Genomic DNA, 67,720 nt, shown 5'->3' on the forward strand with positions numbered 1-67,720 from the left:
GATCAGGGAAGGGGCATTGAGGAGCTGCTGCAATGATGTATGTCTTGGAGTGATCAGCATCCATGCATCTACGTAATGTTCGAGTGAATTGTGTGTAACCAATGTGTGAACCACCCTCAATGTCCAAATCAACACCATCCAAAACAGCACTGGAAAGGTAAATGTAACACATCAAAATCTAAGCTCTGCGTTGCGGACCTTTAATTAACGTTCTAATGGTATACCCTTACATACACCTTTTTTGTAAGAAAAAACTATATAAGAACAAGGCTTCGATGGCCAAAATATTAGGAACATATTTTAATGCTTTGCAGACTCTAAAACACCTGATTTATTAAGGAAATGGGCAAAAATACTCTTAAAGTGGTGGAAAAAAGAACATGTTAAGAATGTTTTTAGGCTTAAACTCCAAAAGTTAAGAATATCCTACGAATAGGCTTCAAAAATTTTGGATGTCTTTATTAAAAAAAAACGTGTGTCCAAATTAGAAATTCATCACAAAACCTAATTTATAAGGACATTTTTTTTTCAGAAAACCCTATACGTTCAAGAGGAAGAGTTTAACTATATATTATGAAATGAATGAATATCTGTCACAAAAGAAAACAATTAAACTACCTTCCGAAAGGTCGAAGTTTCTTCAATTTATCACCACCCAACACAAGATCCCACACCCGTTGAGCAAACAGCTTGGCCTCCGCATCGTTTTTAAAACCATATCCTCCTGTGGCTCCTCCAAGGGAGAGCAGTACTTGTTTACCTCGTGCTTGACATTCCTTTATACCTGCTTCAATTTTGGGACATCGAAGCAAAAATGGATATTCTTGGCTTAACGGTGTCTCACAGTGGAATGCGAAATTCATACCAGGCATAGAATCTAAAAGTAATATCATAAAGGTCATATAAAGACGTTCATATTTTTGCATTGAATTACAGTAGAATTCAAATTCAAATTACTCTCAATATGAATCGTGTTTTTGTTACTTTAATCATTTCGACTGCCGTGAATATGGCTTAAGACCCTTTGCAAAGCAGATTTTTACGTTATAAAGATACGAGTCTTACCTTTTTGTCTTGCATCAAAGAAAACATGCATAAATGCCAAAACGATGACGTCATAGTTACTATGACGACAAAAATGCGATAAATTTTTTCAAAGTATTGCTTTTCTTTCTTCAGATTGTATACGGCATTTTGTCCCCAATACGCTACCAATTTGTGCTTCTTCCCTGTTGTTAAGATCAAATGAAAATGGTAAATTAAAAGCATGGTTAATACACCTATCAACTCTAAATCCCACGCCGTGACTGATTATACTCTGCTTATATCAAAACGCTACCCGAGGAAAATACATCCCGGAGCGCAGACTTCTACTGCAGTCCCTAACAATGGTGTAAGAACTCAATGAATGTGATGTTGGTGTTGGGGGCTATAATGTCCTTTTAGAGGCACGATGGAAGCTTTTTATATCTGGTACGGCGAATGAGGAAATTTAAGCGATTTTACCGACGAAGAGGAAAATTTCTTTTTTTATGAAAATCTAGTACAGCGACCGCTGTACCCGTTGCGTCGTGCCTGTTTTAGATTAAAAACTTACGAGCGCTGAATTCAGAAGCTTACTGGAACTTACCTTCTGTGTATGAAAGAGACGCGAAAGCGAACACACAAAATAAAATAAGGCTCTTCATTTTTGTTATGATTTGATATACCTTGTATGTCCTTTTCCTAAGAAGTCTTTAATGATGCTTTTTGAAACCCTTCATCTTGCTTTATAATATTTTATGATATTAGTCTGTGAGCTTTTGTGAGATATGTTTGAACGTCTTTTTGTAAATAAATTGTAACTGTTTAATTCAGGTTAACTTTGAACAGAAGTATGTGGACAGAGTCAATAGTAAAAGAAATCCCTGTTTCATCGCCATGTTGGGATAGGTGGGAGAAAATGATTGCATTCTAATTTAATTTCGGCAAAGGCTCTCGTTTCTTCTTAAATTTTTATGTGCAAATATTTATATGTATGAACTGTATCACAATTATGAATTTTCGTTAAAAATTAGCTAAATGAAAAAAGAATCTTCCTACCATGAGAGAATCTTCCGACCGTTCACGGAAAAAAAAATTGTTTTGCCGAATATATTTGGAGTGAGGAAGTAATTACTTTTGACGTAAGGAGCGGATATAAAGTAAGATGTTGGCGCAAGTCAAAGCTTTTTAAGACGAGAGGAGCACCACCATTCTAACGCCCGAATTCGTCACGCCAGGTTTAAGTGCACCCACCTCACTCTGCACGCGCCTCTCCCTCGACCGCCATATAACGACTATTCGATTTTTACAAGAATCAGTAAATTTTGGTCAAGGCTTGACTGTTCTCATTTTTTCTTGATTTTCAGACTTACAAATGTTCTATTATTTTTAACATTTCCTTTTATCATTTTTCAAAATGCAGCTTCTTTGTAATTTTATCAGCTAATTACAGTGCCATAGCAACCGGGAGGCCAATGGGAACTTTTCCTCCCCCCTCCCTAATGACTATTGATGGTTTTTTAAATTTTTAAAAAAAATTTCCGTCCTGTGTCTCATAATTAATCATTTTCCAATAAAAGACTTAAAAGAAACTAAAAATTTTTGCTTGATTTTTGGTGTATTACAATGTAGATGGCTATGTTTTTAAATTTTTCCCATCGGGAAATGAAATTAAAGTTTGAAAGTAAAACCCATCATCGCCAAATTTCAGAAAGTATGAACTAAAAATGAAAAATAAAAAACTCTTGATTAAACTTTTTCTTTAATTACACTACAATACTTGACCTTCATCCAAAGGTACACTATTCTTATAAAAAAACGTATATTGCTCAAACTTCGCACACATGCAGCATGATATCAATAATGACTATCAAATGATCTTGAATGATCGCATGGCTCTTATTTTAGAATAGCCTCACCTTATTTCGTACCCGGGGGGGAGTACTCGTGCAAAAAGGGGTACGGGGATTTGCCGCTGGTCAGGGTACCTATTTTTACCTCTATGAGTCCCAGAAGGGTCAAAAAACCAAAAGAAAAATCAGTTCCTCGTAGGGTCCTTTTGGGGAAATTGAAAAAAATCTATTTTCATGGTCATTTTTCTTAACTTTAGTGGTGCAACCCTGTCAGTAATTAGTATCAGCATTTCAGCCGGTATTTCAGCACACATTGTGAAAATATTAGGCAACTATAAGTCCTCTTGGCTCGATTATTTTGAGCAAACTCTGTGACTGCTTCCAGAAAAACACAGACAACCCTGTGTCACAGCCCCACTAGAAAGTTAGGCAAAAATTTTGTCCCCGGTGGGAAATTGACTTTGATCCCCACTCAAAATCCCACAACAAAACTATCCCCACTGGATTTTTTAACCTTGAAAAAATAGAATTTCTATCCCCATTAGGATTTCAATAGGAATTTTTGACTGCGAGGTGTACATGGTTCGTTCAGTACATACAGCGACAGTATTTTACTTTGAAAAAAAATAAATATAAAACTTAGTATGAAAGATAAAATAAACGATTACAAATCAGAAATGGAAAAATTGGCTGAAGATGGATAATCCAGTCATTAGGTCTGAATATAACCGGAAACCTGCTACGAGAGCGTTTGATGAAGCCGTTCTTTTCTAAATTCAAAATATATGATATTATAATGTTATTGTTACTTTTAACAGTGCATGGTAGGAAATCTTTATGGTTACGAATTTCTCTCTATTTGAAAAAGTTTTACATGCGTTCTTGTGAAATTCCCAACGCTTCACAAAGTTTGTTGCATTTATGTGTTTTGAAGAATTCACGCATTCCATCTTTCCCTTTGTCCGTACGTCCGTAAACGTGTCGACGTCCACTTTTGGACGCGTAATGAATAGCAGGATCGGTAAACTCAAATTCTCTCGTAGTTTTATTCAAAACACCTTGTAGATCACAAACCATCTTCTCTCTGTTACTCCACGTGTAAGAGAAATGAGTAAAAGCCTGTGGGACTTCTTCATCAAGGATATCGACCATCTGTACTCTTTGATGTCGTTGTTGAACAGCGGTTCTTGGTTGTTGGGTTAAGTCACGAACACCATAGAAGTTTTCCTCATCTTCAGAATCAGCTGTTGGTTCAACTTCACCTGAAATATCATCTTCTTCTTCTTCTTCCTCCTCCTCGATGATCTGATCATGAATAGTTTTGACTTGTTGTCGACGCTGACCGAGAACTCCCCCAGTGTTATCATTCCATTTGGTGTATTGATGATGATCGATCTCTCGCTCTGCTAAAATATTCAACTCGTCATAACCATCGTAAAACGCGTAAACGTAACATTGCAAAAACTTCACTCGGGGCACTTTACTGGTGATCTGTGGCATTCTTTCTAAACGTTGATTGAACCTTAAAGCTGTGTTGGCAGCAATCTTCTGAGTCTTACAAAACGGTTCGTGATATTTTCGGAAATCATAATTCCCTTCATATTTGCTATTCTTCATGACCAAACTTTGACCGACTTTTCTCTTTCGTTTATCGATTTCGCAGAGTTGATAGACAAGACGCTCTGCTCCTTTCCCAAAAGGGTTCTTAGAGAAGGAGATACCAACAGCTTCAGGGCTAACCAATGGAATCTCTTTCCAAATAAAGTTTTTCAATGTTTGCGACCTGACTAGTTCGTAACGAGTCAAATAGTTAGCGGTCACCGTTTTAACTTCCCAATCCTTCTGAGGTGACATGACATTCCTGCTGAATTCTGTTATGTTAAAGGTTTTCTGTTGCATTCGATCTGTGCGAGCTGCTGTCAGCATAGTACGGGTGCTCGTCAATGTACTTGCCATAGTTGCAATGGAGGTTGAAAGAGAATCCACCTTCTTGAGATCAGAGCGATGAAATTTGCCAACAGCTCCGTACATTGACATCCATGTTGCCATTTGATCCAACACACTCATATCTTCCAAAGGCCTACCATATGCAACCATGCCGAAATTCAATCGCTTTTTGAAGACTTTGCCAATCATTTGAGCTTCACACAAGATATTTGAAATACTGATATTGAAGCTCTCGTCGCTTGGTCGGCCATCAGAGAGAAAAAAAAGTAACAAGGCTAGATTTGGATGGTCACCATCACTTAACATCTGACGTGCGGTTTGAAGAGCTGGATAATAATTGCCATGTGAAGATGGTTTGCTATGCTTTGCATGGTCTACCAATTTATTGTACAACACCCAACTAACTGGTTCTTTTTCGAACACAACTTTGGCTTCATCTCTCATTTCGATTATGGTCACCACATCTAATTGAGTGACACCAGATGATGGATTATGCAAACGTTTTGCAATGAACTCCACAGCAATGCCGTACTGAACAGCATCCAGCCGGCACCGGTGTGCAACAACATCACTGTTCTTCATTGAACCGCTGCAATCGACAACAAATACAGCATGCGAAGTTATAGAGCCGGGGTTTTCAGTCATTCGCCTCTTTGCAGCAAGGTATTGATGCTCCTCAGTATCCAGGACGTGGTAATTATCCAAGGGTAGCGGTAAAACATAACTTGTTATCTCTAGTCGACTGAATTCATCAGTGATATAGACAACATCAGCAAACGTATATTTATAGCGAATCTGTTTCTGACCATTGCGATATCGTATTTGAGGCTCCTTTTTGCCGTGTTTTATTGCTGATTTGAGATCCTTGACATCTATGGCACGTTCAGCACGTCTTTGGGTGCCATGGATTGATGAAATGAGTTCAATGGTGCTTGTGCGAAGCTGGCTTTCCTCCATTATACCTTTAAAAAATAAAAAAGTAACACTGTTTTGATTTACATAAAATAATACATTATGTTGGTATAGTTCTTAACTGTTCAAAGTATTTAGAAATAAGGATTTTCTGTCCATTATTGAAAATAAATAGTGATGATATATTTAAATGCGAAGAATTGACGTTACAATTTTGGACATACATTTATATCTGGGGGCTTTGACGTCAAACACAAAAATGAAAAATTTTCCGAAGTTAGCTTTTTTTAATATACCTTATCATAGTGCCTTCCTGTCCTGGATACCTTATTGGGAAACTCGTTTTTTATGATCTCAGGTGAGTTAAGGAAAGTCCAAAACCCTATTTCCCGATTTTCCCACCGCTTCCCATTGTTACTTAGAATCGCATATGGAAGATTATTTTGAAATTTAGACTAAGACTTCATTTTCAATTTTTACGAGAAACATTTATTCAATCGATTTTCAAATTTGAAGTCTTTCAAAATCAAACCCAAAATGTCTACACACGATGGCTAAGGAATTCCTTTTTTAATTTGAAGGTTTTTGGAAGCAAATATTTTATGGTGGAAACTAACTATGCCCCCCCCCCCAATAATTTTTCAAAAATGGTTATTTGCAAAATGCACAGTTTTTCTTTTTAATTTGTCATAATTGTCTTTTAAACAAAAACAGCTGACTTTTGAGTGCTTTTCAAGCAATCTAGAGCTCAAATTTTCAAAATTTTCCCCCTCGGGTTGGCCCTCGCGTTGTCACTAAAACTTCAGCCCCCCAATATGAAAATGTCTCCTATGGCACTGCTAAGTACCCCTTTCCTCGGGGCAGAAATATTTACAGAAAATTATCGAGGAAAAAGTTAATTCAGAAATTAATCTATAGTTTTGAGCATACAGTAGAAAACGGACAATGCTCAAAAGCAGTCGGCAAGCGCGACATTTTTTCCGTGTGTTCTGAGAGCAATTTCAGGCTAGAAGTTTTGATCTGTTTGATCAGATCTAGCGAATCAATCAGCTGGAGAGAATGATGTGTTCTGACGAGACAGGGGTATAAACAAGGTCATCTAACGTGTTCTTATTGTTAGGTAGCCCCCAGGTAACCCTAGAAAGCTTCAGAACACATCTTTTAATTGACACCGGTATAATCAAGAGAAGATCGATGTAATGTTGCCTAGTAACCCTAGAATTTTGAGAATGCATCTTTCGTGGAGAAAAGAAATATCACAAGTATCTCTGGTAAAAGTTTTTCTAGATTTTGGAACACCTAACGTAATAATAAGTTTAAGGAGACAAGTAGTGCGATAAAGGTTTCTAGAAATCAGAACACATAATTTGTATAAAAACATTGAAGTTATAACATTTTGTTCTTCTAAGCCCTATTTCAATCATAGTATAGAAGCCGCGGCTTTCTTATACTATGTTCAAATTAACTGGCAGTGTTTTTTCAAACCTCAAGAACTTTTGATAGATTTTGAATTAGTTAGCGGTTTTGTGCTCGTTAAAAAGATAATCCAGAGTGGAATATATCAAAAAGAAAATAATTCAAAAAATGGAAAACGAAGATAAAAAATAAGAAGAAAAAATCAACATCTTGTAGAATAATTTTATGATCTTCATTTTTGTATCAAAACTCTTCAATCTTAGAACGTCATAAATGCGAAAAAGATTTTTTTAAAATATTCATACAATCAAAAAGGTACAGCCCAAACTTGCCCTGGTTGACTTAAAAAAGGGCTCTTTTTTTTTTGATTATCAATCACTGATAAACTTTGGACTATATCTTTCGATGTAATAAATTTTTGAAAAGTTTTTTCACATTAATTGATGTTAAATAGCACAATTATTGAAGAAGTTGATTTTCTTCTTCTTCATTTCAATCTTTATTTTCTGATTTTTTTTGAGTTTTTTCTTTATGACAATATTCCACTCCTGTTTGTCTTTTCAACAAGCGCAAAATTGCTACTTAATTCAAATTCTATCAAAAGATCTCTCCGCCGGCTGCTTCTGATGCTAATTTCCTAAAAAGAGGTTGGCTATGAAGCCGAAATTAAATCCCTTAACTTACTTTTTGAATTTACAAAAACTCTATTTATGATAAAATTTTCCTTAGGTTGGCAAAATTTCCGAATTTCCACATTGGAATATATTTTAAAACAACAGTACTTACCCGAAGTCATGGCGAAAGATATCTTCCTCTATGCGTGTCTCGGTTAAATTTGTTAAAAAAAAACAGACAAAAAGTGTAGAATTTGTGCTTACACAAATTTGCTACTACTAGCAGACGATTTTAAATTCAATCTTTTATTTCTAGAAAACCCCTCTTTATAAAAATGAGATCATATGGTTAACCAAGTTGGCAATACAAACAAGAGCTGTAAACCTTCAATGTAGTATAATTGACAACTCAATTTAAAAAACATAACAAATCTTAAATTCTAGGAAATGTATAATCTCATCTATTTTAGATAAAGCTTTGTTATGTTGGAACATGCTTTTGTATATAGGTTACGACATGTTGTATGCAGATAGAAAGAAGTCGAAAGAAAGTATATTCCCCGTTCATCCAAATCTCCCCTCAAAACATATGAGGGAATTTTCAAAAAACATTATCTTATTCAAAATGATTGTACTGTTTTCTGATAAACTTTCCAGTATTTGAATTATTGATGTCTCTGGAATCCAAGATAGATCAGGGGAATATTTGAACGTTCATGCCACTATCTCGTTGTTTTATGCAAAGCAAGAAATATAGTCAAGGGGATTCTTTTCTTTAAGGCAATTCTCAACAGAAAAAAACTGATTTGTCACCAAAAAGTACCAGAAGAACTATCATCATAAGTACAGATTTTATCAGGACACATACCCTTCTCACAGACCCGGAAACTCGATGGGTATTGATATTCCCATGTATCTTTTAGTTTCAACTCAGGAAATGCGGGGATGTAATAATTAACACAATGTTTTGAAGTGAGGATTTGTTTATTGGATTATTTTCAATGGGGATAAAAATAGTATCTTAATACGGGGGGGGGGGGCACTCATCTGAAAACGACCATAGTTCGGCCCAAAATTGACTTTCAAATCGGACCCTTACTACAGTCAGAGGATGTAAAGAGATGGAAAAACAGCTTTTCTGATTACTCAAAGTTCAACGATCACTTCTATTGAAAATTTCTATTGTAAAAACGTTGATAAGGTCATTAAATGAAATCCAGAAAGACGGCTCGCCATACAAATCGGACGGTTTCTACATTATTTGACATTAAAAATGAGAATTTGTTTTTCCTTTTTTGCCGATTACTAGTTCAATTTTAAGAATAAGGAGCCAATATTTTTACCAATGTATAGTAAAAGAAATTATTAACGCAATGATATTAAATTGGTTCTTGTAAAACAGTCGAGAAGCCGAGTAAAATCAAGATGAAGTTATAATTTTCTCGAGCTCTAACTTTCCATACTACTTTATTGTGCGGTCATAATGCGGTTATATCAGTAGAATCGCTAGGAAATTCTGAGCAAGAAGATATAGGTACCTTTTCGTATAGGAGAGGTGTACCCAAAAGATAAGCCCTAAAAGTTTTGCGCATAATCAGGCTTGAAACAAAAGAATTTTGTCACAACACGCTAATTATGCAGATTTTTTATAGCGAAACAAAAGAAACCTATTTACTCGACAAAACTCCCTTAAGGGCAAGAGGACCTGGTATATGACGAGCCGTTTTTCCATTGTTTTTCAAGAAGCTGTTTTTCCATCTCTTCACATTCCTTAGCCTGGATATCCAAGCTCAAAATTTTAGAAAAAAAATTTACCTCAACATACAAAGTTCTAAAATTATAGACCTTTGTCGCCCTAGAGAATGAAAGTACAAACCCATGTTCCAAAACTTTCCTAGCCAACCCAGGGTAGCAAAAACAGATCTTAAAAAAGCAGCCTATTAAACGATCTAAAAACCATTTAAAACATCCAAGATTACACCAGAGTCCATGAAAAGTTTGCATGCATTATCATGACCAACCATCAGACCAGGTTTCTTGGAAAATGAACTTGCCTTGTTTTCTTCTTTTTGAGTTTTTTCATGTTTTCATGTAACAGAAAACTCATCTTCACTAGCAAGTGGAGGACTATCCTATTTTGCTTCAGAATTGCCCCGCGCCGTGTAATTGGTCCTTACGGCTTTAGCGAAGTGAGCGCAAGCAAGCGGACTGCAATTCTCTATGGGAATGCAATCGCTCTAGGGCCCGGGGGGCACTGGGTTTGCGGACTGACGGTATGTACGCATTGAGTTCAAGCCGAAGGGCTAGAGGTCAATCTCTAACTTTCTCAGGCAAGAAAAATTGAAGCCTTAAATAGCGCCGTATTTTTGATGACGATTGAATCTAGCAATTCCTTTGTCTTCGAGTGATATATTTTCGAAATTAAGCGTAAATTTTAGTTTCAATCTGTCATTTGTGTAAAAACCAGGCGGGTGCTCAAGGCCGCGAACTTTGGTAGGACAAATCTAAAAGAGTGATTCGGCTTGTTCTCAAACAGGCATCAGTGTTTTTCCCAAGGACCGCGTTCATCTAAAAGGACTAGGAACGACAACAAAGTTGCATGATTGTGTTTATGAATAGGGCGCCGTATCAGTTTTTAACTTTCCAGCGCACAACAAGATTCTTGTAGTAGAATTTTCCGCGGGAGAACTATTTTCCTCAGATGTATAATTTCCAAGCGCCTTCAGAGGTTTACCGTGCGCGTCAGAAAATTATGAACAGCTGTCATTAGGTTAAATAAGAGAGAATGATGTTTTTATCGATCATTCGAAAACCGAATAAAATATCCACGCCGATAAATATGAAGAGTAAGATAAATATGTTAAGTAAATGCTATTAATGCCTCTAAAAAGATATTAAAACCCTCTAAAAAGAAAATACCTAAATTTTATAATATAACTATAAATACTTGAATAAAGTGTGAGCAAGGCATACTTATAAACGCGCTTATACATAGGAAATTAAGGCACTTTCATCAGGTCTCTAGGTGTCTAATAAACGAACAGGGGGTCGGTACAAATTGGAATTAAGCGAGGGACTTATTATCAAGACTTTTGGAGATGGAAAAACCTGCAAAAGGATGAAAATAGCCATCTGAACAACAGAAGGACGTCCTAAAATAGCACAAGAGGTGTTTAATCTTAAAATTTACAAAAAAAGATTTAATGCCATAATTGGAATCAAAAGTAACAATATAAGTTTTAAGATAAGGCCGACATAACAAGCAAAATTCCGACCAAAAATTAAAAGTTCCGATCAAAAAAAATTATTGTGCTGTCATATCACATACTGTCATAGCCCCGTGCAACCGTTGAGACAGGGTGTTTTAAATACGTTCGTTTGCCAACGATTCAAAATTCAATGGTTTCCTAGATGGGCACACGATGCACTGTCCATTGCTTTGGAACGTTCTTTGAAATTTCCATTTTCTTAAAAAAAAATCAAAATCGTTTAACGATATCATCCATAATAAAAGTGTGAATTACACCAAATTTTCCATTAAAATCCATTATGCTGCGAGTCTTGTCTTTTACAATATTTGCGAACAGAGACAAGACCAAGACTTGGGAAGCAGTATAAATTCCAAACAATTCACCGCATGTATGAATCTTCCATTTCGTCTTTTACATTGTACTATGAGCATCTAACGGCCTGCGGGTCAACTTTCGAGTATCTGGACTTCGCGGGCAAACCTCGTAGCTGTTTAGACGTAGATGGATACGACCAAAATCCCATGCGAAGGTGCACATGTAGATTAAGTAAAGTAAACATTGGAACCATTCACAGCCTTGTGGGATATAATAATAACGTTCCTCTTTAGGAGCAAGTAGACGTCCGCAGACAAATGTAACCGGTGTTGCACAGGCGAAAACACAGAGAAGGATTCGGAAACTCGCTAAGCATTTAGTGTGATTATACGGATGCTTGTGGGTGATCCTTGCTTGGGTAATCATGAAGAGAATCATGAAAAAGAAGAAAATTCCGGCACCGATGTAGTGAAGGAAAGCATGTGTATCGTACGGGAAAGCTGGTACCATGTATAAACCAATCAGCATCAACATACCAGATAAGAAAGATATGTAATTGGCTTTATAACACACCATTGGATAAAACGTGTTAACTTGGATAAAACGTAACAGGATGACAGCGAAAGTGATTGAACCACTAAACGCAATCCCAGTTGAAAATATACCAAGCTCAGGTTGTTGTAAACCTAAATCACTTGGGTATGGGACATACTCTAAAGTACCTTTGTGCAGCAATCCCAAGAGGTAGCTTGATACAGCTGCTGCTAACAAAACGAAAGCGGCCGAAACTGGTAGCAACGATAAGCATTTGTTCGGCATTTTGACTCTCTTGAGACGTTGAATGAATTGGTTTTAATGTCAAGTCAAACTGCTTCAATATTTACGTTGTCTTCCTTCTTTACTTCTTTTAAGCAAAGCTTATCTTGTTCCGAAGGCTTGGCTTTAAGAAATGAGAAAGAAAGAAAAAAAATACGTCATTTTTTTACAGAGAGAAAGATATGGGGAAACATCTATTTCGTGTTAAGAAAAGAGGGAAAAAGTTATTAAAAAAGGGTACAGCGATTTTCATTTCGTTGATCAGAGTAACCTTGTAATAATAACTAATAATAAATTTTTTATTAAGAAACTGTGCGTGGTGAAAATAATATATCAATAGTACACTAGTACATTCGCCACAAGACTCTTTTCTCGTACGTGTTACAAGCAAAAACACACGAGATGGTATAACAAAGCTCTTGAAAGAACTCTTGAACTAGGGAGCAATATGCTTCAAACTTTTCTATTCAGTTGATCCTGTCGTTTCAGAAATCAATCTAAGTGAAATAAGGGTAAATTTGTTTCTGTACTGTCGAGGAAGCCTTTAGAAGTCAAGTTTTCTGAAAATTCAATTTTTCTAGCTTGTTCTTATAAGCCTTCTAAAAGAAAAGATCCTTATCGGTAGTAAAATGTTTGGCCAATTTATTCTCAGAATGATTTTATTCAATGGAACAGTACCATCTTGTTGCGCGGGAACAGTTACCACAGCGAGAAGTATAAAAAGAAATATTCAGCGCTCAAGATTAAATAATTGATTTTTTTCTTTGCTCAATAATGTACTCAAAGTAGCAAAGGACTATACTCACAAGGACTTGACGTGACTCTTTTCCTTCCTTGCTTACTTTTTGGGCACCTTGAGTCACCTGAAAATGAAGAAGAGCAATATAATATTATAACACCACCTGCTCACAGACCCACTGGGACCCCTTCCCTAAAAATATCGTCCCCGGTGGAAAATCATCCTCCAATTTTTGCCCCACTGAAAATAATCAAATTAACCAATCCTCACTGCAAAATAATTTACTATTTTTGCCATCCCCATTGAATTTTCTACCTACTTGAAAACATAATGAATTGAAGTCCCCAGCTATAAAAAATATCGAGTTTCTTTCTGTTGTTTTTATCCACACTGGCTGAAAAAGTCCTACCGGGTCTGTGGGAAGGGGGTGTATTATACAGACCTTTCTTCATAAGAACTAGTAAATTTTTGTTGAGGCTCGGCTTTTAAATTGCTCTTATTGTGCCTTAATTTTTAGAGAAAAATTAGTTACACTCTCCAGTGTAATAGAAGATGACCCCTTTATCAAAATGTAAGCTAAATAAGTTTGAGTTTATCGATCCGGTGATTTAAACCCCCATTCGTCAACGATTATACAAACCAAACCCCATTCAAAAGCTCGTCCCTTGAAGCTTATATATTTTGATATTGGAAGTTTATCGTAGCTTGGATTACAAGATTTAAAGGTTGGCTACGTTTCGAGAGATTTTTCTCCCATAATAGAGAAGAAAACACCCTCCACCTTGCCTGATTATGGGAAAAGAATCTCTCGAAACGTAGCCAAACGTAAATCTTGTGATCCAAGCCACGATAAACTTCCAATATCAAAATGTATGCACTTCAAGGGATGAGCTTTTTAATGGTGCTTGGTTTGTACCCGGGGGGGGGGTACTAGGGTTGGCAAATGAGGGGTATGTGCGGACGGGACCTCCGAAAACCGACCCTTAGAGAGACTGATTTTTGCTGAAAAGTTGACCCTTAGAGAGACTTTTTGAATTTTTTTTTTCGATTTTTGGAAAAAGTCATACCCTTAGAGAGACTTTATTACGATTTTTTCTCTGGAAATCAAAAAAACTTCCTAAAAATCCTGATTTTTCCGACCCTTAGAGAGACTTTGAAAGGTGAAAAAACCGACCCTTACCGTCCGCACATACCCATCATCCATTTTTGCCTAAGTACCCCCCTCCCTCCCGGGGTTTGTATAATCGTTGACAGATGGCTAATCGTTGACTAAACACGCAGCAGTAACATTCCAATTCAATGTAACTTCTTTACTACAAAATTTCCTAAAGGTTTCATATTTACTAAAGTGTCCCCGTTTCATATCAGTATATCAGACACATGTTTCATATCAGGACTTTTCTTTTTTACGCTTTTTTTCTGAGGTGAATTTCACAGAATTTGATAAGAATACAGTCAAACTGCTTCCTTTGTTAGAGATAAATTGAAGCTTTGAGGAAGAAATGTAATTTTAACCCAAATTTTCACTCAAAAGTCCAAAACTCTCAAATTGATCAATCTCATGTTTGTGAAAAAGGCAAGTCTCAAAAAAGTAAGAATACGTTAAGAACATTTCACCCTCAATTTTGGCACTTTCTTAAGAATACTTGACCCTCATCCAAAGTACACTCTTATAAAAGAAAAAGCGTGTATTGGGTTGATATCTGTTGATACCATAAGCAAAAATGTTTTTCTTTTCCTCTTTCTGACCAGTCTTGCTCCACATCCGTGTCAATTCAATGCGAAAAAGCTTGTAAATTAAAATTGATATCACTCTTATTTAAAAACAAAACTTTTTAGTAAAAAAAGCCTATAATTCTAGTCTAGGACTGTACCAAGGATTGCGAGGGTTAGGTCCTTAAAAAATTCAAAAATACATACAAAAGAATCAGCACCAGTAGCAAACTAATGAAAGCAGTTTTAATACATGGTAATATTTTATGGGAAGGAGAAAAAGTTTACTTTTACATAATACTGTACACGTTTTTTTAATAAGAACATCAAAAATATTTGAAGCCTTCGAATGCTCTTAACTTTTTTGAGTTTTAAACCTAAGCCTAAAAGTGTTCTTACCAAGTTCTTATTCTAAGCATTCAATTTTCTGGGTATTTTTGTCTAGTTTTCTAAGAAATCGGCTGTTTTAGAGTTTACAAATCCTTCTTAACATTTTGGTTATGAAGCCTTATTCTTATATAGTTTGTTCTTATAAAAAGACGTAACATAAAATCATGATGTGTTTACCTGAGTTCTTGTTCGTAGAGACAATACGTTCTGTTGTTGGTATTCTTGCAAAAAGTACAGATAGTTTTGCTGAGAAGCTGTTTTGCGAAATGAAACTTTTCCCATTCACACGACGAAATCTATAATGAATCAAATTAAAACAACATAAACTACATGACTCTCTTAAAATGATAAAGACATAGAAATTGATTAATACTCTACTGAGAGTTTTGAAGAAATTTGGTTTAATGAGTATAATCCTATTTACCTTTACATTGTCAAGGTATTTTTGATAATTCAAACAAATCAATTTCCGAATTAAAAAACAATTTTTGAGTAGTATGTCCCTCGTGATAAAATACTGGATAGTCACACAGATTACTAATCCCTATCAACACATCAAGATGACTCTGAATACACGTTTTTGTATAAGAGCATCTAAAAATTTTGAAGCCTTGAGATGTTCTTAACTTTTTGGGTTTCAAGTCTAAAAATTATTCTTAACATGCTCTTATTTTCGCCATTTTTTGAGTACTTTTGTCCGTTTTTCTAAGAAATTGGGTATTTTAGAGTCCTCAAAGTCTTAAAATGTTCTTAACTTGTTCTTAACATATTGGCCATCGAAGCCTTATGTTCCTATATAGTTTGTTCTTATAAAAAAACGTGTACTTTCTGTCTTAGACTCTAGACTTTACACACACCAAGAATAAACAATTTATTTTCTTGCCTCTTAAAAACTGAAGCCAACAAAAATATCAGAATATTGGAATATGAAAGGACCCTTGTCCCAAATGCGATAAGTGCTAAAGTAACGGTCATTACACGTTTTTTTTATGGGAACAAACTATATAAGCACAAAAGACTTGTTAAGAACATTTTAAGGCTTTGTGGACTCAAAAAAATTTTAAAAATGGTCACAAAATGGTGAAAATAAGAACATCCAAAGGCTTCAAAAATTGTAGATGTTCTTATAAAAAAACGTGTAATGGATCATACTGTACCTTGAAAAGATTTGTTGCTACTTCTGAAACGTTATGTAAGATCAACCCTAATAAAGAAGGACAAAAAATATCATTATGTGAAAATTGTGCAAAAAAGATTTCGTGTATCGAGTCATCTGAATGAAGGTTTGACCTAAAACGAATTAGAAATAGTCAAATCGTCAAAAAAACAAGTCTCTGTCCGTCACAATCTAGAAAAGGTTACTCAAAATTCGTGTTGATCTTTTTTTCAGTACAATATTATTCTTTTTGATAGAGTATTTGTGGAAATAAAAAAAAAGCTTATAAAAATGTCATATGGTGTTGGGATGGTAAAGTATCGATTATCAAATTCAAAACTTGACAATAGATTACATCATCTTAACGACTTGCAATGATAACAATATATTTTAATCTCATATTTTCTGAGTAGCCTTCAGATTAGCATCATCGATTGATTTTCGTACAAAGCTTGCTAGCAAATCTTAAAAATGAGATTGTTAGATTTTGAATGTTCAAATTCTAATTTTTACTCTCGGGTACCTAATAGCCAAGGGGGTTGGAATAAGCAGGGGGGTTGGAAAAAATCTCAAAACTTAATAAGCGGGGGGGGGGGGGTTGGAATAAAAATGTTCTGGGTGGAAAATTTTTAAAAAGGAGGCTAATACAGCAGAATTAGGACAAAAGAGGGAACTTTCAAAAACATTTTTCAAAAATTAATAAGCGGGGGGGGGGGGGGGGAATAAGAATGTCCTGGGTGGAAAATTTTCGAAAAATTAATTAGCGGGGGGGGGGACGGCTATTAGGTACCCGGGAGTAATAAGCAAGTACAGACGATATTTGCAAAAAAGTAAGCACTAACTACCCTACTAGAAAAGAATTCAGTTTGAAAGAATTTGAGCTCAACTTCAACAGCTTTCACGGTAACGAGAAAACAACCTAACATTATTGAGCATGAACTACTTTCGACCAAAATCTTTCATAAAATTTCACGAGCAGGTAGATATTAAAAAATGGCATTTCATCGACACCTCATAATCACAAAGGTAATATTTTTCTGAAAAACTGTTGAAATATAATGTATCAGACTAAGTCTGTTGAAATATAATGTTTCTTAAGTCACGTAAAGATAATAAACCTAAGACAAGAAAGGTGTGGTACACGTTTTTTTATAAGAACAAACTATATAAGAACATAAGGCTTCGATGGCCAAAATGTTAAGAATATCACGGACTCTAAAACACCCGATTTCTTCAGAAAATGGACAAAAATACTCAAAAAATGGCGAAAATAAGAACATGTTAAGAACCTTTTTAGGCTAAATCAAAAAGATAAGAACATCCGAAGGCTTCAAAAATGTTCTTATTAAAAAAACGTTTAGATTTTGAGTTAACGATAAAGATAACTGTAAGAAACTCCAAACAAAACAAATTTCTCATTTTCTTGCTAAATATTTGCAGTAAGTTTTTATATTCTACAAACCTTTAAAGAACGATATAGTTCAATGTAGTGGAGGTCAAGCATTTATGTCGAGAAGAAACTTCAAAACAACAAATGAAATTATCATTTTATCTTTAGGGTTGGCCTTGGAAACGATTAACATTAAAGCTCTTTTTTGGAATCGATGAAAGCAAATAATACTAGGAAAGCTACTCACAATCAAGTACAGTACAAGAGATTTACTTGAATATGAAAAAAAGAAAAAGAAAATACTAATTAGGTAGTGGGAGGCTTAGAAACCACTTTTGCACCGATTCTTAAAACCATATTAGCTAATTGAAAAGCAGAAGAGATGATATGAATGAACATTTCTTCTGACTCAAAAACATCTGCTTCACGTCCATAAAAATCTTCTTGTACATCACTAGGTTTGTAATTTGTAAGATAAGAATTATTGTTAAGCTCAAGAAAATTGACAAACTCCATCGTAGAGCTTTTCTTGACAATTCCACAACAACAGGTTGGAGAACCAGTTATCCAATGATGATGGAAGGTTAAGTCAATGCAATGATGGAGAGTATCTGTTCTTGATACAGCTTGACACAGCTTTAATAACGATGTAACATAAACACGAAAATGTGTCATGGTGCCGTGCTCCTTCACCATCTTCATAAGGAGTCGAGTTATGGAGCATCCTCCACCGTATAAAACGTTTTCCGTTTTAGAAACCGTATCCAAGGCTGTCAAGGTTTGTTCATAACAAATATCTAAAGCGTTCAAGCGAATTTCGTCTTCAGCACATAAAATAACTGTCTTTTTATTTGCGGTACGTTCACATTTTCCAACCTAAGAAAGTTCTTTTCAATCAGATTAACACGCTTTGCTAAAGAAATGTGTCCCAAATAAGATGAAAGGTCAGTTTCTGAAAGATTATTAACAGCAATGCACTGACAGATTGTCTCCAGTTTTTTCATACAAGCTTTGCCAACTCGATCAATACAGTAAATAGCATTGTCTTTGAACCATTTCTTAGCTCTTGGGTGTATCACTTTTTGACAAACAATTAGTTGCACTAAACCATGCATTAAGCGGCAAGTCCTCAATACATTTCCATTTAGTAAACTTTCCTTTAAATCACTTCTTGATTCAACTTGATAATCAAACTTTGACCCTCCTTCCAAAACTTCTTCACTATCAAGGGCAATCGAGACAGAATAAAGAATAACCTTCACATCAGTGAGTTCATTTGGGAAATTCGTATATTGTTCCAGACGCAACATTAAACCATCATTAAGGCTCGTTTTTAAAATAGCCTCGTTTTCAAGTTTAATCACGTGACTATTGTTCCAGAAATTGTCCATAGTAAAAACACGTGCAAATGTCAAACATAAATGTTTAGATTCTTCTCGTGTAAGCAACAGTTTAGACATCAAGATTGGACGAATTATTTTTGTGACATCACTAAACCGTCCGATATTACATTTGACCGAAAGTGTCCGAATTTCTCTAACACAAGTACTCAAAATCAACTCGTTGTTATCCATTACAGTTCCAATGGGGACATCAAATTTCAAGTATTCTTGAATAAGAATTGTCGCTAAAATTCCCATAGCTGATCCACCATTTTTGTAACGTTCATTTTGCTGTCGTAGGAAACCAAACATAAGATTGATGACGTCATCCGTTGGAGTAATAGAATGATACAGCTCAAATGCAGAGCATACTAGTTTATTATTGATAGCAATGTGTTGACTTGATGGACCATGCAAATGTGACAACATTTTGTACAGGTTGGAAAGTTTCTCTTGACAATGTACATCATTGGAAATGGATGCCATTTGATGGTAAAAGGTTTTACACCGATAAATTTTAACGCAGCTTCATTGCTAAAATGAAATAAAAATTAAACAATTATATACTAAACCATTCTCTGTTTTATATGAGATCCTTATTGGGAGCAAAGTAACAGCGAGTAGAGACAGGAGAATCTTCATTAGAAAAGTCAATATGCCGCTTCAAAAGAAATATTTTCAGGGGTCATTTAAGTATCATTGGATGCACTCTTGCTGAAGCTCAACAATGTAATTTTGTAAAAGTGCGTACTCTCAGGTACCTAATAGCCGGGGGGTTTGGAATAAGCGGCCGGTTTGGAAAAAATCTCAAAGTAAAAGTTTGTAAGAGATCAGAATCCGACCTACAGATGGATATTCATATTGGCCCAAAAATTTAGTTCTGTTAACTTATTTATTCCTTCACATAATTCAAAGATTATATTAAGTGATTTATGCAAAATAAATATGAAAAATAAAAAGTATTGAAAATAATACCTGTAAGTAAAAAAAAGCAATTAATATTTTTAAAAATAAAAGTAGTTAAAAAAAAACGTGTTATTAAAAATGCATTTTCATGAGTCAAATAGAATTGCACAAAATATTATTCCGGAGGAGGAGGATAGCTGGCGGGTATGTGCCGCAGGATTTCGACCCTCGGACCCTTAGAGGAACTAAAAAGAAGGAAAATTTTTTATGGATTTTACGACCCTAATTAAGAATAATTTGACCATTTTGATCTAATAAGGGGCAAAAAGTTAAAAGTTCCCTATTCTATTTATTTCTGATTATTTCCAACCCTCAAAAAGACTTCAAGGTTTGAAAAAGGCACCCTTAAAGGCGCCAGATACATGTACTCTTCAATTGCCTAGGTACCCCCACCGGGATTAGCAAAAGTGAAAAAACTTTTAAAATTAACGAACGAATCAATAAACAAATTAGGGTAATATCATTGGGAAAGACAAACCTGGGTAGGTATTTATTTTATACTTTCTAACTTGTGCAGTGTATTGAACATTAAAAAGTAGAGGAAATACACGTTTGTTTTTAAGAAACTAGTTTTACCAAGCCAGCCTCAATGTTTCTTAAGAAATCGGCCTTTTTGACATAATCAGCCTAATTTTCATGCAATTAAAAATAAACATTTTTATAAATAAATATTTGTTTTGATTGGAAAGTCCTTTAAAAAAAAACGAATTAAAAAAATGTTATTTTCTCATTCTCAGCCTCAGCATTATATTCTTAGATGTTTCTTAGTTTTTAAGCATTCTGAGCCTCATGTTTCTTAAAAGTGTGTTTCTTAAAAAAAAAACGTGTAGTTATCTTAAAACAATAATCCCATACCAAAGGTCACTAAAAACAAAAAAATAATCGCTTGACAGCCCATCATTTTAACAAAACGTTCAATCCATCCACCATCAATCATCACACGATTGGTCAGTTTTCATAAAACATGGTACATAACATTTCCATTTAAACGGTACCGAAAACCAATACGACAAACGATACCTGCGTTTCAACAAGCCAATATATTTCTCGGGCACGGCAACTTGAATACCAACAAATTCCAAGATAGTTCGTTTTCCAATAAACTCTTTAGGGATATATTCTAACTTATGACTAATCTTGGTTATTAGACCATCTTTGACCCAGCTTGGGTAATATTTGGTGTAAGTATTTTCATGCTCAGTCCAACGCACGAGGTCAACAGATGCGGATCCATAAGTTGCTATCATGGTGTTAGCAGATACTCCTCGGTTATTTATATCACGTAAAGCCTCACTTACATTAGGATCATCCTTAAGGAAAGAGACATCCCCGTCTCCATCCCAAGGGATAATACCATGGTAACGAACTGCACCTAGCAACGAGCCATAATCTAACCAATAGAAAACCTTATTTTTCTCAAATGATGATATAATGATTTTCAGTAAAATTTCAAGATCTTTTTTCGATTGTTCACTGAGATAGCAGTCTGTATTATACTGGTCAGTAATTGATGGGAGTAATTTGAAATGAACCCATGCTAACAATATTAACAATAAAACTAAAACCAGATAGCATCTTCTATGTTTTATTCGAATCATTCTTTTTCATGTTCGTTCTTTTTTTTTCTTTTTTTGACTGAAAATAAAGAAAAGATTAACAAGTGAGTTAAAGTAACAACACAAAAATAGACAGCTTTTGCTAAAGGTTACTAGCCCCTAGAGGAAGCTAGCTATGCGAGGTGACGGGAAAAAAGGACAAAGTTAAGAAATCACCTTCAAAAAATCACAGGATGTGCATTTTCGGAAATTAATCCTATCATGATTTTGAGGCTGATGTTTTTTTAAGAGCACTAGAATTAATAAGTAGCTATATTGGCTACTCAAACATTAGCGACAAAAGTTCAAAAAACAGTTCCCTCATATTATTTTAGAACAGATAAATAACCGTAAATCTATCAGATAAGCTGAAAGTACTAATACGAAGTGAATGAACCAGACAAAGAAATCAAAGCTTATCCTATCACCATTAAGTAGTTGGAGGATCTACTGAGCTATTCTTTTCTTCCAATAAAACATGTATCATGTTCGTTAACACTTGGAATTCTTGTGGATTCAAATTATGTTGTCTTATAACATCTTCGTCTATATTAGGAGGGTCTTCTTCTTCAATAGTCGTGGAGCTCGTTCCAGGCTCCTCCTCCTCATTTTCAGTATGATGATGTGGAACTAACATTTCATTTTTCGTTAAACTTGGATGCTCTATAAAAAGTTGTACTTCATTTTCACTGCCTGGCTGTCTTTCAACAACTAAGTCCTGTTTTATCGTCTTAATATTCTGTCCATCATTATGTGTAGGTTTAGAATGTTGTCCGTCCTCCTCATGGTCAGTCTTAGCAACTACTATATGTTGATGGTGATGATGATGTTCTTCTTGTTGAGTATCTGAACCAACACTCAAAACACTGTTACGCACTTGATCTTTCTCTTGTATAGCAAGTATCATGTATTTCTTGATCTCTTCCAAATTTGAATGTAAATCTTTCATAACACTTTCCTCGTTTTCCATCAAGTAAGTTAAAGTTTTGACTTCATCTAATAAGTCACGTGTCTTTTCTCCCCAGCATATTGGAGGTTTAGGAGGTGGTTTCCGCACTTTATGTGTAATTTGAGTTGCAGGAGGACTAGGTCGTTCAGGATTACGGATGACTTGGATGACCTCCTGAGAGAAGGAAATAAAATAGAGTATTATCACAGTATCTTTGAAACTAAAAGAGTGATCACACTCCACGAAATAACAATATCAATTGACAAAATTATTCTAAATGACAAAAATTGACATTAAAAAAATGCTCTACTGTACCTTCTAAGTATGAAACTTATTACTAATAAATTCAAACACAACAAAAATGCTAGATACACTCAAATCAAAAGTTCAGAAATAATTAGTGATATTTTCTATTTGTGTTTTTTTCAATTACCATATTAGGATGGTTGACATGCTCTTCTGCAGGTGGAATCATTAGAATGAAACTTTTCTTGAAATTTGCCAAGGTACGATTTTTGATTGCTTTCCTTAATAGCTTTGACCCAGTCTCTCTTTTCCATTTAGTGTCACCTGTTATCTTAAAAAAGAACAGAAAATAAACAGAGTAAATGGTAATTCTTATTGCGAAAAAAATTGATATTGATCTTGGCTTAACAGAAAGATACATAGAAGAAATCATTATTGCTTCAAACCAGGAAAATGAACTAGATTATTTGATAAAGAAATCTTACTGTATGGTCAGGGAAATGAACCAGTTCTTTAACCACAACCTGACAGGGACAGTTATTTTTGACAGTCATGCGAATACTTCTTGGATTTTTATATGGTTTATCAGCTTCAGCTTTCTAAAAATTATAGAATCATATATCTCAATATAATGAATAAAAGAAAACTGCTAGAGGACAATACTCTGTTGGATTGACCAGCTTGAAGATGCAAAAATAAAAAAATTGACACCCCTCATCTCAAAGTGTTAAAATATCTGCCTACACAGGCAGGGAGGGTGAAAAAAACTACTTTTTTAGTGAAGGAAATGGGCAATGAAGTTAGTGAATTTATAAAGTTTACTCTCTAGGTTCACGCTACTGCTAGACACTAAAACCTACTTGTCATCTTAAGAAAATTATGAAACTTTCAATTTACTTTGAAATAATTACCTGAGCCAACCTTCTCTTCTTTGGTACAATATTTCGATCTTTTCCAAAGTGACAATCCAATTTTTTAGTTCCCAGAATAATAAAAGGAACTCCACTGAAAGTGATTGTTTCGTCATTCCACATGATTTTGTGGGTCTTCTCATAAAAATCTATAGAAACAAGTGATACTTTTATGGACCTACCTGGTTATGCATTTAACACATTATATAATTGATATATATGTGAGCATGACCATTAAACCATCATTCAGAACACAAATAGTGACAATCTATTAAAATTAGTCGTTTGTTTCTTAAAAAAAAAAACGTTTAGAAACCAAACTTTCATGCTCTTGAAATATTCTTTCATATTCAAGACTTCGTTAGCAAAAAAACATATCTCATCAAAAAAATGAGTAATTTGGCTAAGAACATTGATGTATGCTTATTAATAGTGATTCTTATAGATAAAGATGCGTTTTTTGAGCTGATAAATTCTTTTTTTACAAAAATGTGCTTGAGCCATCTTTTACCTACTTTCATGCAAAAAATCAGGAAAAAAACAATGATCCAATATTTCACAAAGTCCAAAAAACCCTTTTTAGCTGTTTTTGCTGAAATTTAACCAAAAATTTTGTTTCCAAAAATCGACCTCCGTCACATTCGACGGTTTATAGTTATGCATCTTTGTGTAAAAAATCATAAAGAATGAAAAAGCCATTCTCAAGAAAAAGCTAATACCTAAGTAATTGATAATGTGCTTATAAAAAAATATCGAATTTGGCCAGTTTTTCTATAAAAACACGCCAAGCAACCAAAATTTCATGTGTAAAAACACATATTAATTATTATTTAAAAGTAAGCCCTCGTGAGCAAAAAAAACATCTATCTCATAAAAAAATTGAGTAATTTGACTAAGAACATTGATGTATGCTTATTAATAGTGAATCTTGAAGACAAACATGGGTTTTTTTGAGCCAAAAAATTTTTTTTGCAAAAATCTGCTTGAGCCACCTATGATGGTACCCTACTTTCATGCAAAAAATCAGAAAAAATTAATGTTTCAATTTTTCACGAAGTCCAAAAAACCTGTTTTTTAGCCGTTTATTGCCCCAAATTTGCCCAAAAATTTTTATTTTCGAAAATCAGGCTCCTTCACATTCGAGGGTTTATAGTTTATCCCTCTTTGTGCAAAAAATCAGAAAAAACTAATGAGCCAATCTGGAGAAAAAAATATCGTTCTTCAAAGCCTGTGAAAAAAGGATTTTGCTTCGGATTTTGCAACTGTTCTGGAACTTACAAGGAAAGGCCAGTTTGGAAGGTGTACAATTGTCTTCTCACTTTGATTTTAGACTTGAGGGAGCTGCTATGTGAGAGATTCCAGTGCTGAAGCAATCAACTGTATCATACATTGAGGGAATCAAATGACTTTTCCACAATGGACCTTAACTTATATACAATGTGCATCCGGACAGTAGTAGTAGTCCTAAGCTAATATGTCAAAGCTAAAAAATTTTAAAAATCAAAAAGTAAAGTAAGTTAAAAATGATTACCTGAATTTCCGAAATTCTTTGACTGATACCAGCAAGCATATTTAAAGCCATGTGTCTGTTCATGGTCATGCAATATGTTATTGGTGTCATCGTAGCTTTCAACATGGTAAATCAAATAATTCTTTTCCTTTTCTCTTGGCTCAATCTTATCATCCTCCAATTCTGATTGTTCCATAATTCTCGAAAACAAAACACTCTTATAACTTTTTAAAATGCTTCCTATTCTTTTATAGGAAATTTGTAACCAATTGATTAGAGATAATTTTATATAAAAAACATTCATATTATTATTAAAATAAACTCCTAAAAAGTCTTCCTCACTCAAGAAATTGTCAAGCTCTTAGCTAGGGTGTGCACTCGTTAGGATTTTTGGTGCAGAGCAAGGAAGAATTCAGCAAAATGAACTTCAATCTGTAGTACTTACTTTTAAATCATTAAATCTTTTCTTTCTTTTTTTAAAAATCATAGTCCTTATAAAAAACCCTGGTCTGGAAGCATATTGTTTTAACTTTTTGTCGGATTTTTCCTTTGTTATTATCAAAAGGTGAAAATCGATTTGCTCAGTTTTTGATCATATTACCAAGTATTCCTCTTGGGATTGGTTTAAGATTTAATCACATGATCAATAAGTGAGCAAAACAAACTAATTTCTCAATGCAATTTCAAGTAAGAAACAATGGAAAGAAACAAAAGGCTTCCCCTGGGGTTTTTTATACAGACTATGTTTAAATCAATAAGAAATTATCAGGGAAACAAATAAAAAACTGCATCTAAATATCTCTTTTCTTTTCAAAGATATTGATGTTTTTCGACATCAAGGTAAAAACACGACTTAGCGCTGACTTACGTACAGCACCGGAAGATTCTTGACCCACATGGAAACAAATGGCAGTCGCTAATGAGCTGGTTCATCTTTTCAAGAACGGTTTTTTTAGTATACCCAGGGTAAGAGTAGGCTACAATCTATCACATGCTGCTTTATTTGAAAATCTACAGGCCGTCTGGAATTTCTAAAAATAGAATAAATTGTGATTTTTCAACGTAAGATTGCAGATTTTTGTAAGCAGCATACACCATCTGAAAGCTAAGGTTTTCAGCTTTCTAGTGCTAAAATTTGTTTTTAGCTATCATCTCCAGCTCACTAGCGATAAGCAAAAGTTTATACAGTCACCGGGCTCATTTTCAGACCGCGCTAGAGGAGTGAACGGGAGCTGTGGTCATACATCATATGATATTTTCACGTGTTTTAAATTGGCAAAGTTTAGTAAATTTGACCAGATATGGGTGAATTGCGCCAAATCTGTACAGATCTGTACTGTGGTTTCGTAAACAAGGCAAACTGTATTCAAAGTACCATAGAAGTGGTGACGGACAGGACACAATTTTGTTGTTTTCAAAGCAAAATTTAGTGTTCAAAGCTTCTTAGAGGAAAAACTAATCAAAATCTTTACAGTTTTCTCCACTATTTGGTCACATCTTGATAGGAGAATACTCAAAATACAAAAATACTTTCTCAGAACATACAGTTCTTGAATAAATAAGCATGTTGTGCCGAATTCACCTTTGAAAACAACAAAATTATGTCCCGCCCGTCACACATTTTCAGTTATAACTCAAATTTGGCTCAAGAAAACAGCCTGAAATTTTCAAATATACTTCCATTATAGAGTAATACTTTTACATAAAATTGAGTGAATACAAGACAAGCATATGCGTGTTGGTAATATTTCAAAGACAAAACAAAGTATCAAAAAATGACTTAATCCTGACTGATACCTTCTGTGTCGCAGTACCAAATCCATTCTAATACCTAACACATCTACTTCTACAGAAACTTATAGACAGTTTGTCTTGTTTTCAAAACCACGGTACAGATTTAATGCAATTCACCCATATCCAATGTTTTGATTTTTCAAGCAGGGGTTTCTGTAAAATGATATGGCTTGGCTGGAATGGACACCATAACAGTAGTGCCGGAATTAGGGTCGAATGTCCGTATAAAAGATGAACGTTTGGGAACTTGACGTTTTTGTTTACATTTATTTAAATGGCAAATGGAATATTTGAAATTTTTGTTTGGAAAGGTGGGGGAAAGGTGGAATTTTGTTCTGTTTAGCAAAAAATCTTTCATTTTATATCGCTTAAAATCAGACGAATTCATTATGCCGAGCGGACGCAGTCTAGAGTGAGTGTTCACTTAGGCTTGCGGAACGCCGGCTAAGTCCTTCTTTCACTTTCGCTGCTCAAAGAACAAGATGGCGGATAAATCCGCTGCACCGAAAGTGAATAGTGATGCAACTGAATCGAGTAAAATCAAGGGCATCGTAGCAGAAACCGATCCCAAAGTTGGAGAGGAAGGAAGAAGAACTTACAGTAAACACAAAAAGAGACAAAGATCTCCTTCCAGTTCATCTTCAGAGAGTTCCTCGTCGGATACAAACAGCACAAGTTCGTCATCATCAGAAGAAAGAAGACGTCGAAAAAGGAAGAAAAAATCCAAGAACAAACGTAGAAGGAGAAGTAAATCCCCTACAAGTCACCAGAACGTGAACAACCTCTCTTATTTCAAATGAAAGAGGATGGTAGTGACTGGATGCTAGAACAAAGACTAGCCCAATATTTGAACGGTCACATCACAAAGTATATATCAGATAAAGATATCTCTTCAATGGTGCTGGAAGAAATACCAGTTCCCTCTAATGTGTTGAATACATTAAAAATGGACACTTTAACTGACACCCTACTGAAAGAGAAAGGCTACATGGGAACTAAAACCCTAGCCGTAGACAAATCTATTTCTCGGATATCATCCAAGATACGAGACATTCTTGCTCCACTTGCCTCAATCTGGCAGAATATTGAAGAAACACGCACTGGCGATGACTGCGAAAAAATCGACCTCGAAGAAATAGCTAAACGATTCCAACAAGCTATCTTATTGGTTGGCCAAGCAATAAATGCTACCAACTTCTTCAGACGTAAGAATGCGTTGACTGCCCTAGGTATCAAAGAAAGTGAAGTAAGCAGCTGGTTACGAGAAACATTAGTTGATGACCTAGAAAACAGTGATGGTAAACTATTTGGAGAGAAAATGTGGAAAACTCTAACAAAACAATCCAAAGCAGCAGGCTACACTTATCTTAAACAATACCTATTTTCCAGACGACTGCAGGACCAAAAAAGGAAACCCTTTTCATGGGGCTCTTCCCAGACGAGCCGTGGAGAAGAGCGTCAACACCCCCCCTGCTGAAGGACATGGCTCAAACAACAGACATCCATCCAACAAGAAATGGAGAGGTAAGAGAAAATCTACCAAACCTGACAGCCCCCCTTTCCAGTCAAGCAAATGCTCAATTAGAGTTTCAAACACACTACCCTGGGAAAATACACCCAGGGATAGAAAATCTCCTAGAAGAGATAATAGTACCCCAGTCAACATTGATTGCTGGCAAAACAAAATTATTTCAAAAGAATTGGGCCAAAATAACCCAAGACCCATGCATCCTGGAGACCATCTCAGGCTTGTCAATCCCAGTAATGGGAAAACCAATTCAAAAGACACCACCAAGGCAAATAAATTTTGACTCAAACATGAAAGCTCTAATACGGGCAGAGATAAGAACTTTACTGGAAAAAGGGGCTGTAAAGAGAGTTCTTTACAAGCAAGGCCAGGTCCTGTCCACTCTGTTTTTGAAAGAGAAAAAAGAACCAGGGAAATTCAGACCTGTGATAAACTTGAGGGAACTCAACTCTCATATCCCATACCAAAAATTCAAGATGGAGACCCTAAGGGATGTAAAGAACATTCTTCAGAAGGGGGACTTCATGGTCAAAGTGGATCTGAAAGATGCATATTTTTCTATCCCAATACACCCACAGTCGATGAAGTATGTGAGATTCAGCTGGGAGGGAAACCTATACAAGTTTCAATGCCTAATGTTTGGACTAGGGCCAGCTCCCAAAATATTCACGAAACTTCTCAAGGTGCCCATTTCTCTATTGAGAAGATTACAGATAAAACTGATAATCTACATAGACGACATCCTGATTGTAGCAAGGTCAAAGGAGGAGGCCATCTTCTCCAGAGACACAGCGATCTTCTTATTGGAGAACCTAGGATTCACAATCAACATAGAGAAGTCTGTACTGACACCATGTCAACAAATGGAATACCTGGGGGTACTGATAGACAGCTCCAGCATGATATTCAAAGTCCCTCAGGAGAAAATGCTAAAATTGAAAAAACTTTGTGTCCAAATGCTAAATCTGAAGAGTTTCCCTATAAGGAAACTTGCAAGCCTAATAGGGAATCTAATGGCAATAGCTCCAGCCTTTACTCTAGCTCCTCTTCAGATAAGACTCTTGCAGAAATGCATGAACAAACAGCTAGCGAAAAACAAACAACACTACGGCTCAATGATGAAACTAGACAACACTGCAAAGGAAGAATTAAAGTGGTGGATAGGAAACTTCTCCTCAGGAAACGGCAAGGACATAAACATTCGTCCCCCAGATTTAATTATAAGCTCAGATGCGGCAAAGGGAAAAATGGGGGGATGGGGAGCTCATTGTGGTCAAAGCTCCACAGGAGGGCTATGGACAGAATCAGAGAAAAGGGAACACATAAATATCCTAGAAATGAAAGCAGCCCTGATAGCATTGAAAACCTTTATAAAGGGGAATCACCTAAGGTCAGTACATCTACTGATAGACAACCAAGTAGCCCTGGCACATATTGTGAAAATGGGTCGGCCGACAAACTCTACCCTAATAAGCCTGTCAAAAGAGATCTGGTCATTTTTGAACCAAAAGAACATCAGCCTCACTGCAGAATATATTCCATCGACCCTAAACAAGGAGGCCGACTTCGAGTCCAGGAATGCAAAAGACTGGGGGGACTGGAAACTAGCAAGGCAAACGTTCAAACACATAATGAATGTGTGGGGACCCCCAGAAATCGATCTTTTTGCCTCAAGAACCTCTCACCAACTACAGACTTACTACAGTTGGAAACCAGACCCACACTGTCTAGCAGTAGATGCACTGAACCAACCCTGGGACCAAAACCTAGTGTATGCTTTTCCCCCATTCTCTCTAATAGGGAGGTGTCTGGAAAAAGTAAGGAGATCCAAAGCAACAGTGATCCTAGTGGCCCCAATTTGGACGACTCAAACTTGGTACCCAGTCTTATTGGGAATGCTAATATCAAACCCAAGAAAGATAGTAATGAGGGAAGACACTCTAACACATCCATCAGGGGAGACCCACCCTCTAATACTGAACCAAACCCTCCACCTAGCGGTATGGGAAATCTCGGGAAACAAAAGCTTTCAGGCAAACTATCACAAGCAGCTTCTTCCCTTATCCAACAGTCCAAGGCAGAGGGAACTAGAAAACATTACCTGTCAGCCTGGAAAAGCTTCAGCAGCTGGTGTGATAGGGAGGAAACTGATCCCATTTCAGCCCCTATAGAGAAAGTGGCCAATTACTTAGGTACCCTATTGAAGAAAGGGAAAGTATAAGCACCATAAATGTACATAGGTCAGCCATCTCTCGTTCTATCACACCAAACTTTGAGGGCTTGCCTGCAGGAAACAACACCCCATGGTCACCTCTCTATTAAAAGGAGTCTCAAGACAAAGACCCCAGCTCCCCAAATACACTGAAATATGGGATATCGACACTGTGCTCAATTATATAAGGGAGTGGTCAGATAATGAGTCACTACAATTGAAAGACCTCACACTAAAAACAATAACACTTTTAGGAATACTAGCACCTAACAGGGGCTCCGAGCTAACAAACTTGGACATAAAGCTAATGGGAAGGTCGGACTCCACTATTATTTTCCACTTAAACAAACCTCCAAAACACTTCAAACAAGGGAAGAAAGCAGAACCCATTGAGTTCAGGAAATTTGAAGGGAATATTAAACTATGCCCTTACAATACTTTAACAAGTTATATCGAACTCACAAAAAGATTCAGAGACAGACATAAAACATCGAAGTTGTTCTTAAGTTATGTTGAACCACACAAGCCCATTGGGAAAGACACGACAGCCAGATGGGTCAAAGAAATGCTAAAGATGGCAGGCATAGACGCTGCCATTTTCCAAGCCCATTCTAAGAGATCAGCCTCAACCTCCAAAGCACACCAAAAGGGAGCAAACATAACAGACATTCTAAAAATGGGTAATTGGTCTAACACGTCAGTATGGCAGAAATTCTACAACAAGAACTTTAGTACAGCAGAAAAGTACCAAAACTTGCTCCTAAAGGACAATGAAGCTTTAAACAAGGACTTAGCCGGCGTTCCGCAAGCCTAAGTGAACACTCACTCTAGACTGCGTCCGCTCGGCATAATGAATTCGTCTGATTTTAAGCGATATAAAATTTGAAAATTTTCCTAGGCCGAAGGCCGTAATGGGAAATTTGAATTTTATGAGCTTAAAATCAGACGAATTCATTCCCATCCCACCTCCCTACTTTACAGTGTTAAACAAGTTCAATGCGACAAAACTCAAAAATACTTTCTCGTTTAGGCAACCTGAACGGACCACCAAGACGAGGTTACTACAGAGGTAGAGGAAGAAGAGGAAAATAACATTTTATTTACATTTATTTACTTAGGATTTTACTGATGTTCATATCATAGTTTACTTCATGTTTATATTTCGAAAAAAGAAAATAATCTACGCCACAGGTGGCGTTTACAAAATTGACATTTACTTATTACACTCCATTTGCATCACTTATAGGACGCATCTACGATGCTTTTTCTTAGCCCTCGTTCCACTCACTCTAGACTGCGTCCGCTCGGCATAATGAATTCGTCTGATTTTAAGCTCATAAAATTCAAATTTCCCATTACGGCCTTCGGCCTAGGAAAATTTTCAAATTTGATTGATAACTTGTGCTGAAGTGTACGCTGAATTTGCACATTATGCAGAACTAATTTTTGTGGTTGACACCCACTCTTTGCTGATCGGTGTTTCTAGTCCGCGGATACAGCCATAATCACCCATAACCACCCATAATCACCCATAACCACCCATAACCACCCATAATCACCTATAATCAGCAATTGGCTACCTCATTGGCTGTTTTTTCGTATATAAAGGAATGCACTCGCTTGTAAATTCATTCTAATACACCATTACCTGGGTGTTGTTTGAGATATTACAGTACGTTTGAGTGTTTCCCTTAGAGATAACTAAGATATAACTAGAAATAGAATTACATGAAAACAAGGCCTGGCTGTATGGAGGGCTGTAGAGGCCTCAATTACTAAATTACTACCTCATTACTAAAGCAAGTGCATTCCTTTATATACGAAAAAACAGCCAATGGGGTAGCCGATTGCTGATTATGGGTGGTTATGGGTGGTTATGGGTGATTATGGGTGGTTATGGGTGATTACGGATGATTATGGGTGATTATGGCTGTATCCGCGGATTAGAAACACCGTTTGCTGATAACCTTTCATATTCATAGGGTTTTTTGAGGATTTTTAGTAAAATTTGCATTTTGTGGAACTAATTTTTGTGGTAGACACCCAAACAAAAAGCCAGGAATTATAATTTCTGTGAAAATTAGTTCCGTGAAAATTAGCATAGAATAATAGCATAATGGCTGTCAACTTCACCTCTCAAAAATGTGGGAGAGCTTTTTCCCCGATATAATCCAATTTTTCCAAATCGGAAATTAGGAAATCGGGGGAATTTTCCTGTGAAATCTGATTTTATTGGAAATTTTTTTTCGGAAATCGGGAAATTTTTCGTCCCAATTTTTCAAAATTAAGAAATTTTGCCTTTCCGTTTTTTCAAATCTGAATTTTTTTTCAGGAAATCAGAAAATTTTTGGAAATGTGAGAGATGCGGGAAAAAATCCTGAAAATGCGGGAGTTTTGGCTGAATTTTTTCCCCCGGGAGTCTCCCGCCCAATGATGCGGGAGAGAGTTGACAGCTATGATAATATGGCACCCCCTGAGCTTAAGGGGGAGGCTAAATCTTGCTTGATTGGGCTGTTTTTTTTCATTCTAAGGGTTAGCTTGCTACTAGGGGAGGCTGAGTGTTGAGTAATAACGGAATCGACGATCGAACCAGTCAAACCAAATCGAAAACAATCGACCAATTGAAATTCGATTGTCGAACGCGATCGAACCTCAATCGAATATTACCGCAATTTTCAGATTCGATTGATATTCGATTGCGTTCGATTGATGTTCGATTGCGTTCGATTAGGACCCGGCCCTTAGAGAGACTAATCTTTGTTAAAAAGCTGACCCTTTTCGAAATCCTCTTGTTGATTCAATTCTTTTTGAGCTATATATGAGAGTTAAGGAATAATGGGAAGCGGTGCGCATCACACAAAATTTATTTGGGACATGCCTTGTTTCACCCAAAAAATCAAATGCAGTCGAACGACAATCGAACCAGTCGAACAACAATCGAACCAATCGAATATTACCCAGAATTTTGACGTTTGATTGAGATTCGATTGCGTTCGACAATCGAATTTCAATCGGTCGATTGCGTTCGATTTGGTTCGACTGGTTTGATCGTCGATTCCGTTCGATTGAGATTGTCTGGTAATGGGCCATTCCAGAAAATTTTTGTTACACCCCGCCGGACGACGTGCATTTTTTAATTTTTTCTAGCCTTGGAAATAATTTCTCTTTTCCAGTGGTGGTCGGAAATTCCGATAAAAATTCATGTTACTTTTGAAAAATGCATCGGAAATTCCAGTCTTTTTTGCCTTTTTTAACTCAATTACCTTGGAAATTCATAAATTTTCTTCTCTCGCCTTGGAAATTTCGAATTTTACATCAAAAAATCTTGCAAGATTTTATGGTGCGACCATGGGATCCGAAAAGTGGCCAAAAGGCCGCGTTCGGCCAGTGCCCTTCCCCTTGTAAATTCTACCGAAGAAGGACACAGTCGACCAGCACGAAACAAAATTTTTGAAATATAACCAACTTATTAATCTTTTTTAATCTGACTAATCAGTGAATTTAATAATGGCCGACAACGAACAAGCTGTAGGAGGAAGACCTGAAAGCCCTATACCTGAAGAAGTTCAACCTCCAGCAAAGAGATTCATGCTTCCAGACATAAAATCGGAATCAACATCCTGGGAACTGTCTGAGGAATTGGCTGAATTTTTACAGAACAGGAACCAGACCTATCTCCAAGAAAAGGAACTGGAGGTATTCACTACCATTCAACCACCAAAGAACATTAAAACTGCCACAAAATTGGATCCTTTCATGAAGGCACTACTGGACAAGAAGGGTCTTCATAAAATTGTGTCACAAGACAACGAAAACCAGAAAATACACGAGAGACTATTTCAAGTGTTAGGACCACTGTCTTCAGCATGGCAAAAAATGCAGGACGTGGTTAACGGTGGTGATGAAGTTGAAGAGATTGATCCTGCGACAGTTCTGGGAAATTTGAATGATGCTGTTGTCATCTTGGGCCAAGTGATCAACAAGGTCACATATGAAAGGAGATTGTCAATACTGGCAGGTTTGAATGACGTGAAACAGGCCAAGAGCCTTATTAAAGACAACGTTGAGGACCTGAACTCAGAGTCAAAATTTTTATTCGGTGAATGCTTTCAAAAGCATGTGAAAGCAACAGCTAAGGCGCAAGATGCTGCAGAAAAACTCATGGGAAAGTCATCATCAACAGTCAGAAGACGTTTTCCACCAAATACTCGGCCCAATCAACAGGGCCCTTCCACGAACCACATGCCACGTGGAGGGGTGTCAAGAGGTCGTGGTTTTAACAGATGGAACAGAGGTAAGAAAGTTTCATCAACCAAACATAACACTCAAGGACTCACAGGTAGCCAATCAATGGGAACCAGAGAGTCTCAATTTTGTCCACCCAAAGCTATCAAATCTTTTTCCAGAAAATTCAAAAATACAAAATATTCCGCAATCAGCAGTGCGACACAAACAGCCATATAAACAAAACTCAACATTCTCACAAAAGTTGTCTTTTTGATTTCCCAAACATTCGTCTCAAGCGTTCCCTTCCACAATAATTTATGTAATTGCAATTGCGGTCAGTCCACAGTCGGGTTCAACATATACACGTGTTTTTATTTACGTGACCGAAGTGCCTACTAAAACAATCCGGGGGTAAATAGCGAAGCAACACAGCAGATTATTCGTAAGTATCTTTTGGCATTGACAATCAAATACAATATATTATACTATATTTCCTTAATTCAAAAATCAAAAATTCATTTTTCATTCGCGAAAAATAAAAATAAAAGAATAATGAATTAATATTACATACTAAGACGCCCCCGTCTTTTACTCTCATTTAATTTCCAATCTCGGCACGTGCAAAACGCCCGTCCGCCCAATATCCACCCAATCAGCTTAAATTCACTTTAATTGTCCTTTGACATTCAAAAAATAGTATTTAAAAATTATGAATTTATAATAATTACAAAAAACAAAAAGTTTGATACTTCATTAGTGAAATATTCAATAAATTCCTGGTTTCAATTTTCAGTGGGCGTTCTTCTAGGGCTTCGTTTATCGCGCAATTTTTGCGTCACACAAACTTTCTCGGCCGCTCGTAATAATTATACATTGCCAAATTTGGTTCTCCATTGTCGAGTCAGGATCGATGGTGACGTCACCTAAGCATAAAAAAGAAAGGATTTCGTCAGTTTTATGCATATATTAATTTGCGAGATATTCTATTCGCCGCGCGAGCGCACTTTTCGTAGACTAGTCGGAGTACTTTCTTTTACTCGCGGGATTGATGGTAACTTTTCATCTTCGTTATTTTTAAAATGAAGCACAACCGAAAAAAAACGAAACTTCAGAAAGTTGCGTATTTCCAGTGAGTAAACGACTCTGACAATTAACAAAATTGATGATGATGATTTTTTTTCGGTCAGGCCAATGTCTCGTATTGGGGGTTCTAGTCTTGAGCCCAAAGCCTACGCAGGATTGCAGCGTTTGGGTAAACGAGACAAAACTCTAAAAAAGCTGGTGTTTTGACGCGCTTCCGTGCTCTCGAAATATCGCGGTTTGAGACGCACTGATCAGCGGGCAGGCTAAGGCTCTTTCTAGTAAGAGCCTGAACCTTTCATGTCAAAAAAGTCCCGAAAACACTGAAAACACTTTTACCTGAAACACCTTTTCTGAACCTTTCATGGTTTTCTGGGTGTTTTTGGCAAAAACATTTTACCAGAAACACCTTACCTCTCGAGGCAGTGTGTTTCCAGCATTTCCTGTGTTCCTGGTGTTTCCATAAATCAACTCTCAATTTTCTCCACTAAACTCAGGCAAAAATGCCATTTCCCAGAAACACCACCATTTTGTGAACCATTACATTATTCAGTCTTTTTCCTGGTGTTCCTGGTATTTTTCAAGACGATTTTGAAGCTCTTGCAGTGTCCTGACTGAACCAATCAGATAAAAATCGGGTTAAAAATCGGGCTAGAAAATCGGAAAAAAAACGGGGAAATGGGACTTTTCGATACCGTTTCAGCCAGTCGGGACTTGTTTTATAGCAGTCGCCTTCGACAGGACATTTGGTGTTTATAGTCTGGGAGCAGAATCACAAAATAGCAATTTTGCTTAACCCAGAAGGTGAATGGGGTTGTTATACATCGTTGGAACGGAAATTTTATGCTGATTATGGAAACCCGGGTCTTAAAAAGTCTATCCTGGACAAAATTGCAAACGAGGCTGGAGTTTGCACTCCGTCGTGGTGTTTTTTCGATTTTACCTGTTCTAGAAAATTGCTTACTGTCAGCAAAGTTAAAGGTTTTAGAATTTCATTTTCCATGCAAAATGCTGTCAATAGAATGGGTTAATAGAAAAAAATTCAAAAATCTCGAAAATTCTTTTTTTTGCACTCCATCTTGGAGGACTTTGGCGAAAAATCGATGTTTTTTCTTAAAATTCGTCAAAAACTAGTCTATAAACCACTGAAAGTATGTCAAAATAAGTCCAAAATACTTTCCTGCTAAAAATACTATAAAAGAATAAGAAATTATAACAAAATAAGGAAAAATCGGCTCAAAACGCTATTTTGCACTCCATCGTTGTGTTTTGTTTTTAATGAAAAAACGTGATTTTTGGTGTTTTGAAAAAAAATATAACATTTTCTAGCTTTGTTTTTGATCTACGACTGGAACTGGAAACCCTTTCTTTCTCTTAGAATCATTTTTATCCAACACAAAATGATAAAATATTCTGAAAAATGACCCTCCTTCGCTGGGGTTTTAAGTCAAATTCAGTATTTTGTAAGCCAAAATTCAGTATTTTTACTTACAATTCGTCAAAAACTAGTCCATAAACCACTGAAATTGTGTCAAAGTAAGTCCAAAAATACTTTCCTGCAAAAAATACTATCAAAGAATAAGAAATTATAACAAAATAAAGAAAAATCGGCTCAAAACGCTATTTTGCACTCCCCCGTTGGTGTTTTTATTGAAAAAATGAGATTTTTGGTGTTTTTGAAAAAAATATAACATTTTCTAGCTTTTCCTTTGATCTACGACTGGAAATCCTATCTTTCTCCTATCTTTCTCTTGGCATCATTTTTATCCAACACAAAATGCTAAAATATTCTGAAAAATGACCCTCCTTCGCTGGGGTTTTAAGTCAAAATTCAGTAATTTTAAGTCAAAATTCAGTATTTTTGCTAAAAAATTCATCAAAAACTAGTCTATAAACCACTGAAATTGTCTCAAAATAAGTCCAAAAATACTTCCCTGTTAAAATGTTTATAAACGAAAGAAGTATAGGAAATAGAAAAGAGGGCTCCAAACGCTATTTTGCACTCCTCCGTTGGCGTTTTCATTGAAAAACAGGATTTTTGGTGTTTTTGAAGAAAATATAACATTATTATTTAGGTTTTCCTTTGATTTACGAAGCTGGAAATCCTGTGTTTTCTCCTAGAATCATTTTTTCCAACACATATGCAAAAAGAATCTGAATAAATCACCCTCCTTCGCTGGGTGTTAGGCCAAAGTTTAGTATCTTTGCTTAAATTTCATTAAAAACTAGTTATTATCCATTGAAATCGTGCTTAAGTGAGCTTTTTAAAGTCACAGAGGTTCAAAATGTTCCAACTTGGACCGGCTGCCGGAAAATTTTGCTACTGAAACTGTCTTCTCCAACAATCATCGGGAATGGTCGTTCGCTCCTTGCATCACTGACTGATGCTGATGAAGTCTACAATATCTTGATCAATTTGGGGAAGATCCTACGTAATCTAGGACAACAAGATCAATGTGTTACCATTGACCGTTGACGAGCTCTTGTAAAACCTTGTGGGGCATGCCCCAGCTTCAAAATATGCATGGGCGGGTTTTTATAGAGTGATGAAGAAGCACTTTTATGATATGAGTTTTCTGCGATCCCACTGTTGTTATTCTACTCTTTTGCGCTTAATTGTAGATGGCGATGGTGATTTTGCTAAAAAGCCCTAGGAAAATGAAGGTTTTAGCGATTTTTCAGGAAAATTTCATAAAATTGGGGGTATTGTTATAAAATGATATTGAGGGTAAAATTTTGAAAAAATGCAAAACGCCCCCCCCCCCCACTACAAAAGTACAAAAGAGTACCCAAATGGAACAATGCAAATGTGAATTTGAGGGTTTTCGGTGACATGGTATCGGCCTTTTTCGGTTCGGTATTTCGGTATTTTGTAAAATATGTACGGTATTTATATTTAAAATGCTGCTAGTGATGGTAATATACCCATAAAACTTCAGCCTTTCGGTATTTTACCTATGGAATTAGGTATTATTTCCGTAACACTTTCTGAACTATATTCTTCGTGAAGAGTTTTCCAAAAATAGCCTGCGGCGCTAAACTATCTTCAAATTTAGAAATTTACTAGTACGCCCCTGTTTCAAATACGTTTGGCACTTGCCCGCACGTCCCCGTTGTATACTTATCCAACCGTCATAGTCCTTAAATAAGTGAAAGCTTTGTTTGTTTTACCAAGTTTTTGTACTAACTTTAACGAAGGTGATGGCATGCGTAATGCCTCATTTCCCCCAATGAACTTAACTGAGAACTTAGGCAAAGATATTCATAAAAAGTAGCGTTTGAGGTACTTAGTTTTCATAAAAAAATCAGTCCAAAACATGGTGTAAAAATCGAAATTTTCTCCTGTCCCCGAAAACTACGGTTGCGACTCCTCCGTCACGAAAACCTCAGTTCCTCGATACTACGTCGAAATTAAGTCATTCTTTTACTATATGCTGTGATCGGAAAATGTAAACTAAAACTACTACTACTACGTTTGAGTTACGACATTACGTCATTCAGATCCCGCATTCATTCGTTTTGAAAGTCTCAGCAGTTATTAATGCTCAAAACTTATTTCAACAATATTTTTTGCAGCTTAAACGCCTTATTTCCTCCATTAAGCGCCACCATACCACCCTCTTGTAAGCGCCGTAACTAAGGTTTAAGTTTCGAAATAAGCGCGCACCTCCCAATGCGGCTGGAAAGTGAAGAATCTTAAATAGCAATTTCGTCCTAAAAACCCAGGCAAAGGAGAGCGATTTTTCATGGAGGAGTGCAAAATAGCGTTTTGGGCCCACGTGTCTTTTTTCTATACTTCATTCTTTTAAAATCATTTAGCAGGGAAATATTTTTGGACTTACGTACTTTGACACAATTTCAGTGGTTTATAGACTAGTTTTTGATGAATTTTTTAGTAAAAATACTGAAATTTGACTTAAAATTACTGAATTTTGACTTAAAACCCCAGCGAAGGAGGGTCATTTTTCAGAATATTTTAGCAATTTGTGTTGGATAAAAATGATTCCAAGAGAAAGATAGGATTTCCAGTCGTAGATCAAAGGAAAAGCTAGAAAATGTTATATTTTTTTCAAAAACACCAAAAATCATGTTTTTTCAATAAAAACACCAACGGGGGAGTGCAAAATAGCGTTTTAAGCCGATTTTTCTTTATTTTGTTATACTTTCTTATTCTTTTATAGTATTTTTAGCAGGAAAGTATTTTTGGACTTATTTTGACATAATTTCAGTGGTTTATAGACTAGTTTTTGATGAATTGTAAGTAAAAATACTGAATTTTGACTTAAAATTACTGAATTTTGACTTGAACCCCAGCGAAGGAGGGTCATTTTTCAGAATATTTCAGCATTTTGTGTTGGATAAAAATGATTCCAAGAGAAAGATAGAATTTCCAGTCGTAGATCAAAGGAAAAGCTAGAAAATGTTATATTTTTTTCAAAAACACCAAAAATCTCGTTTTTTCAATAAAAACACCAACGGGGGAGTGCAAAATAGCGTTTTGAGCCGATTTTTCTTTATTTTGTTATACTTTCTTATTCTTTTATAGTATTTTTAGCAGGAAAGTATTTTTGGACTTATTTTGACATAATTTCAGTGTTTTATAGACTAGTTTTTGATGAATTTTAAGTAAAAATACTGAATTTTGACTTAAAATCCCAACGAAGGAGGGTCATTATTCAGAATATTTTAGCATTTTGTGTTGGATAAAAATGATTCCAAGAGAAGGATAGGATTTCCAGTCGTAGATCAAAGGAAAAGCTAGAAAATGTTATATTTTTTTCAAAAACACCAAAAATCACGTTTTTTCATTAAAAACACCAACGGGGGAGTGCAAAATAGCGTTTTGAGCCGATTTTTCCTTATTTTGTTATATTTTCTTATTCTTTTTTAGTATTTTTAGCAGGAAAGTATTTTTGGACTTATTTTGACATAATTTCAGTGGTTTATAGACTAGTTTTTGATGAATTTTAAGTAAAAATACTGAATTTTGACTTAAAATTACTGAATTTTGACTTGAACCCCAGCGAAGGAGGGTCATTTTTCAGAATATTTCAGCATTTTGTGTTGGATAAAAATGATTCCAAGAGAAAGATAGAATTTCCAGTCGTAGATCAAAGGAAAAGCTAGAAAATGTTATATTTTTTTCAAAAACACCAAAAATCTCGTTTTTTTCAATAATAACACCAACGGGGGAGTGCAAAATAGCGTTTTAACCCGATTTTTCTTTATTTTGTTATACTTTCTTATTCTTTTATAGTATTTTTAGCAGGAAAGTATTTTTGGACTTATTTTGACATAATTTCAGTGTTTTATAGACTAGTTTTTGATGAATTTTAAGTAAAAATACTGAATTTTGACTTAAAATCCCAACGAAGGAGGGTCATTATTCAGAATATTTTAGCATTTTGTGTTGGATAAAAATGATTCCAAGAGAAGGATAGGATTTCCAGTCGTAGATCAAAGGAAAAGCTAGAAAATGTTATATTTTTTTCAAAAACACCAAAAATCACGATTTTTCATTAAAAACACCAACGGGGGAGTGCAAAATAGCGTTTTGAGCCGATTTTTCCTTATTTTGTTATATTTTCTTATTCTTTTTTAGTATTTTTAGCAGGAAAGTATTTTTGGACTTATTTTGACATAATTTCAAGTGGTTTATAGACTAGTTTTTGACGGATTTTAAGAAAAAACATCGATTTTTCGCCAAAATCCTCCGAGATGGAGTGCAAGAAATTTTTTTTCGAGATTTTTGAATTTTTTTCTATTAACCCATTCTATTGACAGCATTTTGCACAAAAAATGAAATTCTAAAACCCTTTACTTTGCTGAGAGTAAGCATTTTTCTAAAACAGGTAAAATCGAAAAAACACCACGACGGAGTGCAAACTCCAGCCTCGTTTGCAATTTTGTCCAGGATAGACTTTTTAAGACCCGGGTTTCCATAATCAGCATAAAATTTCCGTTCCAACGATGTATAACAACCCCATTCACCTTCTGGGTTAAGCAAAGTCGTCTATAACTCGACATATTGAATTCTGCTCCCAGACTAATGTTATCAATTATAATCTGATAAGTGCAGGAAAAACTGCTTCCCTTCCCCCTCTTTTTCTACTTATCTGCCTATGGCCTATGGCTATGACTTTTCATAATTTTTGGTAATCAACAAAACCACTTGTTGTGTGTGGTGAGTGAGTGGTGAGTGAGTGGCCAATCATGAAATATTTATAAGATATTTGATCAATCGGAGTACGTACTTACTGTTTATTTGGCCAATCACTCTGGCTAAGAAAAGGTTGACGACAGGAGATGAATTTGTGGCAATTTAAGAGGCAAAGGGACAACCAACCTATTGTGGTTTTATTTTGAAATAAGAGAAAAAAAATAACATTGAAAATTTTGTGATTCTGACCTTGACACCCTAATGTTTTTAATATATTTTGGCCGGTTAAAAAATTTTTTATGGGGAGAGAAAAAGATCTGTGTGGGTTTTTCACACACTATTTTGAGGTACACAAACAGATTGTATTTGACTATGTTTAGTTTACGGGCCAGCACCTGCCAGTCAAGTACTGGTCATAAAAACTGCACGACAATCTTAAAAATGATTTCTCTATTTTGTTTTAGTTCTCTTCCAAATGGAAGTTGCCTGTACAGTTCCATTTCTCTCCATCTTGTGGGCAACAATTCTTTGATGGATACACTTCGATGCCTTGCACGTGTGCAGAACTTTTCCTGAATTGTAAGTATTATTCTCAGAACCAAAAAAACCCATCCAATAAGTTTAGTAGATTGGCTCAGTCATGAAGCATTGCGGTTGGCGGTTACCCACAGTCATCCGGTTTTTTTCTATTTGGAAAATTTCTATTTGGTTGAGTTGCAGGAGGCTTTAGAGGCTATTCTCGCAACTATAGACGCTTACTAATGAGCGTCCCGTCAGCACCTTGAACTGACTACCCAATTCCCCTCACATGGCATGGGTTGACCCGGGCGAAGGAACGTTCACTTGCCAAGTGAACTGCCGTGAGTGGGAATCGAACCCTGGCCGCCTGCACAGAAGCCATGGTCGACTACGACTATACTACGGCACCGGTTATTATATAAGATTAATTTTATTGGTTGTCCAGTTGCCGTTTGACTTAAATTTTGTTGTTTTGTGTTTGTTAAAAATGTAGGTGTAGCTTGCAAAGATCCTAATTCCCTATTCATTATATACTTTCAGGTTAGTTGCCATCATACTGTCCAGTAGCCCCTAGATCAATGGATTATTTTGCATCTTCACGTGGTTGGTACGAAATCTTTGTAAACTCTGACAAAGTCTGCTAAGAAGATGAGTGAAACCATATTTAACTTAAAGGAAAAAACAGAATGGAATAATTCAATCAAAATGATGATGTGTACCTAACATTTAGTTTCTTGGAAGTTTTTGGATTCAAAATTTTCCCTGTAAACTGGATATCAATATTTGTCATGTAATATCATCTCTGGAAAGTACATCTTGATTTGATTTTGACATGTAATTATTGCCAATGCAAATGAATTTGGATGCAAACATAAAACATGCTGCATTATGTACATAATGAATAAATGAGTTTCTGATGACATATGGTTTGTTTTCAATTCGGATTGGGGGCTTTTTACCCCTGGTACAGGATTCTTTGCTTGATTTGGCAAACAGTTCCAAACGAGACACCCGAATGTGGCTAGACTACAATTTCAAGATGAACCAACTATAGAGATTTCAGCTTCAGTACAAATTCTAGTTTTGGATACTTTAATGCATCACATTAATCAATTTTCTAATGAAATACTCTTTTCTTGAGCAGTCTGAATAAAATAGTTTTGCTCTTTTTCTCTAAATTTTCATTTGAAATAGCAAAAGGCTTTTATTATTAATCTGCTTGAAATTATTTAAGTCACCTTTTGGCAGCAATAAGATAAATGAATAATAATAAGAACACAATAAGAATCAAAATTATATTAAAAAATTTTAGACAGTTTGGTAAATATTATTATTATTGTTATTGCTATCATCACGATCAGATAAAGTTTTTGTATAATTTATAATCTTTTGTGTGCTATTGTATTATTTTGCTATCATTTTTCACTTTTTTGTGTAAAGTTCAAAAAGTTCTTTAAAAAATTGATGATTGTTATTTTTTTTTTTTTATACCTCCTTTCTCTTTCCTTCATTTATTCCATATTTTAGAGGCCACTCTTTTTTTGTTTTTTTTTTAACATTTTCACCCAAAAAACTATCTTAGTTTTACCAGCTTCATTTTGTGTTTAAATGAAATGAATTTTAATTCTTTATCTCTGGTTCATGGTACATTGGGCATAAAAAGGTGGCTGTTTTAGCCAATCTAGAGGGTCGAAATACAAAAACTTTCCAACCATGGTGGGCCCTCCTTAGACACTATATATAGCTGAATCACTATATATAGCTGAATCTTTTTTGCAGGGTATCCTAAAAATCCTACATACGCCCCTGCATCGTATCATCTCCAAGAAAGAAGTAGTTCAAGTCGACCCAATTATCTTTGAGTCCATTGATGGGACGATGATTCGAGAGGCAGCCATTAAGACGAAGGGTGCTGCATGACCATCAGGACAAGATGCTGACCAATGGAGACGTATCCTTGCCTCCAAGAACTATGGCAAATACAGCTCTGACTAGAGGGGAGCTTTGGCACGCATGCTGAAAATCTTATGCCGACAAGAAGTTGATGTTAAAAGACGACCAATTGAAGCTGTACTTTCTTGTAGATTGATACCTCTAGACAAAAACCCAGGGGTACGACCAATTGGAATTGGAGAAGTCATGAGACGTATCTTCGGCAAAGTTCTGATCAACACCATCAAGCTAGATATCCTTAAAGCAACTGGTAGTGTTCAAGTGTGCGCTGGACAGCAGGCTGGCTGTGAAGCGGCAATTCACGCAATCAACCAACTCTTCCAAGAAGATGAGACCGACGGAGTGATACTAGCGAATGCTTTCAACAGCTCAAGCTAAAGGTGCATCCAATTGGTTGACCACTGTACCCCTGAAATCTGAAAATTTCAACTTATCAAAAAGAGAGTTCTTCGACGCAATTGCCGTCCGATACAGATGGAACATGAGGCACTTACCATCGACATGTGCGTGTGGCAAGTCGTTTTCTGTCGATCATGCACTTTCCTGCCCTAAAGGAGGGTTCATCTACCAGCGACACAACACTTTGAGGGATACAATTGCTCAAATGTTGAATCAAGTGACACATGATGTCGCCATCGAACCAATGTTGGAGCCGATTACTGGCGAACAAAGGTTGTGACACCTTACTGTCAGAAATGTAATCATGCTCAGGTGTGAAAATTTTTAGGTGTCAATTTTAATTTTATTTTGAAGCTAAATAAAATTTACAGAAAATTTTATGCCAAAAGCTCTATTATTTCTGGAGCTATTAACATTAGTTTGACCCCGAACAGAAAAAGGCCCCCTCTTTATGAATAGGGTTAAAGGTTTTCTACGGGAATAAAAGGAGCTTATTTTAAGCAGTGTCTTCATGCTGAGTCAGATAAATTAAAGTTACTTTTTTACGCAACGATATCCTTCAAACAAGTGAAAGATCGAAAGTTGTTTCGAGCTGTGACCTCGCATTCTATGCTTTTGTAAACAAAAAAATTCCTGGAAAGTAGAATACTTTAAGTGTCATACTTTCGAGTTAAAATATCTGTAAAAATGATAATTTTTCTCTAATTCGATCATTCATGTCAAAAAACTTCAAAATTCGAATTATCGTGATTTTCTATCGTTAGAACTTTCTGTAATTCGATCAGAATTTTTTCCCCTTTGAAGATTTGAACCCATTAGCAGATTCACCAGAACTAGGCTACGTCATATCTCCCTCGCTCCGTGCGTTAAACCTTCTTCTCTTCGGGATATGCGCTTTTGTTACAACTCCAGTATTTCGAGAAATCTTTTCCCGCACTTGCGCACTGAGTACAGGCATAATCAAGAAAACATAACAAACGGCCTGCCAACAAAATAAAAACAAGGCTATTTTTACTCGTGATGAAACTGTTCAATTTTTGGAAGAATATGTGTTTGGAATTGAGAAGTTTCACCCAAAACAAATCGAATTGATAGAGGAATTTTGTTTGGGTAAAAACATATATCTTAGTGCACACACAGGCTTTGGAAAGTCCATGATTTATCAAGGCATCCCTTGGTTTTTTGATTGTGTCAATGAGCAATGTCTTGGGGCCTCGACACTCATTGTTTTTTCCCCATTAATTTCCTTAATGGAAGACCAGGTCAAATACCTTGAAGAGAAAACCCCTATAACAGCTGTAGCCATCCACCAGAAAACCGAGAATCTTGACTCTGTCCTTGATGATTTTGAACAAGGATTTTATTCTTTAGTCTTCACCTCGCCAGAAAGTATGCTATCGAAGGTAAAACTGAGACAGCTACTTTCCTCGTCTTCTTTCCAAGAACACTGCATTGGTGTTGCAATAGACGAGGCCCATGTAATGGCAGAGTGGTTAGTGTCAAGTATTAATTAAATTCATTGATTCAACTTTTCGAAAAGTGCTGGCAATTTTCTCTTGAAAGTTTTCCATTATTTATGTGTTTGCTGTACTCTTGAGTATAGACCTTTTGCAGATCACGATGTCATGTTGAATTAATTAAAAACTCCAGCATCAAAACAATGACAAGAAGAAATTTCTCATGATATTTTGTTAACTTGTTGCTGTTTTGTCAATGTTTTTAAAAGTGAAAAGATTGTTGATAGTATATATTTTCAAAAAAACTCATATATATATAAAATAAATCGTAAATACACACAATTAACAAAAATATTCTTAACTTTTTTCGTTTTTATCAGTTTGAGTTATTTATATATCAATACTTTTCTTTTTCTAAAATGACAGATATTACATATCTTCACTATATATATATATATATCGCAACACAGTAAAAGTGAGCTATAGTTGTACGAAAAATATAAAATCGCTCATCGATAGCCACAACAAACGTATCCTCAAGCCGACCAACAACCAAGATGTTCCTACCTGCAACTGTATCGTGAAAAACCAATGCCCGCTGAATGGAGAATGTCTCGCCGAAAACACAATTTATGAAGCCACGATATCGATCGATGACGATACTAATGACGATACCGTTCCAATGAAGTACATCGGTCTCGCTGAAACTACATTCAAAAAACGGTTCAGCAACCACAAGAAGTCGTTTAATCACGAGCGGTATGAAAACGAAACAGAACTTTCCAAACAATATTGGAAATTCAAACGTCAAAACAAGAACCCAACTGTATCGTGGAAAATCGTTAGACGAACTGGTGGATTCCAACGAGCCTCGATGAAATGCAATCTTTGCTTAAATGAGAAGCTTGAAATCGCCACAAAATTCGGTGACATCATGAACTCAAAATCTGAACTGATATCAAAATGTAGACATATCAACAAGCACACCCTCGCCTTGTTTGACAGCAAAGACTGAAATGACGTCAATTTTGACAAATGAAGACACTAAACTGTATAATTGAAGATTGACATTGCGAATGTCGTTTTTGTAATTTTTTAAAATCTGACTGAAGACTGCCGGAAACGGCACGAAACTCCGAGTATCGGAAAATAAACTAGTCTCTATTATTGACTGATATATATATATATATACAGATACTGTATATGTATGTATGTATATGTATGTTATGTATGTTATGTATACTGTATGTTTATAATGTGTTTTTTTTTTTTTTTTTTGACTCATATTGAGTTACTTCTTTCCATCTTAACTCATATTGAGTTACTTTCTTCCTTAAAGTCATTTTGATCACTAGTTTTACATTGACGGATTTCTATGTCATCATATTTTCCTTTTCTACTCCAACCTGATTGATTTTCTGTGAATGTTCATTCTAGATTTTTGTTGTATTTGTATTGTCTTTTTGTTTTGTGGGTTTTTGTCTTTATTGTTTCCATTTTGAGTAGTTGAAGGTTTTATACTTCTAGACTATATATAGTGAAGATATGTAATATCTGTCATTTTAGAAAAAGAAAAGTATTGATATATAAATAACTCAAACTGATAAAAACGAAAAAAGTTAAGAATATTTTTGTTAATTGTGTGTATTTACGATTTTTTTGGTATTTTTTATTTTTTAATCATTCCGAAACAGAGGGTAATTTAGCAAAAAGTTAAAGGGAATTTAAATAGTGGTATGTGAAAGAAAAACCTAATCCAAATGAAGACAGAAGAAAAGTAATAGTGGAGAGACAATGAATTGCAAAAAACTTTTTTGATAAACACACTTCCGTACAATCATTTACACAAGTTCATCAAAATACATATAAAATGGGGACAAATACAAAAGCAAACACATCAAATAAATTGAAAAAAAAAAAAAAAAAAAAAAAAAAGGATACATAAACAAAACAAAACCCGAAGTCCCAGACTTGTGACTGGCATAGTGACTTTCCACGTGTTTAAGGGCCCACACTCAGTCGCCTTCGGAAAACATAGTAGAAAAAGGAACTGACCAGCAGCTTCCAAATAAATAACAGACAACAAACAGACACTACAACAAACACAATCTTACATAAAAATAGAAAAAATCACACAAAAACTGAAAAGAATAGAATCGTGAGTTGGCCGAGAACCCGGTTCGGCGTGCCGCGACGGGAGAACTGCACAGGGCAAAGAAAAGTAGGAAATGAATACCTCCGATGCTAATGCTGATTCTTTAGACAGAAAAAAAGAAAAAAAAAAAACAAAAAAAAAAAAAAACAAACACACATACAATACACAAGAAACAATTTCACAATTTGAAAATATGTAACAATTCTTCCACGGTTTTCCCATACTTCATAAAACAGTCAGGAAACCTGGAAAAACATTTGACAACTTGCTTCTTCAAGAAGGTACAAATGGTCCCTAAAGTCAGTCTGTCCATCATTTTCGTCTTCGTAATTGAAGATATTGTGAACAATGGCGATTCCTCCAAACGTCGCTTGATCTACTGTCAAACATGTAAACGTTGTGCACTTTAGTCCCGGGGGGGGTACTTAGGCAAAAATGGGTGCTGGGTATGTGCGTGCCTTAAGGGTAGGGTTTTTCACCCTCCCAAAGTCTCTCTAAGGGTTACCAAAACAACAAAAGTCAAAATCAGTCTCTCTAAGGGTCGGTTTTTTCACAAACTCGGGTCAAAGAAAAGTGAAAAGTCAAAAAAGTGAGAACATTTTTAAAAAAAGTGAGAAAATTTTTCAAAAATTAGAGAAATTTTTCGAAAATTGGAGAAATTCTTTTAAAAATCGAATTTCTTTGGCCCATTATAGAAATTTTTTGTGAAAAAGTCTCTCTAAGGGTTGGGTTTTTCTACACTGAGTCTCTCTAAGGGTCACCTTTTCACCAAAATTCAGTCTCTCTAAGGGTAAGGGTCCAGAGGTCTGGCACGCACATACCCGACACCCATCAATCCTAGTACCCCCCCGGGACTTTAGTTCAACATGTTTACCTTAAATCTTGGCCAAAATTTGTACAGTGGTGATGTTCCAGATCCAAGATTGAGAAGGGTAGACATGTTCCATGGGGGGACACCTGATTCCGTGAAGAGTCATATTCTTGATCAGGTGACCAAGCAGGATACACACCTGCGTGTTGTGATCTGCACCATAGCTTTTGGTATGGGTGTGAATTGCAGAGGTGTGAATGAGTCCATCCAGTTTGGTCCTTCAAAGTCAATTACCTCATTTGTACAGGAAAGTGGGCGTATTGGTAGAAATGGTGAGCCAAGTATAAGTCGCCTATTTTATACCAGTGCGCTTACAAGCAAAGCTGATGCTAAAATGAGAGACTTTGTACAAGAATCATCTAAATGCCAAAGAAATATGATCTTACAAATTTTTCAGCATCCAATCAGTCTGAGTTTGCATGTGGTTGTAAGTGCTGCGATGTCTGTGCCCTTAAGTGTGAATGTCCTGAAAAGAAGTGGAACCCTATTGAATTTGCACTACAGAGCCAGAACAGCAGCCCAACCAAACAACGTGTGATTTTAGATTCTAACCTCGATCTATTAAGGGAGAGACTTACGACTTACAAAAACAGAGGTTGATATCAAACCTGTTGGTATTCCCACCTCATACAAGGAATTTGATGATTTCCAAATTAGGTCAATCATTAAGAATGCCACTAAAGTTTTTACTGTTGCCAATGTGTATTTTTTTGGATTTGTTTGGGACAAGAGAACAAGCCATTCAAATATTAAAAATTTTTGGGGAATTATTTGAGGACATTGAGATGGACTCATTGTTTTTAAATAATACAACAGATTTTTATACCTCAACAAGTGTCATCGGTGATGAGTGGTATGAAATTGCAAACGATCCATCATTGGCTGACACACTTAGTCACTCTATCATGTTAAAGCAACTAGATGATTCACAAGATTCTGATTGACCCTTTTTTTAATTTTTCTACAATATATATAAATACATTGAAAAAACAAAGTATAACAAAATAAAATTGAAATTTAATAAGTTATTTTTTTTGTAAACTGGGAAATTTACTCAATTGCTAACAAAAGAAGTCGAAAGAAATGTTCTTAAGATGTGTTACAAAATTAGTTTAAAAAATATTTTCAACATTAAGAATGTTTCTACTAACGTACAGTTTTTTGAGTTGCAACCTGGTTTTTATGGTCACTTATCCATTTGTAGTAGTCACTGATATCAAAGTTTTTCAGGAGACTGTTTTGGCATTTGCAATATTTTCTCTCTTTTTTTTTCTTGAGTGCTTCTTGTCTCAATAGTTCGTCTACAATTTTGAGCTTGTCCTTTAAGTTCGAAGCTTTCTTGTGCTCTCCAGACCTTTTATAAATTCCTGACTGTCTATCAAAGTTTTCCAACAGCGCTTTGTTGTAGGGTAGTGCTTTGAGATATTTGTCCAATATTTTCTCGTCCAGCATTTTCACAACTTTAATCAGGTGTTCTAGTCCCATGTCTAATGCAACATTACCACCTGAAGTAACAAAAGAAATCTTATTAAATATTTCAGTTGCCTTTAGGGGTCATCCATATAGTACGTACATCTGTACGCAAGAATTTTACAAATATTTGATACCCCTCCCCCCTTGTACGCAGAGAACAATAGAAATGACGTCATTCAAACAATAGACGTACGCTTTTGCTAAACCTCATCTCCCCCTACACTGCGTACGTACTATATGGACGGCCCCTTATTATATCTTAATAGGCCTGTATCTTAAGTTAACAAGATCTTGTTATTTCTTATTGGGTTAAATTTTTGAAGTTTTTGCTTCCAATATAATCAATAATAAATTCCTACCGTGTCCATCTTTCTTCTTGAGGGTTCGGTTCCAAATCAGTCTGTAAGCATCTTGCTCGGACAGCAAACAAGTCACCCGGCAAAGTAGGTGAAATCCTTCCACTGCATAATTCCTGCTTCCTGCCTCGTCAACCTTCAAACAGGGAAGCATGAATTTCCATGTACGAATGATACGATCACCATCACCTTCACTTATTGCATCTTTGAAGTTTCTAATGAGCATCATAAACTCCATAACGTTGCATTGATAATTAAACATGTCATCATCAGTTTTGTTGTCACTTATTTTTGATTTTGTGCATTTTGATTCAATTGGCTCTAAACCAGGTCTCTTAAAATGAGAAAAAGGCATTGTTTGATAAACAATTCGATAGCAAAAATTGACTTGTAAAGATCTTCATTTGTGATTCGTGAGTCACAAATCATTTAAAAATTCAAACCCTGTTACAATTATCCAACTTTGATTAAAATTTCAAAAGAACAACCAAGCCATGAATTCAAAATTTTTCCTATTTCAAAAAGAAATACAAGTAACATTCTCTGGCACTCCTTACCTTCAACTCATTGTCCCTCTTGAATTTTCCGTTATGCTGGTAAGTCTGTTTGCATCCGGGAAAACGACACTTGAAACGTCCATTCTCTGTTTGCTCGTCTGATGTGTCACTTTGCTGAAAAATGTGGAGATATTTTTTATTTTATAGAATTTCTCAATATTTAGTTTTGTAAGTTTTTACTTCACTCTACTTTTCAAAAATGTTATGCTCTTAAAATAATAAATTTATCACTTAAGCAATAATAAAGTTTTGAAATTATTACTTGTGATTGATTGTGATTTTGATTGTGAATTTTTCATCTTCAGAAATTCAGCCAACTGGTCCGACTTAAGAAAATATTTATACACAATTCTTTCTGACAGTATTTTGAGAATTTTTTTTCTTTGACTGGTTTGACTCCAAGACATCAGGTGGAAGGTTTTTATCATCAGGAATATCAGTTACGCTTTTGATTGACAATTCAACCAGTGTAGCTGCTATTATTCTTGCTTCTAATTCAACGACAAGCAGTATAATTTCTCTTGACTTCAGTCACAACGTTTCTCCGATTTATGAGGACTTTATCACTTCCAAGAGTACACTTGTCAGAAGTGTCAGTAAGAATGAAGTTGTTGAAGCATAGCTTAAATGACAAAATAAAATATTTCTATTTGCAAGTGTTCTGCAACAGAATATTTCCTCAATTATTTAGGTTCATTGAAAGAAAATTTTGCTTTTACTTTCACATCTGATTTTTCAGGATTTTTCAAAATTAAAACTTTTAGAAGAAAAGTAAAAATTACCTGCATGAATTTCATCTCAGTATGGAAATCAGCAATTTCAAAATGCATTCCATCCAACCTTTCTTCTGGAGTGAAACCATTAGCTGATTGGAACTGAGAATTGATAGCACGTTCAACAGACAATTGGTCCCCAACAACAGCTAGCGTACCAAGGTATGTTTCGTTATTTATGACACTTTTTGGTTGATACTGTTGAAAGTCTTCTAATATTCGTGCAATTCCATCATTATCATTCTCATTTTCAAAAATCATACCAAGGAGGTTCTAAATATGATTAAAAAGAAAATATATTTGTGCCATTCAATCCATAGATATTGAGACTAGTTTCTATTTTAGGAACTACTTTGAGAAACTTTTGCTGAAAAGTTTTATAAAAATTAATTTAAGAATAACTACAATAAACTTACCATTTGACTTTTTTTAGACATTTCCTTTGAGTGTTTATGTGGAATATGCTGAACAACGCAATCCTTCATTTTTGTTAAGCATTGGGTATCTTCAACAATGACTCGTTGAACCAAAGTGATATACTCAGATCGTTGTTTCTTGTGATCATCTTTATCAAAAAGGAACTCTCCATTTGGAACATCATTCAGCTCCCTTCTTAGAGAATCAGTGCTCAAATCATTACCACCAACTCTTTTCATCACATACGCCTTAACACAACCATGTGACTCAACATTTTGATTTTCTTCAGTCATATCACTGACTTTGATGACAACATCAACATTGTCATACTTTATCTAAATATCAAGCTAGGTATATTTTGAATGTTTTAGTTCAGGATAAATACTATTCAATATTGAAAATGTAATTTACAGACCAGACAGACATTCTAAATTTTTATCAAAAATAACTATTTAGCATAAAGCATTCATAGTTGTCTTAATAGTAAGCTCTGCCAAAGATTTCTTGGTAAAAAGGGAATCAGAAAAGGTGGTGATATAATGTGATATAATGTCCCATAACACCCCTGTCTCGACGTTTTAAAACTAACAAGGATGTCTAAATTAGGCGTCGTTGTATGGAACTTTGAAAAAGACTGAAGGTACAAGATAATGACAGTAAAATGTTAAATGCAACCCCAAATTTCTCAAGATTCAGGGAGGTAGAGAATAAGGTTTTAGGGTTATTAATATTAAGTATGACGGGAAGGATTTTTCTGGAGTTTTGGGGCAAACCAAGGGGGGATTTCAGCCAGTGATGGGTGGATGGAAAGAGATCAGTTCTAGAGCCATGAGGACTACGAGGGGAGTTTTCTTTTTAGGTTTTAAGTAACATACATTAGAACGTTTCCAAAATTAACATGATACAAAAGGCATTTCAACTCTAACTTGTTAAACAGGAAAAAATCTACAAAATGTAAGCTACACCCATTACGCTAAAAAACAAGGGTAACTCAGAAGGCCTGGCGACACACTCTTGCTTGTTACAGTAAACTCCCGGTTATTCAGAGTTCCAAGGGGGATAGAAACACTTAGAATAACTGAGAGTTCTGATGACCTTCCCCGTCATATGCTTCAATTTCATGATTGTCAAAGCTCACCTTATCTTGATTTTGATCATTTGATTGATCAGTCATTTCATTGCTTTGATTAGTTAAGAACTGTTAAATGACTGTATAGGAATAATTTTCCTGGTTGTTACCATCCATATTCCTTTTCTTTTGAAAACTTCCCGATAGCTTTACTCAGAATAGTCTACACAATAGACAAATCCAGGCTTTAAGCCTTCATCTTGGTCTATAAGGGCTGCAATTGAATTGAGATTGTTATACGTGGCCACATATCCCCTAGAGATTTTATTTATTAATAACTTTTAACATGATTGAACTTTTCAACAAAAGAAGTTAATCGATACAGCTGGTTGGCTTAGGTTTCGAAGCGCGTGCGATGTAAACTGAAAACTTCGATTTTAAAACAGGAGCAATGCTCATATGCCGAAGAGAAGGAGTTTTGCACTCGAAGAGATCGAGATTATTCGACTAAATAAGAGAAATTTAGCCAAGATCCTACTCGAGGGGACACCAATTCGAATAACTGAGGGAGTTTTACCTGAATTAAGATCCAAATTAAGTAAAATCTAATGAAAAGCCATCATACTTCAAATAGCCGAAAAATTCGAATAAGAGGGTGTTCAGATAACCCGGAGCTATTTATTCGAAGGTGAGGGAGGGCGCTACTGAAAGCCTGGATTGTTCCACTTACGATTAATCGGCTTAATCCTTTCCTTTAATTCCAGGTACGATCTTTCCGAGCTTTTGTTGTGACTCTGATGGCGCTTGAATCCAGAATCAGTTTAAATAGGACTGGTTTTAAGCAAGTCAAAAGTTTTAAATTTCTTTTGTCCACGCAAATTGTTACTATATTTTTGGCCATTCCGCTTTAGAAATAAAGGCGCGAGGGAGTTATAATGTCGGCAGCAGCATTAATCTTTAAGGTAACGACCTATTATCGAAAATCTAGATTTTCCCATATTGATCACTCAACAGCGAATGAAGGCACATCCCAACCTTCGAATGGTTCCTTTAATACCTTTAGACGTCAGGAAAATAAAAATATCTAACTTCAATCTCCTTTGGCTTTAACAATAGATCATCATGATTATGATAAATGAATTTTGGGCCCTCGAAAGGTTGAACAAGATCTGAAAAATCTCAGTGGGAGCCATATGAAATGTCGCCATTTTCCTTGATTTCAGTCCCTCTAACAGCCAGAAAGATACACGTTACACACTTTTTTATAAGCAACTCCATTTTTCGGGTCAGGCCTGGGGTTGCTTAGCATTCTGGCTCATTTTCTGAAAAATTTGCTTTGACGAGCCCTGTAATATTATACCATATTTATGCTTGTTGAGCCAAAGGCTATCGTTTGCCATAGTTAGATTATCTAAAAAGCCTTTACTTTACGAGAAAGTGAAAAAGAAAATTGGCAAATTTGAGGCCTCGAGTCTTAGCAACCTAGTTGCATATAAATGTGTATCACCCCAGTCCCAATCTGGTTGGAATTGCTACAGAAATATCTTGATACTTCGCTTTTAAAACAATTTTTGCTAGGGTTTTCAAGTGTCAAGTACAAGGATGCGAGTATGGTAAGTGTTTAGATAAAAATGACGAAACTTTTGGCAATTTTGGGAGCTCATCCCTGGATATGTTAACAACAACCAATTTGGTTTTTAATAGTGAAGATAAAAGGAAGACATGGTAAGTTTTGCCTAAAAAGTTTTTCAAATTTAGTTTTACATAATATTTAAAAGGCTTACAGTTTTAGGACCAGGTTGCTCTTCATGATAAATGGCAATTTCTGATAAAGTGTTAAACTTCTGGTCTGTAAAATATATTTTGAATGTTGAATAGTATTTTTCCTGAACTAAAGCATTCATAATATACCTTATACCTGATATAGCTTGATATTTAGATAAAGTGTGCTGGGCTTATATTGTAACAAGCTATAAGCTTATACTGAATGTCTAATACTGATGAAAATATTTTTTGTAATTTCAAGAATAATATGATTATGGTCTGTAAAATACCAAAGACATAAGCAAAATGATTGGTATATAATACCAGATTTATAAATGGGGTTACGTCACTTAAAAAATCCTCAATAAGTTCAGTATATGAGGATCAGAGTTAGCCTGGGGATCCAAGCTCATAATCTTAGAAAAAACAAAAAATACCTCACCTCACAAAGTTCTAAGATTATAGAGATTGGTGCAGGTAGATTAGTCTGACACAGAATGTCATAAACAGTCTCTGTGTGAACTCTTGTTGACAGACTTTCTGAACTTTGGAAACCCAGGCAAACTCACCATAAACTTACCATAAAAACTTTTTCACAAGCTCTGAAAGACTTTCAAAACTACTAAAAACAACATCAAAACATCAGCCACATGTATTTAGACTTCCAGTCAACAGCAATTTTGTTTATAATGAATTGATGTTTTCATTTTCATTTGTTTTCCTTTTTTCTGCAGGGTCAGTTTTTTCCATAAATTAAGCACGCGCATCGAAATTATCAAAATGCGCGCGAAAGTACTGCTAAGTAATACGCCGAAAGCTGGCCAATCAGGCCGAACCTGCATTGCAGGGGAAAATCTCTCTGCAGGCGAGCTACCTGCACCAAGCGTTAAAAAAGCAGCAAAAATATCATAAACTAGACTGTGAACAAAGTTTAACGCTTGGATTCCCAGGCTAGATCAGAGTATACGTGAACTGTCAAAAACTGGGGTATTGCGTTTTTTAAGAAAAAATTCGAATATTCTGGTCTGTAAAATGGGAAGTGATAAAACGCGGATTCCGTCCGGATTGCCCCGGATTGCCACGGATTGCCTCCGGATTACCACGGATTGCCTCCGGATTGCCACGGATTGCCACAGATTGCCTCCGGATTACCTCTAGAAACACCGGATTGCCTCTAGAAACGCCGGATTCCCTTACTTATTTAAGCCCCGGATTGCCTCTAGAAACGCTGGATTGCCTCTTGGAACGCCGGATTCCCTCTTATAAGCCCCGGATTACCTCTAGAAACGCTGGATTGCCTCTCGGAACGCTGGATTCCCTCTTATAAGCCCCGGATTACCTCTAGAAACACCAAATTGCCTCTAAAAACGCCGGAATCCCTCTTTTAAGCCCCGGATTGCCTTCCAAACGCTGGATTGCCTCTCGGAACGCCGGATTCCCTCTTTTTAGCCCCGGATTGCCGGATTGCCTCTCGGAATGTTTGATTGTTTGGAATATGTTGTATGTGTTTTTCCTTAAAATGTGCTTTTATAATTATATTTTATAATTTTATTATAAGAACAGATGTCTTTTCAAAAAAATCTGCCGGCGGCTGCTCTTGTATGGACCAGCCCTGTCAGATGGTACAAAATCTTTGACTTGAAAAATTTAAGAATTACCTTATTTTGATTTCGCAGAGAAATCCCCTTTGTCTCAAACATTTTGTCCATATTGTCTGAAAAATTGAAAAATCCTAATTTATTGTTATGCAGGGGTTTCTAAAGTTTACAGAAAACCCTTAAAATTTACATTTAAATGCAATTCGGACCATGTTGAAGCATTTTGGCCGGCCAAAATCTATTTTTTTTCGAAATATTTCAGTTTTTATAAAGTTCTACGTAATTTTACGTAAATTCAAAAACGCAAAATTTAAAGAGGTTTTGCCTTTTTTTCGAATTTTACCTCTTCAAATTCATGAAAATAAATTTCGGGACAGAATATTCTCTTAAAAATTCAAATTAGACCCGCGCAGAGTAAAATTAAGTATTCCATTATTTAGTTTCTCAGACCATCATGGTCGAAAATATATTGAGATTTTAGTGTATTTTAATGTTGATTAAATATTTCATGCTCTTTCAGATGGTATCAATCATTTTCCTTTATTTTGACTTTTGAAAATAAGTTATTTCTCTACCCCTTACTTTCCCTTGCAATGTTTTGTTTCCGGAATGCGGGCGAAGGAAAAAAGTTATCATGCGGCAGGCCGGAAAATAATTTTTTTTTGCTATTTTTGATAATTTATGGCTCATTGAAATAGAGTTTAAGAATAACTTTTATGTATAAACACAGCATAAATTATGCCCTAAATTACAACAACAGGGCCCGCGCCACCGGGGGGGCCGGGGGGGCCATGGCCCCTCCACTTTTTTGCAAAGCAAAATAAAAAATTTCTCTTCACCTAATAATCTTTTTCTTTTCTGTGCGCGTGCCAATAAAAACGTTAGAACCTTTCTAAGAGGGGACAGATGGACACTTAAATAAGTCTAATTATACTATTTTGTTTTAAAAAAACAAACTTAACAGTTTTCTTTCAGAAAATCAGAACAAAAAGGAAGCTGTTTTAGCCAAATAAGACAGGTCAAAATCGAAAATTTTCCGGCCCGTCGGCGCAAACCATCGTTGCGCCTCCTCAGTCACTATATTTTTGTTGGCCCCCTCACTTTCAAAATCGTGGCGCGGGCCCTGAACAAGTACGGACTACTAACGAACGAAACTTGATTTATAAGCGGATAAATATCTAAGCAAATGATGGCATAAAGCGTTTAGCTTGATTTATGGATGAAACGTATCTAGTTTATATGTATTTCAAAAGAAAATGCGGTAAAAAGATAACAAAAACTTTTAAAAGGTAGTTGCAAACGCGTCCAACAAGTTTATTAAATTTTAGGTTGTCTTGCACGGGCTTTGTTTCCTTTTGCGGTTTTGATCGGTCCTCGCGTAATGGTTTTCTTGCTTTCAGCTTTACACGTCTCGCAAATCGGTAAGACGGTTTTGTAAGCCTTTTTGGTTTCTTTGTCAACTGTCGCTCCAGGTCTCGAGCAGTGGCAGCATACGTCTTTCTTCAATGGAATCTTCGTCGCACTGTAGTATGCCCATTCGAGTGGTGTGTTACAGTGCATCTCAAGTCTCGTAAAAACTTACCCAGAAAGATAGGAGACTTCTGGTGTGATCAAACAGCCACACACGTAATCATAATTTCGTTTTACGTTTTTCAACTCCTCCTTTTCTCGGTCACTGAGTGCTCTGCTTGTGTAGATGCATCGAGGTTTTGAACATGATTTACATTTAACCGTGTCTCTAACATTCCGGCCTGTCATCGAGCTATTCTTGCATCCCTAGAAAAAGAAATGGTTTATAATAATTAGTAATAATTAGCTTTTGTTTTCATGATTTAAACTTATGAATTCCGAGAAAAGATGGCAAATAGATAGTCTAGATTTACTTTATCTCTTTGATTACCATGTTAACGAAATACTGAAACGACTCTCCAGGAATGTTCACTCACTTGCTCAAGCTCTGAAACTTTACGAACATTATTCACATTCGACGGCATGTGCTCTTCTGTTGGCTCTTCTCCGTATAAATCTTCAAACTTCTTGTAATGCCCGTTGTTGTTTGGGTCAGGAACTGGGAACGGTAGCCATTTAAACTCTTTCATGTCTTCACCTGGACAACAGTTTTGATCATTACAGCGTTGAATCTAGAACAGAAAGAAAGAAATTGATATGATAAAGGTGACTGGTCTGGGCATTATAATTGATAAATAAACATTTTCAAGGATCCTGAAATATAAATATTATTATAACTTTGGTGCCAATCATTATAATGAAATCCTTACTTGAAAAGAATAATGAGCCTCAAAGCAGTGATTCTTTTTAAAGGTTTGGTAATCATCGCAAGATTTAAGATCTACTTTTGTCATCTTTTTGCTGTTGATTTTTGTTGGTAATGAAACGTCAATAGCTGCAGCACTTTTGATGAAGTCTTTGATTGAATCATCTGAAGCGGCATCAAGAACCTGAAGTACATAGAAAAACCTTACTTGGTAAAAGATTGGATAAACTTGAGAAGAAAAGCATATTTGGTCAAGAGAACAGCTTATACATGTCGTGGAAGAAATGTGCAAGTTTCTTACTTTGAAAGGTACTTCTTTTAAGGCAAGCCTTTTGGTGCGTTTTTCCAATGTTTAAATGAGTGGTTTGACGGAGTTTTGCCAATCTTCTTTGATTTCTGGTCTCTCCTAGGTTTACAGTCATTTTTGTGCTAAACGGCTTTTATAAATCCGGGGCTTAAAAGAGGGAATCCGGCGTTCTGAGAGGCAATCCGGTGTTTCTAAAGGCGTAATCCGGGACTTAAGAGGGAATCCGGCGTTCCAAGAGGCAATCCAGCGGTCCGAGAGGCAATCCGGGGCTTAAAAGAGGCAATCCGGCGTTTCTAGAGGCAATCCTGTGTTTCTAGAGGTAATCCAGAAGCAATCCGTGGCAACCTCGTTCCCAGGAGCTGATTCTCACTTTTCTATAATTTTGATTGTCGTTTCGATTTGCTACATCCTATATAAAAAGCAAATCGTCATGGGGACGAGGTTGAATCCGTGGCAATCCGGAGGCAATCCGGAGGCAATCCGTGGCAATCCGGAGGCAATCCCTGGCAATCCGGGGCAATCCGGGAGAATCCGGGGCAATCTGGACGGAATCCCTTTGTAATGTAAAATAGACAATTTTGATCCAGAGACCTAAAATCATTGATTAAGCATTCCTGGTATAGTGGAACAACATTTGGCTTGGGAAGGTTTGGTGGGGGATTACTCTGAATGGTTAGTTAGAAAGAAAATTATTTAAAAATTTAACCCGAGTTTTACAGGTTTTTGACCATTTTTTTCGGAAACTATGGTCTGTAAAATATCATAAGTCATCATCCAACAGTCACAAAGACTTCCACAATGTCGCATATGACCCTATTCTTAAAAATAAAGTGGCACGGCGGCAAAATATGGTCAAAATTCTCATACTAGCCTCAATTTAGCTTATATATTGTTTTTATGTTGCCAAACCAGTGGATGATATTCATAAATGTTATGATTTTCCAAAAAAAAATTTCAAAACTCGTTTCCAGTCCCTTTTTGGCAGGTTTTTGAAAAAAAACGAAACTAAAAAGTTGTTTTTGAATTTTGAAACCAATTTTATTAGAAAGAGGGGAAAATTCTGCGTTCGAAAATGGGGTCACTTTTATTTCTACAAAAATCTGAAGCCGAAATAACGAGTTTTAAAGGTTTTTGAAGACTGGGACGAGGTTGCTAAATTTAAAGTAAAACTGGCAAAATTCCAGGGGGTTATGTCGAAAATTTGTCAAACATTTTTTTATTGGCTTAAACGACTGAAAATCATCTTTTCTTTTGATAAAGTAACATTCCAAGAGAGTTAAAGGCGTAGTTTTTTTTCAAAAAATAAGAGGAAAGATTGAATTTTATGAGAGTTTCTACTGAAAATTAAAGTTTAAAAAAAGTTATTTTACAACCTCGTCCCCGTGTATCCCAGGCCTTATTTACGTTACTGATTGACGCCAGAGAATACCCTGGTGTTGGCTGATGCGAGTTCCCCCTCTCAGAGGGGGAACTTCTCAAAACAATACGTCATAAAATGTTCTGACGTTACAAAGTTAGACTGCAATGCAGCGACTTCAAAAAAGAAGAACGAATGAAATCTGACGTTTTGTTTTTGAATTACGTAATCTTTCGCGTTCAAAAACCAGTCAATGCCAGGGTATTATCAAGCGCTATCAGTAAGAATAAAAAAGCTGATAATACACAGGGATCGAGGTTGGTTATTTTACTCAAAACTTTAGTTTTTGAAATTCCACACCCTATTTAAACACCCTCTTAGAGTTGTCGTAAGATCACCAAATTTGGTAGGGAGAGACTCCCTATGAGAAAATAACAATTTTGAGCTTTAGAATTTTTTTTATTCCGATTTCCCGATTTTTAATACCGGAAAAACCCGATTTTAACCCCCGTCTTTTTAAATAATGTTGCCTAGCAACAAGAAAAAGGCCTAAAATAAAAAAAGTCTCAAGCCCAAAAATTTTGCTTTTGTTTAACCTTACTTCATACCAAATTTCAAGTCTGTAGCTTATCGGGGACATACTGTTTAAATACCCCCCTAAGGTTTTCCAAGCCAAATTGCCTAATCGATCGTTGTTTTTAACCTTATATTTTTCGGTCACGTGATAATTCTTTTTTCAAAAAAATTTTTCAATCTTTTTTGGAAAACTGTTTCAAAGGTTGATATCCGGGGGGGTACTTAGGTAAATGGAGGGTACGGTATGTGCCGCCCTTAAGGGTACCTTTTTTGGACTTCCAAAGTCCCGCTAAGGGTCGGAAAAATCAGAAAATCAAATTTCAGTCCCACTAAGACTAAGGGTCGGAAAAATAGGAAAATTTCAACTTTTTACCCCGCCGAAAGATCGAAATTTGGTCAAAATTGGTCAATTAGTCCCGCTAAGGGTCGTAAAATTCCCAAAATTTTCCTTTGTTTTCTTCTTTTTAGTCCCGGTATAAAGGGTCCAAAGTTCGAAAGTCGGGCGGCACCCCCCCCCCCCCCGTCAGCTCGCAACCCTAGTACCCCCCCCGGGTTGATATGGTAAAAGAAATGTTGTGTAGTCTATATAACAATAAAAAACACCCTTGTTCAACAAGGTTGCTCAGCAAGTGGGAGAAAAACATCCAAAAATGACCACCGTGTGGTTTTCAAATTTGTTCAAAGGGTTTTTGACCCTGTGAAAAAAGATTCCGGCTTAAATTTTGGGCAAGGGTTAATTTTTTAACGACATTTTTTTATTCGGGTCTGTAAAATACACATTTTTAAAGCTACTATCTTGAAATTTTGTACATACAATCTTTGATGTCTTATCTAACACACTGCCAAGTTTCAATAAGTTTGCATCAATATTTCTTGCAATATGGCTTAAACAAGTGCCTTACCCCAGGCAAAGCTACTAAAAGCGTCCCCAGGTGCCCTCAATCAACACCCCATCTGGAATGTTCGTGATAGGGGGTTTGCCTGAAAACCATCGTGATTCTCGAAACATAGATGTGTAGGATCCCAAAAACAGTTAAAGACCTTGTTCACCAGCAAGGTGGGGGTAAGTACCCCATATTGCCTGGACTAGAAGTTCAGCCAGAAGTAGACTCTAGTCTAGGCGGCCGCTAAATTGTAAAGAGGTTTTTTATTTCCAGTCAGTTCAAGGTAAATTCTCGTATCTACCGAATTCATCGGATGCCGGCAAATTGATTTAGCATTACATCATTGAAACTGGTTCAATACGAGGCTATTCTACAATGCTAGTAGGAGTAGTGCGTCAGAAGTACAGTGATTTTTTTCAGGATGATGGGGATGAAGATCTGTTGTTCCTGTTTATTCCTTTACTGACCAAATTCATTACACATTTGAATTTTGGACCTTTTGTTCACGCGATGGGAAAATTTACCATCTTTTTATTTATACTGTCTCAACACTGAAAGTTTCTGGAGGATGAGATTTTATGGACAATTATATTGATGATAATATACACCTGCTTTTCGCTATTGACTGACCTGCCGCGCAGCAAGATGAAAGAATAAGCATGCATGATGGCTGTTTTCAATTTGTGGTAAAGACATATTTATCTTCTTTCTTTTTTTAAAGGTTTTTATGAGCTGTCAGCTTGGTCTTGTTGCATTCTCAGTTGAAATGTTTTCATTTGGCTGTTGAAGCAAACTTTTGGATTGTTAAAAAAGGCATAATCAGAAATCATAATCTGAGATTTTAAGGGTACCTGTTCTTATACATGAGAAAACGTGATTCCCCAAGTAGTTTTGTCAACTGACAAGTCAATGTCAGGATATTCCACTTTAAAATTTCAAAATCTGAGCTCTTTCCAACGTGAAAGGTCCGCGAGAGGTCCCACTTTTTTTTTTTTTGAAGTTCCTGAGAAGTCCTTCTGACTTATCGAAGGTGAGATATATTTCAGGGGGTTTTGTAGAATTTTCTCAAAAAGAATCGACAATTTTAGACTTTCTATTCACAAACAACACAGACACTGTATTTAATTACACATGCTCACCTACTATTTATTCAGATCATCTTGTTGTAGATGTTACAACACATCTGAATTTTGATAATCAATTCGGAGAAACTGAAGAACGTAACTTAATAAGCAAATTTGACCTCTACAACTTCCAAAGTGATAAAATTGACTGGGAAATTATTAACAAAGAATTAACAGAGATTAATTGGTCTCAAGAACTGGACACAAATCTATATGACCCAAATCGTCAATATGCCAACTTCCTTGAAAAATGTCTTCTGATTGTGAAAAAGCATTTGCCAAAGAGAAAACTCCAAAGAATTTTCAAGATTCCAGAGATCGTCGTATTCTTATGAGAAAACGTAAAAGACTCTCCAAAAAGAATTCAAAACCAATAAAAACAAATCAGAAACTAATGACATTGAATGATGTACAGCAACCCCACAAAATGAACGCGATAAAGCAGAGCTGGATGCCTCACTCAAATCAAAAGCAATCCTAAATACTTCTACCCTATGCAAAAGATTCACAAAAAAAAACCTAAAGTTGGCCCCACTGAAAATCAACCACCAACAAATTACAATGACTCACAAAGATGGCGAACATCTTACAAAAGCAATACTGTTCGTATTACCGCTCCCAAAAAGACTACAGTTTTCTGAATTCAAATGAGACAAAAGACTCCTCAACCTTGAGCACATACTTTTCACAAGATGATTTCATCCAACAAATTGACACTATTCCAGCCAATCGTCAGCCGGACCAGATGGCTTGCCAGAAAAGTTTTTCAAATGTGCAAGAAATCACTTTCTAAGCCACTTAAGATGATATGGGCAAAACAACTTTCAAAGGAATCACACCTGAAATTCTCAAAACAAGCCACATAACAATATTCGAAAGGAGATCAAGGTTACCAGAAATTATCGACCTGTTGCGCTGAACTAATTACCACTAAAATATTGAGAAAATAGTCAGAGAGAAATTGCAAATCCACCTTGAAGAAAAAACCTATAAATCCAACACAACATGGTTCAGACCAGGGCGATCTTGCTTGAGTCAACTATTGGCTCATGTAGAAAGACTGATATCTCACCTACAAAACAATGAAAATGTTGATGTAATCTACCTTGACTTTCAGCAAGGCCTTGACAAGGTGGACCATCACATCTTACTACACAAGCTAAAAATCAATGGAATCAAAGGACAACTATTGAACTGGATACAATCCTTCCTTTACTGAGAGATACCAAAAAGTTTCCAAAACACGTTCCTATCAGATGAAGCGAAAGTTACAAGCGGAGTTCCACAAGCCTCAGTTCTGGGCCCCCTCCTGTTTCTGGTAATGATTAGTGACATAACGAAAAGATTAACATTCCACTCTCTCTTTTTGCTGACGACACAAGACTTATGAAGGCAATATCTTGCGCTGCAGATGTGAGTCTCCCTTCAAGATGATCTAGACGTAGTCTATGACTGGACACCATCAACAATATGGAGCTCAATGGAAAAAAGTTTGAACACATTGCATACGGAAAAAATGAACAACTGAAAGTACACTCAGTCTACAATCAGATGTACAGGCAGCCATCGAAATAAAAAGGGCGTGAAAGACCTGGGTATCCTGCTATCAAACAACTGTCATATGAAATGCACATTCAAACGATCCGACAGAGTAAAGGGTATAAGCGCCTGGATATACAGAACCTTCAAGTCCAGAGATAAATCAGTAATGATCATCTTTGGAAGACATTGGTACTTCAGCATCTGGAATCCTCCCAGTATGGTCTCCTACAAAGCGATCCCTGATGCAAGAACTGGAGTATCTGCAAAAATCCTATATAAAGGGATCCAACTTCCACCCAATTTGAATTATTGGGAGAAGCTCAAACACCTCAACATGTACAGTCTCGAGAGAAGACGCGAAAGATACCAAATTATATATACATGGTGTATAATCGAACAACTGGTGCCAAATTTTACTATGGTGAAGGGGAAGGCCGTTTTTTCATATACAAACCAACGGGAAGAAAATGCACCTCAAACCAGTGAATACAACGAACAAACATTTGGAAGAGCTGCCTTTCAGACACCGGTCCAAGACTATCAATGTGTTACCAAGAAAAATACGTGACATGACCAAATGTTCCAAAAATTCCTTCAAAAAAAAACTTGATCAATTTCTGCAAGATGTTCCCGACCAGCCACTGCTCCCTGCCTATCTCCCTTACAGGATGGCTGACTCGAATCAATTGTTGAAATGGTCAACACCGGACCCCCGGGTTGAGTGAGCAGAGAATTTGCTAAACACATCAAAGAATCAAAGGTGTTAATGGTTATATTGGACATTCTTGACAGTTACATCAAAATGCCTCAAAAATGTCAATATGAAAATTGCGTAATCAGAGAACGTATGTCTCGCTCATTATAAGAAGGCCGAGACAAACTTTCAATAATTGGATTGTAACATCGAGTTAAGTCTCTTTTGTTAAGTCACCAGGGGGTAAATAAAACAGACCTTGATACATTTATCGTTCGTTTCAACTTGACCATTTGTTTAAATCTCAGCCTCCTAAATATTTGGGGTAGGTAAAATATGTACAAAGAAATTCATACTTTTCCAACCCGGCCAATCTTTAAAAAAGAAGCGAACAATAAAATGTAATTACCCTTTCCAAATAAACCTCTTCGGTGGCGAGCGTAGTCTACTATGACGTAATTGTAAAATTCAATAAATAGCTGGCTGACTTTTGGCATTTGGGACAAATAGTTAACAAGATTACGGCACCGCAAATTTGGAAAAACCATGGTTACTTTTGTTAAAAACACGAAGGAGCAGATTGGTCCCGTAACAAATGGTTTTTTTGTGTTTTAAAGATGGTAGATCAAGCTTTCTTTTAAAACTATTCGTTCTGTGGGGTCGTGCATTGTCTTCCAGCAAATGTAAATCAAAGAATTAAATCCAAAATTTTTCGAAGAATCCGTCAAATTTTTATGTTGCGAAAGGTAACAGCAGAGAGCTTTCGACCTTCCCTTTCATGTTTGCAATTATTTTGTGTATTCTATATATCTGCTTCCATTGTAAGGGAGTTCAAGTTTTATTGTTTTTTATTGTTTTGATTTCTCTTGAAGATCCTAACCCTAAGGTTTTTCAGTTACTAGTGCTCTTTTTAGAGCTTAGAGCCAAATACTGAAACCTAGCAGTCTTGACAATCTCAAACTCAGAACAGATCAATAGTTTAATACTAGCAGAATGAGAAAAAAAAAACTGGAAAGAAAGACAAAAAATTGGATCTGTTACTGGTGAGGCCGAGGCAGAGCAGGCATAGGAGTTGCTGGATGAGGAGGGTTAAAGGGGCCGTGTCTCCATGAATGGTGAGGTTGATGGTGAAGCTGGATGGAAGCGATTGGTTTTGTGTGGGTAGTACTGTTGGTGCTAAATGTTGCGGTCGAAGAAGCGACGATTTTGCAGTGTCATCCTCCCTGAGCCATTGGTTCTGACTCTGTATTGTCTGTTAGGGAGTGTTTCTACGATCACCCCAGAGCAAATCCATTGACGTTGATGTTTCTTACTACGGTTTTGGATGACAATGTTTCTTCCCGTTGTCTTGCGTCAATCACTACCAGTAAAGCTGGTAGTGCGATGGGTGTGTGAGTATGTGGTCATGCAGCTGGCAGCAAAACAGGATTTGGACAGGACTGAGTTTAAGATCTGGTCGAGTAGTGTTTCTATAATTGTAAGATTGCTCGAGCAACCTTGTTGTT

The 67,720-nt window shown here is 36.0% G+C and overlaps 6 protein-coding genes and 1 long non-coding RNA gene across 7 annotated transcripts in view; 1 reads left to right on the top strand and 6 right to left on the bottom strand.

Moving 5' to 3' along the window:
- LOC136806511 (uncharacterized) overlaps positions 1–1,768 on the bottom strand; it is a gene marked incomplete in the record, with an annotated part of 3,024 nt that extends 1,256 nt beyond the window's left edge. Inside the window, 5 exon segments of the mRNA XM_067063101.1 lie at positions 1–149; positions 619–877; positions 1,066–1,149; positions 1,152–1,229; positions 1,631–1,768. Of these exon segments, the coding sequence (XP_066919202.1) occupies positions 1–149; positions 619–877; positions 1,066–1,149; positions 1,152–1,229; positions 1,631–1,688 (628 nt within the window).
- A 1,713-nt stretch (positions 1,769–3,481) lies between these two features.
- LOC136806512 (uncharacterized) lies at positions 3,482–8,079 on the bottom strand. Its single transcript, XM_067063102.1, has 2 exons — positions 7,938–8,079; positions 3,482–5,785 (listed from the first exon to the last, which is right to left on the bottom strand). Exons 1-2 carry the CDS (start codon positions 7,945–7,947, stop codon positions 3,747–3,749), a joined length of 2,049 nt encoding a protein of 682 aa, XP_066919203.1. The 5' UTR covers positions 7,948–8,079; the 3' UTR covers positions 3,482–3,746.
- A 3,158-nt stretch (positions 8,080–11,237) lies between these two features.
- On the bottom strand, positions 11,238–18,376 carry LOC136806514 (uncharacterized). Its single transcript, XR_010846573.1, has 5 exons — positions 17,608–18,376; positions 16,147–16,193; positions 15,167–15,285; positions 12,954–13,010; positions 11,238–12,271 (listed from the first exon to the last, which is right to left on the bottom strand). It is a non-coding gene; the product is annotated as an uncharacterized lncRNA (long non-coding RNA).
- Positions 18,377–18,397: 21 nt separating this feature from the next.
- Positions 18,398–19,403, bottom strand: LOC136806541 (molecular chaperone MKKS-like). Its single transcript, XM_067063130.1, has 2 exons — positions 18,542–19,403; positions 18,398–18,411 (listed from the first exon to the last, which is right to left on the bottom strand). Exons 1-2 carry the CDS (start codon positions 19,401–19,403, stop codon positions 18,398–18,400), a joined length of 876 nt encoding a protein of 291 aa, XP_066919231.1.
- Positions 19,404–20,812: 1,409 nt separating this feature from the next.
- On the bottom strand, positions 20,813–21,481 carry LOC136806542 (ribitol 5-phosphate transferase FKRP-like). Its single transcript, XM_067063131.1, has one exon. The coding sequence runs from the start codon at positions 21,479–21,481 to the stop codon at positions 20,813–20,815; it is 669 nt and encodes a 222-aa protein (XP_066919232.1).
- Positions 21,482–21,902: 421 nt separating this feature from the next.
- Positions 21,903–25,368, bottom strand: LOC136806515 (uncharacterized). The gene is made up of 5 exons (XM_067063103.1): positions 25,116–25,368; positions 23,585–23,733; positions 23,159–23,272; positions 22,861–23,004; positions 21,903–22,601 (listed from the first exon to the last, which is right to left on the bottom strand). The coding sequence occupies exons 1-5, from the start codon at positions 25,288–25,290 to the stop codon at positions 21,909–21,911; spliced, it is 1,275 nt and encodes a 424-aa protein (XP_066919204.1). The 5' UTR covers positions 25,291–25,368; the 3' UTR covers positions 21,903–21,908.
- Positions 25,369–27,370: 2,002 nt separating this feature from the next.
- LOC136806543 (ADP-ribosylation factor-like protein 6-interacting protein 4) lies at positions 27,371–27,688 on the top strand. The gene has a single exon (XM_067063132.1). It carries the CDS (start codon positions 27,371–27,373, stop codon positions 27,686–27,688), a length of 318 nt encoding a protein of 105 aa, XP_066919233.1.
- Positions 27,689–67,720: the final 40,032 nt, after the last annotated feature.

This window comes from Clytia hemisphaerica, unplaced genomic scaffold, assembly GCF_902728285.1.
Source record: "Clytia hemisphaerica strain Z4C2 unplaced genomic scaffold, Clytia hemisphaerica genome assembly, whole genome shotgun sequence".
NCBI lineage: Eukaryota > Metazoa > Cnidaria > Hydrozoa > Leptothecata > Clytiidae > Clytia > Clytia hemisphaerica.

What these genes read in the sequence shown, in the direction of transcription:
- LOC136806541 (XM_067063130.1), bottom strand. Translation starts at nt 19,403, where the DNA reads ATGGCATCCATTTCCAATGATGTACATTGTCAAGAGAAACTTTCCAAC.
- LOC136806542 (XM_067063131.1), bottom strand. Translation starts at nt 21,481, where the DNA reads ATGATTCGAATAAAACATAGAAGATGCTATCTGGTTTTAGTTTTATTG.
- LOC136806515 (XM_067063103.1), bottom strand. Translation starts at nt 25,290, where the DNA reads ATGGAACAATCAGAATTGGAGGATGATAAGATTGAGCCAAGAGAAAAG. An exon ending in AGAAGAGAAGGTTGGCTCAG is followed by an intron (nt 23,273 to 23,584) that starts GTAATTATTTCA and finishes TATAATTTTTAG; the next exon opens with AAAGCTGAAGCTGATAAACC. An exon ending in ATGTCAACCATCCTAATATG is followed by an intron (nt 22,602 to 22,860) that starts GTAATTGAAAAA and finishes TCCTTCTCTCAG; the next exon opens with GAGGTCATCCAAGTCATCCG.
- LOC136806543 (XM_067063132.1), top strand. Translation starts at nt 27,371, where the DNA reads ATGGCGGATAAATCCGCTGCACCGAAAGTGAATAGTGATGCAACTGAA.